Consider the following 72089-nt stretch of genomic DNA (forward strand, 5'->3'; position numbering starts at 1 on the left):
CAACAACATCTGCCATGGATATGTCGATTAACACAAGGAAGAAAGAGAAGAAAGAGACAATAAAAATAAAGAAACAGATGACCAAGAAAAAGGCAAAGTAAAAGTGACCAGCAAAGTAAAAGTAACCAAGAAAGAGGCAAAGTAAAAGTGTTTTGTTCAGACAAATTTACTTTGACTGAAAATGACAACAATCAACACAGACACGTGGAAGCATCTTGACCCTCCAACTCAATATTGATGGATGAAATATCAAACGTTGGATTAATACTACAGCTGTTTATTTTGGACAGTTCTGGATAGCTTTACACAAATGATGAGCACAAATGGAATATTAGTTGGCTACACATTTTGATATGTTAGATAAATAGAAATAGGACAGCATAAATGGAATATGAGTTGGCTACCATTTTCAGTTGTTTCTTTATTTTATTTGGATGTACAGTTTTGTATAAAATAGGAGCAATACCTAATGAATAAAACACAGAAAATTTCATCAATCTTTTCAAATTCTTTCATGGTATCAGAGCAGTGAAAGCTCGATCCAATCTTGCAAATTCACACATCATTTTCTGACCTCAGCTAAGATGGCTGAAACAGGCATCACCCCTGCAGCATCCAAAGAAGGAGAAAATGTTGTCACCATTGACATGAATCACCCATATCATCTTCATCCTTCAGATTCACCTGGGATGAACCTTATCAATGCAGTATTTGATGGCAGAGGTTTCCCAGCTGGAGAAGATCAGTTCTAATAGCTTTATCTGCAAAGAGAAAATTGGGTTTCATCAATGGGTCATGTAAAGAGCCAGATCTGGAATCAAATGAATATTTACAGTGGTCATGTTGCAATGACGTGGTCACTGCCTGGTGATAACGTCCAAATCCACCCTATTAATTAGAATGGGCACGGTCGTATGCAAATATAATTTACCCAACTATGAGTCGGGGTCGAATCCCACAGAGAACAATATGTAGGCGATTAGGAAAAGTATGAAATTTTCACCAACTAAGCTAAAGCCAAACGATGGATAATGTTTTGGTTTAGAGAAGAGAATTATAACTAATGCAAAAATGTAAACTAACCTAGAAAGCAAGTAAAATGATCAATGGCCACAAGCATGGATACAAGGGAAACTATTCTCTAGTAACGATCCAATGTATTTCATGATTTACAAACAATGGTGAGTTTATATTACTTAGCCTCGGATAATGACTCTAAATTAGCTTCTTCCGAAGACTAACTAGACTACCTAATTGAATATCCCTAAAGCAATTAGGAGCATTAAGAACACCCGAATGTGGCTACAAGTGGTGTCGCCTATCCCTAGGTCGATTTCCATTAGATGAGGGTTAACGCCCTAAATTCTTGTTAATTAATCTTTCCCAATCCCGAGTTTGCCTCTTCCAAGTTTAAACCGAAATAAATGGGCAAGTCTTAGGGTTAGCTATTCCCTTAAGAATCATTCAAAATGAGATTAATTAAAGAAACAATAACTCACTTCATTAGGAATAAAATCATTCAACGCATAAGCAAAATAAGAGATTCAATCCAAACTTTAATCAAGAATATTTCCATAAACGAGATTCAAGTATTGAAATGAAATACTACACACATAAATATTCAATACATAGCAAGAGTAGAAGAAATGGGTAAAGAATTTCTCATTGGTGTCTCCAAATCTTCTCTTCCAAGGTGTTGGTGATGAACCCTAGCCTCCAAGAACTTGTGTGTTATGCCAAAGATATGTTTAGAAAACCCTAGTTTTCTTTTTATAGGAACTGGAATGGAAGCAATCGTCAAAACCCAAGTTCTGGTCGAACTGGGCAGAAATTCCTTCTACGCGAACGCGCCATGTTTCTGCGCGAATGCGTGGAATCACGCTCTTCATGAAGCGCGGTCGCGTGTCTTTCCTGGGCGAACGCGTGGACTTAATAACGCGCGTGTGCGCGAACGCGTGGATTGCCTGCGCGAACGCGCAGAGTAATTTTCCACGAAAGTTTCCAGAATGTCCAATTGTTTCCAGTTTTGCAGCTTTTTTGCTTGTTTTCCACACTTTGGCTCTAGGGACCCCGTATTACCTGAAACATACTAAAAAACACGTAAAATAACATAGACTTTCTTAAAAACAAGTAAAACTTATAGCCGAAAAGCGTCGATTTTGGCGTAAAATCACGCCACATCACCTGGCTACTAAACTCCTTATTAAAAGAAATCAAGGACAGTGTGATCTATTCCAAAACTTCAAAGGAATTGTGGGATAGTTTACAAAGTAGATTTGGTAAATCAAATGGGGCTAAACTTTACCATCTACAAAAGGAACTAAGCAGTTTGGTACAAGGAAATGCAGACATCTCAAGCTACTTTACTAATCTCAAAAGATTGTGGGATGAATTAGACTCTCTAAATTCTGATATAGTGTGCACCTGTTACTGCACATGTGAAGGAAAAGGAAAACTAACCAAATCTATGGAGGACCAGAGGCTGATTCAATTTTTAATGGGGTTGAATGATGTTTATGCACATGCTAGAGGGAATATTTTAATGATAAACCCTTTACCTAGCATGGATCATGCTTATTCCTTACTACTCCAGGATGAAAACCAAAGAGAGATCTATGCTAATACCCATGTGTTCTCAGATTCCACTTCTTTCATGGTCACAAATCAGCGAAAGAACAATTACAAACCTGGAAATACATACAGATCAGGTAACCCATCCTACAAAGGAGGAAATAATTTTCAAAGATTTGGGAATACTGGAAATCATCCTCAAAGGTTTGGAAACAGTCAGTCTAGACCTAAGGTGAGGAAGAGCAAATTCAATCCTAATGTGAGTTGTACTCATTGCTTAAGGATAGGGCATGTGATTGATGATTGTCATAAACTACATGGGTACCCTGAGGATTTTGAGTTCACCAAAGGAAAAAATTATCAAACTCCCATTAAGGGAAATGCAGCACTTGGGTGTGATGACTTATAGGAACAAAAGGGAACACATCAGACCACAGATGCAAATCTATCTTTCCAACATCTCAGCAAGGAACAGAGATCAGAAATTGCTCACATGTTTCAACAGATGCAAATGCAAATGGGACAATCAAACTCACAAATAGGGCAATCAAGTTCTACTGCCCCTGATCCTCATGCTATAGCAGGTACAATCCTTAAGTATTCAGGAGTTTGTCTATCAGTTTTTAATTCCAACACTTGGATCATTGATTCGGGTGCATCAGAGCACATGTGCTTTGATTCCACCTATTTTTCTAGTTTAACTCCTCTACCTGTCCCACTAAGTATTAGTCTACCAAATTCTTTTAAGTTGATTGTTACTCATGTAGGAAGTGTTCCAATCTTGCCTAATCTCATTTTAAAAAATGTTCTTCATGTTCCTTCTTTTAAGTATAATCTGCTTTTTGTCAACAGATTATGTCAACAAATCAATTGCAACATTTTATTCACTCCTAGTGCATGTATTTTGCAAGACCTTTTTCTGAGGAAAATATAAGCTTTTGGTAATGTCAAAGAAGGATTGTACTTACTGCATCCTTCAATTTCTAAGTCAGATATTTGCTCTAAAGAAAATGTAGTCTCAGTTTCAAAAGGAAGTGATTCTCAGTTTGTTTCCAATTCAGTTTCCTTTCCTGTTCTTGCTAATGTTATTTAAGATGTAAGCCTTTGGCACATCAGACTTGGGCATTTGCCACTATCAGCAATGAAATATTTGAGTTTTATTAAGTCTTCCTCTTTCACTGATTGTGTATGTGATGTTTGTCCTAAATCCAGACAAACTAGGACACCTTTTCCTATTAGTACAATCAAAACTAAAGGATTATTTGATCTCATTCACATTGACACTTGGAGACCTTACAAACAAGCTACTTATAATGAATATAAGTATTTCCTCACTATTGTAGATGACTTTAGTAGGTGCACTTGGACATTCTTACTTAGCACTAAGTGCAATGCTTTTCCAGTTTTGAAAAGTTATCTTGCCATGATAGAAAGGCAGTTCAACAAGAAAGTGAAATGCATTAGATCAGACAATGCACTAGAATTGGGATCAGGTTCACAAGAGGCAGCATACCTAACTGAACAGAGTATCCTACACCAAAGAAGTTGTGTTGCTACCCCACAACAAAATGGGGTTGTGGAAAGGAAGCATAGACACCTTTTGGAAATTGCTAGGGCATTATTTTTTCAATCAAAAGTCCATATATCCTACTGGGGAGAGTGTATACTTACAGCTACACACCTAATCAATATGCTGCCTTCAAGAGTTTTGAAAGGAAAAACCCCACATGAAATGTTGTTTAACAGAAAGCCTTCTTATCAATCTCTAAGGACTTTTGGTTACTTGTGTTATGCTTCCACACTATCTCAAGGAAGAGGAAAATTTGAACCTAGAGCAATAGAGTGTGTATTTTTGGGCTATCCTCAAAATCAAAAAGGGTACAAGGTTTTGGACTTAAAAACTAAGAGAGTTTTTGTTTCTAGGGATGTTCATTTTCATGAGGATAGATTTCCCTTTGCTTCTTCTACTTCTTATTCTTCCACCAGTAATCTGTTTTCTTCATCTTCTCCATACTTAGAAGATTCTTTCAACACCCCACACAACATTGTTTCCTCAAATCTTCCACCATCCAAATCATCTCTTTTACCTACACCTAATTCACTCTCACCTCCTAGTTCACCCTCACCATTTCCTACACCTAATTCACCAAGTTTGGGTCTTCCTGATATTCCCAATTCATCTATTTTACACCCACCTAACCATCCCAATCCCAATCTTACCACAAACTCAGGAAGAATTGTACATAGGCCTAGCTATTTGGATGATTTTGTTTGCAACAATGTGTTTTTCACTAATCTTACCACTTCTTGTTTTGCTTCTCCTCCTCTTCTTCCTAGTCACTCACTCTCCACCTTAACTGTCTCTAACCAACAGTTTCTAAACTCCTTATCTTCATTATCTGAGCCAAAAAATTATTTAAAAGCTGCTGCTCATCCTGGATGGAAAGCAGCCGTGGACAAGGAAATTGAAGCTCTTCAACTAAACCACACTTGGGATGTAGTTGATTTGCCATCAGGAAAGAAGGCATTACCATGCAAATGGGTTTACAAAGTGAAGCAAAATTCAGATGGTTCTGTTGAAAGGCTTAAAGCACGATTAGTGGTCAGGGGGGACATCCAAAAACATGGTGTTGATTACAACGAAAAATTTTCACCAGTGGTGAAAATGACCACAATCCGATGTTTGTTGGCAGTTGCTATTAAAAAAGGATGGCATGTTTCACAATTGGATGTGAACAATGCCTTTTTACATGGGAACTTAGAAGAAGAGGTCTTTATGAAGTTTCCATCAGGTCTCATTCCACCTACACCTAACCATGTTTGCCTTCTAAGAAGGTCATTGTATAGTTTAAAGCAAGCTTCCCGGCAATGGTATGCTCGGCTTGCTGGGGCTTTGAGTTACAAAGGATATTCTGCCTCTTTAAACGATTACTCTTTATTTTTTAAGAAGAATAGTGCTCAAATCTCAATATTAGCAGTCTATGTCGACAACATTCTACTCACAGGTGATGACATTCAAGAAATTGCTGCTATTACAAGTTTTCTTCATTAAGAATTCAAAATCAAAAATCTTGGTGGCATACGATACTTCCTAGGTATGGAAATTATCAGAGAAAACAAAGGCTTTATCATGAGTCAAACGAAATTCACCTTAGACTTGCTGACCGAATTTGATTGCACCCATCTCCCAAAGGTGTCGTCTCCTCTTGATCCTAGCATCAAATTACAAGCAGATGGTGATTTCCCCATGGACGATCCTACAATTTATCGACATCTCATTGGAAAATTAAATTACCTCACTCATACACGTCCAGATCTAGCTTTTCCAGTGCTCAAACTTAGCCAATTTTTGCAAAGGCCTTGCATTTCTCATTTTTCTGCTGCCCTTCGAGTTCTCCGGTACCTTCAACTTGAACCCGGGCAAGGTATCTTGCTCTCTTCTAACCCCTCTCTATCTCTACTCGCCTTTTGTGATGTCGATTGGGCGTCTTGCCCAGATTTTCGGCGATCCGTAACTGGTTTTTACATCACCCTTGGCGGATCTCCTATCTCTTGGAAATCGAAGAAGCAAGCTTCGATTTCGCTTTCCTCCGCCGAAACGGAATATCGCTCAATGCGCAAGGTCACCGCAGAACTTACTTGGCTTGTGCGACTGCTCACAGATCTCTCCATTTCGCCATTTTTACCAGTACCAGTTTACTCCGACAGTCAAGCTGCGATTCATATCGCACGTAACCCCGTTTTTCATGAAAGAACGAAGCACGTGGAGCTTGACTGCCACTTTGTAAGGCAACAATACCTTTCTGGTTTAATTTCTTTGTCATTTGTTCCATCGGAAAAACAGATCGCAGATCTCTTTACAAAACCCCTAACTGGGATTTCTCATCGGAATATTTTATCCAAGTTGGGGGTTCTTTCTCTCCCCTCCAACTTGAGGGGGGATATTGAAGGAAAGGATGTTGATTTTGCATCAACAACATCTGCCATGGATATGTCGATTAACGCAAGGAAGAAAGAGAAGAAAGAGACAATAAAAATAAAGAAGCAGATGACCAAGAAAAAGGCAAAGTAAAAGTGACCAGCAAAGTAAAAGTAACCAAGAAAGAGGCAAAGTAAAAGTGTTTTGTTCAGACAAATTTACTTTGACTGAAAATGACAACAATCAACACAGACACGTGGAAGCATCTTGACCCTCCAACTCAATATTGATGGATGAAATATCAAACGTTGGATTAATACTACAGCTGTTTATTTTGGACAGTTCTGGACAGCTTTACACAAATGATGAGCACAAATGGAATATTAGTTGGCTACACATTTTGATATGTTAGATAAATAGAAATAGGACAACATAAATGGAATATGAGTTGGCTACCATTTTCAGTTGTTTCTTTATTTTATTTGGATGTACAGTTTTGTATAAAATAGGAGAAATACCTAATGAATAAAACACAGAAAATTTCATCAATCTTTTCAAATTCTTTCGCAAAATCTAGACAAAAGAAAGTTGATTTGTGCACTTACGTTGGATTATTTGATTGCCTCCGCCCATTAGAGTGCAGTGAACTGTCATCACATTCTTGGTTGCTTCCACTGCCAATGCATGATGTTTGCCTGTTTCTACTTCCAGGGCTTGGACTAGTGATCATATCAATTCCTGTAGACGGGCTTGCAATAGGACCCCGACTTGGTGACCTACTTTTCGGGGGTAACTTCAAGTAATTTGGTGTAGTTTCATCAATTGTAGCCTCAGCCAACTGTGGAGATATGAAGGATTCAAACTGTTGTAGAACTCTTTATACAATGGTGTCTGCAGTGTCTTTATTTCAAGAGCCTAATGTAGAAATAAAACAACCACGGTAAACGCAAAGCTAGAAATATGTCATAACACCTCTTCATAGAGAGATGTCAAGCAGCATGAGAAGTGGGTACCTTTTCGTCCAGCAAGGCTCTGATTTTAGACTCAGTAAGCTGATCCTCATCTTCGGATATGGGAGGACCCCAAAAAACTGCTGAATTGTTATTAGGAGAGGCTAAACTCCCAGCACCTAAGCCACTTTCTTGATTGTAAACTAAATCCCTATTCCCTTGTCGCGATTGAGTAGTTGTGTCATGATCATAGTTCCAATCATTAGAGGGCTCAGCAATGGGATTGAAACTCTACTTAACATGACGATATAGAAGAAATCAACTCAAGTGGAATGTATATAATTATTGCAATAAAGCAGCAGCACAAGATGCTTAATACCTTATCGAAGTCATTCACCGTCTTAACAGTGCTACACGTTGTTCCTCCACCCAAGAGAAAGTTATCAGTATCATCAATCTGACACATGTCATCATCACTATTGTTTCCTCTCCACATATTTCTAGCCTCCAACAAGTTATCAGTATTCTCTATTGAGATATTCAAGGTACCCATGTTGCAGATGTCTACTGAACCAGCACTGATTGTCATTCCATCAACATGATATTAGACATAGTTGCTGAATAGTACATATAATCAATAGAGAAATGCATAATCCATGTTTTCCATTGGATGCAACCAAAAGCTATTTCACAAGTAGAAATACACAGGTTTCGAATTTCAAGTTCAAAATCTACAGGATTTCTTCATCACACTCTTCAATGCGTTTCATGTTTTGTTGATTAAGTTACCATTTCATATCCTTAATATCAAACGAATATAGAACAATGGAAGAAATAGTTCTATATTATAATGCTGGATTAATCGATAACACAACAATCATTAATCAACTACATGTTGAAAATATTACTCCCTCCAATTGAGTAATATTTTCAACTCTATATGTTGTTATGTCGATGTCTACCATGAACATCAAACCACACTGTGCTTTGATTTATTGTGCTATTATTCAACTTCGCAAAGAGTCAGATAAGTGTTGACTACATACTTTTGTAAACATTTTAGCAGTAAGTCTTTTGCTTAAGCAGACACATGTTCAGGGATCGGGGAATGAGCTTTTGTCTTCCCAATATAGAAGAGTGCAGAAACGCTCCATGTATCAGCAAAGCTGAAATTCATATACAAGCCATACATTAACAAGAAACAAGAATTAAGATTCTTTAAAATTAGAAGGAAAAAAAAAACCTTAAAAACAAATTGTTATTCTTGAAAATTAGAAGGAAAAAAACCCTAAAAAAGAACCTTATCTCAACATGAAGAATATTAATGTTTTTGTTCTGGTCTTCATCTTTCTCAGGAGCAGGAGCATCAGCATCAGGCGCAACTTTCTCTTTTATTATTCTTACCCATTTAACAGTGGCTTCACGCAGATGAAGCTCTGTTTCTCTGTATTTCTTTTCAAAAACTTCAACAGTATTTTCGATTATTTTTTTCTTTTCAACCATAGAAGCCATGAACAACTCTCCGTGTTCTTGAAGATTAGACGATCGACTTTCTCCTTTTCCTTTTCTTATTGCAATGTGTTTCTTCGTTATTTCGCATTTCACCACAAGTTTTTGCAACGGTACATTCATGATGATGAGTATTTGATTCTAATTGCAACTAGAGTTATTGGTAATGTGATACTAATCGAAGACGGTATTTATCGGTGTTTGGTCAGTTTGGAAATTTTTGAAGTTGGAGTTGGAAGTAGGATTGTGTTTTAACTTTAAAAAGTTGCATTATGACCAAAACCTCAAATCTCTACTCTCTACTATATTAGAAGTGGCAGATGGAGGAGACGAACACACAGGGGTATAAAGGTAAAAATAAAAAAAATCCAAGGCCAATTTTGTAATTACGTTTTTCATTCCTTTATTATTTTTTCAAAAATCACTCAGAAGCTTGCACTTGCTTCTATTTAACTCTTCTGCTTCCTCATCTCTTTCGTATTTCATATACAGAAATATAGTTCTAATCAAAAATATCACTACTGAATTCCCAAAATCAACGGAACTCCATTGAAAATTTTCCTTCCGTGTTCAACATATTCCTCTGTCTTCTCGGAATTTCATCTCATCGTATTAGTGGTTTTCCCGTAAGTTCCTCTCTCCACTCTTCTTAATTTTGGTATGAATATATGAAACTAAGTACAGATGTTGTTCTGATAGATTATTGTAGGATTCTGTTTTATTTGTTGGGGATATTATTTCATTACTTTTGATGGGTATATGATAAGTTTGGTGGTTCGGCAGTTTATTGTGGTATTTTGTACTTGTGTGTTCGTAATTTAGCTGGGTTTACTCATGGAGGTCGAGTGTACGACCGAGGGTATTTCCGCAAATATTGATTGTTTTAGGGGGGAAATGATATCCGCCCTTTTCCCTTATATTGAGCCATTGTTTGGTAAATCAGAAGCCCACTTCGAGCCACAGAAGTAATTGATCATGCTTCATAGTTCACAATGTCTCAAAATTTGCAAAAGAATAGTATGTATGTTTATAAGGAAAAAGAATATCTCCCCAAAGAATAGTATATATGTTTATAAGGAAAAAGAATATCTCCATCATAATCCAAATATATATAACACATACATAAAAATAGCGTTGCCCTTTTAGTTTTTTGTACTTGTTGTCTGTTACTTCACATAATAACATTAATAGTTAGAGTAGTAAGGATTGATTCAAGTTACTAAGATGTTAGTCATGTATTTTAAATACATTACCGTGGATGTTGTTGTAAAAAATCTATTTAATAATATGAAGATGTGAGTAATTTAATTCGAAGTTCTAAACTATTTCTCTTAAAAAGTGATAGATAGTTTTTCAGATAGTTTTTCATTTCTTTTTATATAAATTTTGCACTTCTTGTCACAATCTTCAACCATAACAGCAATATCAACAACCAAAATTATCTATTATAGATGCCACATCCAACGTAACTTTATCAAACTGATTATCAAGCTAAGCCATGAACAAGTAAAATGAAATGAACATAATCTTACAAGCTAGACTCTAGCACTCGCAAGCTATTATGTACATCTTGATGAATTTGCACACCAGACCACTTTAGTGACTTTCATAATCCTTTTTATCACCAAATGAGAAAATAGGTGCATCAGCTGCCATTGCCTGGAAATCACTCACTCCTCCAACGATATTGGACACGTCAACTTAGATGTAGCTTGACTGAGGCATCTATTTTGGGCTCGCTGTGTGCGGAGCTTGTGTCTCCCAGTGACACTTGCTTTGTCTTATTTAATTCTAAGCCATTCTTCAGGACGATTGACTATTTCTTCTTCGAATGACTTTTATAATCCTCACGTTTTATATTATATGGCGATATTTCATTGCATATGTGATTAAAGAAAGAAAGGACCTTAGAACTTGTAGGTATAATGAGATTTAAAAACGGAAAAGGGCCAAATATACACTTGTACTATCGGAAAAGCGCCAAATATGCCCCTCGTTATACTTTGTGTCCAAATATATCCCTGCCGTTATATTTTAGGTCTAAATATACCCCTGTTGTTATACTTTGACCACATATATACCTTTCATTTAATGGAGGGACACGTGTCAGTATTCTATTTGTCTGTTGTAAATTATCGTCTAATTAATTAAAATTTAACCCCTAATCCCGTATCCAATTAAAAACCCATACCCATACCGGAAAATTTGGGTCAAGCTTCGAAAAGCTTCTTCCATGACTGCCTCTTTTAATCCTGTTATCACTTTGAAAGGTCTTGCAACTTTTTCTGCTGGAAATTACTGTTTTCTGAGTCTATGCCTTTGAAGAATATGCCCCTCGTTATACTTTGTGTTCACATATGCCCCTGCCGTTGTACTCGAAAACAAAGAGAAAAGCTTTCAATTACAAATATGCCCCTTGTTTCTTTAAAAAATTTAAATATATTGTATCATTATATATACTTAAAAGGGAAGACCGACATACATATAAAATGAAATATAAAGAGTATACTACATGAAAATGAAATATCACTACTGAATTTCCAAAATCAACGGAACTCCATTGAAAATTTTCCTCCCGTGTTCAACATACTCCTGTCTTCTCGGAATTCCATCTCATCGTATTAGTGGTTTTCCCATAAGTTCCTCCGTCCACTCTTCTTAATTTTGGTATGAATATATGAACCCAAGTACATATGTTGTTCTGATAGATTATTGTAGGATTCTGTTTTCTTTATTGGATATATTATTCCACTACTTTTGATGGGTATATGATAGGTTTGGTGGTTCGGTAGTTTATTGTGGTATTTTGTACTTGTGTGTTCGTAATTTAGTTGGGTTTACTCATGGGGGTCGAATGTACGACCGAGGGTATTTCCGCAAATATTGATTGTTTTTAGGGGGAAAAGGATGTCCGTCCTTTTCCCTTATATTGAGCCATTGTTTGGTAAATCATAAGCACACTGTTCATCCTCATTTTCTTCTTCTTCTTCTCGGTTTTACAAGTTTTTTCTTTCTTTTTTCCAAATTTCTGAATCAGGTTTCCAATTTGAGCCTTTTTAAAGATAATTTTAGATTCCCTTCATGTCCTCCACTTAGAGCCACAGATGTAACTGATCATGCTTCATAGTTCACAAAGTCTCAAAATTTGCAATCGATAGTCTGATTTGCTGTTTGTTGTATTTTTAATAAGTAATTAATGGGAAAAGTTGTCGCTATAATTTACCCATTTGTGTCCTTTCTATTTCAGTTTTCCCTTTTGTATACAGGGTTATTTATGTTCATTTCTATGAACTTGGATTCAAATATATTAACGCCCCAGTGACTCAATTTATGAATTTTAATAAGGCTTCAATCTTAAAATTGAAGTTGAAATGCTAGATTTATCAACTAATGCGTCCATTTCGGGAAATTCATTAAAATTAGTCTGTCCATCTAAAACTATTGTATATTGGAGAATTTGTTTCTTAATTCAAATTTTGATGTAATGGGCTGAATGTGGAGGGTAGAATGGGATCATAGGAATTAGGGCTGACGTTTTACAAGTTTTTAAATTTCTAAGCACAAACCAGTATCAAAAATTCGTATCTTCGCAGGTTTAAGATCCAGAACTTGGAAATACGCATGGTTGGTGACAGACTGGATACGAAGGAATATGCTACAAGCCTGTCATTCTTTTAATTACTTCCTCCCAAGATAAAACGGATATACATGTCGCAGGAATAGCGGTACCTCAAACGCCTACGACTTCGACGAACTCAAATTAGATAACGAACCATGCACAGACTCGATAGTTTTATTTCAGGAAAAAAAGAATGCGGAATTTGCAATGCAGAAAAAATTTCCAGTAGTCGAAAAATGAGGCATTGCCTCAGTTTATATAGCCGCGAAACATACATGTTCAAAACAGGTTTGGTGAAAAAAATAAGAACGTTGGGATTTATTCCGCGAAATTTAATTTATTACCAATTAATATTTTTCGGCGGAAATAAAAAATAATTTCAGAAAATGAAGATTGAAGTTAAATAAATTTGGTCCAAAAAGATTATTAATCAGATCATTTGACCAAACCCAAATCCAAAGCCGAGCCGAGCGACGACGGCAGCGCGAGCGGAGTCCCTCTTCTCAACCCTTTAAGACCTAGAAGAAGCGTTTTCTAATATAAGCAAATAACTTTCTCTTTCTACCACCAATGTGGTACAAAACTCCTTTTCAAAGAAACTTTGCTTTAAACTTCATTTTTCTTCCATTGTGTTTTTCCCCTCCATTTTTCATTTACACCAACTTAGCTAGCTTCAATCATTAATTAGCTTTAACAATATTTTCATGTTTTTCTTAATATTAATAAATTCAAATAATTTCTTTTAGTCACAAAAAAATAAGTGCATCAATCATCAAATGAAAAATAAAAAAAGAAGAATAAAGAGGAGGAAACGAAGAAAACAAATCTTTTTAAAATGGTAGATGGAATATAGAAAATTACATTATCTCTCATGCCCTTTTCATATATATATATTTATGGGGTAGGGGGATGATTTTGAAAGAAAGAGAAAGTAAAAAGTGAATATGCATTAATGGTACTAACTCCTAAAATTAAGTATTATTGATATTTTAGGAACGTAAAAAAATTATATTTTTGTAATTAAAAAGTTAAAATTTTGAATAAATTTTATTTATATAATTTTTTTTAAAGTAGTTGTAATCTTTTAAATGAGATCTGAAAAAGTTGTATTCTTGTGACTTTCCGAGGATATACATGACGGTTGTGCCATGGAATGTTCATAGAGCCCGTTTGGATTGACTTATAAGTTGCTTATAAGTTACTTATAAGCTGTTTTCAGCTTTTTTGAGTGTTTAACTGGTCAGCTTAAAGTCATTTTGTGCTTAAAATAAGCTCAAAAAATAATTTGGCCCATTTGACTTAGCTTATCTAAAGCCGCTTATAATAAGCCAAAAAAAAAAAATTAGACTACTCCAACTTATTTTTTTTAGCTTATAAGCTGTTTTCAGCTTATAGGCTAAAACAGCTTATAGACATAAGCCCATCCAAACAGGCTCATAGTCTGAAGCCCAATAAACTCCTAGTGGGCGAAGAACGGAAAAATGGAGCCCAAATTAGGCTTGTGCAAGGACTAATAGGTATTGGATTTTGTAAATCTTATTTGATTTGGTTTCCTAGTTGATATTGGTCTGGGTCGCCCCAAAAAGCTATTAGAAATATTTTGTATATGCCCTTACTATTTCTGGTATCTATAAGCATCCCTCTAGTAATTTCTCTCATCTGACCTCTTAAAAAAGGAAAATTAACCACCAGATTGGTATCTTTTTTGTTAATATTAACCAGTAATGTGTGTGGTCTTGGCATTGGATTTGTGTCCCTATTAATTTATAGAACTCAATAATTATTCTAATGCCTCTAGTACTCTACTACTTAATTTTGTTTTGATTTGCATGGGCAATCTTGTCTGCTAAGAAATTACTCTTAATTTCAGAGGAACAATGAATATGAACTGCGCCAAAGTCATGAGAATAGATAAGGAGGAGAATAATTACCCATGCCAGCACAGCTTCCAGATGAAACATTTTTTAGCATATTGAGCTACTTGCCACTTTCGTCTTTGTTCAGATTCAGATGTGTTTGCAAACTTTGGAATCCCTTATTTCTTCACCCTCGTCTCCCATTCCGATTTTAATTTGGATAATGTGGTGGAAAGTGAAAATTCCGATTAAATAATTCACTATGTATGGATCCGTATTCGTTGTCTAGTCCCTATGGGTATTGGAATTATTCTTAATCACAAACTTATGTATACTTATTTTATTTGCATGTTTCAGAAGTGCAATATTTGCTGCTAATTAAGAAAATTACTGATACAAATTATTAATCTGAGAAGAGGAACAATATGCGGCAAAGTCATGAGAATACATGTGGAGAATAATCAAAAGTCACCAATAATAAGGAGCAACCACCCGCAGCTGTGTTCATGAAGATGATCAGGAGTCACTCGTCTATGAAATTCTCGCTCTTGGAATTGGGAGTGATCAAACTACTTATTGCTGGCGAGCTGTTAAAGTACCTGACTTATTGAAAGATGACGGAAAGAGGAAGGGAATTCAGGTTTTCTTTAGAACGCGAGTTCCTTATTGCATTTTGCTTGTTGAAAGGGATGGAATTGATGTTTTGGATATGGTTGATGAGACCTACATCGGTCGTACTACTTTCCCTAGACGTGGTTTCTTCACTAATCTCATGGATTGGAATGGCTGGCTCTCGTTCGCTCAACTACTAAAAGATGAACTCCATGTCTTGGCATAAAACAATTACAGAAAGTTGAAATAGGATTAAATAATGCGGATCATCGAGCTGAAATTCTTGAAACCGGATACAGGACAAATCTTTCTGCTCGTATGACTTTAACACGGGAAAGTTAAACTACTTCTCTATTGCCAACGCTCATCGATTCTTCTGAAGAGGTCACGCATGTGATTGTGCAGATGATGTTCTACAGGTGTGGGGTTTTTTATAATCATTAAGAAAACTTTTATTTTGAGATGGTTTAACAATCACAGAAAAACCATATGATACTTCATGTGCTATTGTCAATCAATAGAGCAACAAATGCCTCCTCATGTTGCAAGAGCTGCAGCATGTTATTAAATGACATGTCTGCAGTCAGTCTTTTAGTGTATTAATCTTCATTAGTGACGGCACAGTTATTTCTGAAACAAATACCTAATATGGCTTTATGAGCATATGTTTTTGAGCAAAGTTCCTCCCTTGGACTTCCACCTTACATTAGAAAAATGAACCGTTTGCTTACTCGACAAAGAAAACTAAATCCGCGTAGCTGCATAACCTCAATTGAAGCCACTTTCTATTGGTTTGGTATGAAAATCCTATGATGGTAAGTTTTTACTAACAAGAAAACAATGATACAACCTCTTTTGGTTGAGCAAAAATTATAATTCTGTAACACAAATTTTGTTAGCACAACCAAACAATGGGACCTATGAGAATTGACACACTCATTCATATCGCATTTTGGAAGACATTTATTCGTCTGATCATTGAGTGTAATTTCCTGCATTATATACGGACACACTTTCCGATAAGAACAGTTCAGATGACTCCTGAAACTAATTATTTGATGAAACCATAATCCTATACTTCCTCCGTCACAAATTATTTTCAAAATGAAAAGAAAGACTTATTAAAACTTGTGGTTAGAATAAGTTAAGAAATATTTATGTGGCTAAAAATCATACATTAAGAGTAAAATAGAAAGTTCAAAATCAAATTGTTACGAAATATAGAAAAGATTCAATCGGGACGGGGGAGTATCAAATTCTTGAAAAATCCCCCATTGAAATCAGACTTGCGAAAGTAAAAAGGAAAAGATTAGACATTTTAACGAATATTTACCTAAAAATCAAACATTTCATGCTTCACATGAATAAATTAAGTAATAACGTTATCTATCTACAAACCCATAAATTAAAATCTCAGTAAAACAAAAATTCAAACTAGTCACATAAAAAGGAGAAGGTGCTCAGTGGATTAAGAGTGGATAGTGAGTTTATCCTCATATATCATCAGATTAACGAGATTAATCAACAACCTCATCATCACACCTTCATTTTTTAATATAAAATTAGGGGGGGGGGGGGGGGGGGAATGAAAGACTAGATTAAAAGTTAAGTAAGAGATATCACAGTCCACAGAAAACAGGGAGAAATAAATTAAAAGTTGTAACCAATACTACTTAAGCAAAAAAATCATGCTTTATATTAATAAATTAACTTAGAAATGCAATATCAAACAACATCATTATCTAAAAAATCAAACAAGAGGAGCTCAGTGGATTTAGAATGGATAGAAAGATTTTCCTCAGAAATAATCAGATTAACGAGATTAATTCAATAACATCATCATTGCACCTCTTTCATAATCAAAAATTATGAAAAATACATAAAGACGAGAAAGAGACAATGAAACCCTAAATTGAAAGTTTAAAGAGAGAGCGCCGAAACAGAGTCACTAATATAGTCAGATTAGGGTTTTCTCCTAAAATTTATAGAAGATGGCGAGTGTTAATTGACACAATTGCCCTCTCTGTATCTTCTTCATTCGGTAAGGCCTCAATAGTATGGGCTTTTGCTGTAAATATATCATTCAAAGAGCCCATTGTCTGTTTGGATTGCAACAAGAAGTTGAATTAGGAAATTTTACGCGTTATAGCCACTTCTAATACATAATTAGTGGTAATAACTACCTTTTATTTTAATTACTAATAATAACTAAATGTTTTTCTAATTTAACTATTATAGCAAGCTACACAGTAACTTTCAATTACCATTTCACAAATACACCTAAAAATTAGCACTCCACAATCCCATATTCCCTTTTAATGGGTAACAATATTAATCACTTAATATAGAGAAAAGGTCATAAATAGTCTCTTATCTATGGAAGTAGGTCTAAAATGGTCCCTTAACTATACACTTATTGGTTTTAGTCCTTTAACTATCCAAAAACTTATCAAATTTGGTCTCCGTCTATTTTTTTTATCCAAACAGCGTACAAACTCATAAACCTTCGTGAGATTAATCATTAAACCATTCCTCAGACCAATATTTCTCTCTCCCTGCTTCTTTTTCATCAAGTTCCTCATGTTTAAAAAAAAAAAAAAAGTATTCTGGCACTGGTGTCGCTCTCGAGTCTCTAAAATTCAAAAAGACAAACTCAGGCATAAAATTTCTGTAACCATTCTTCTCAAACACTACTAAAAAACTGGTAAAAACCGTCGGAAAAAAATCGATGGAAAAAACCGACGAAAAGACCGACAGATTCTGTCGGTTAGTTCAATAATTTTTAAAAGAAAATCAACGGACTGCATCAATTATTTTTTGCACAAAATGCGCGAAAAAATATAATTATTTGTTATATTATTTTCTAAAATAAACCGATGGAGTCCGTCGTTTTTTTTTTTTATATATAAAAAAACCGACGGAGACGGAGTCTGTCGGTTTTTAGAGCGAAAAAATAGTATAAATTAAATCAATGTAAGTATATGAACAAAAAATATCAGTGGTAAAGCCCTTTAATGCCAAGAAACATACCCGGGTTTGACTCCAAGTTCCTACATTTCATTCTTTAATTTTCCAAAAAAAAAAAAAATGACGTGAGACGGTCAGTTTTTTATAAAAAAAAAAAATTCAAAACTGACGGACTGGGTCGGTTTTAACCGACGCAGTCCGTCGGTTACGAAATGCGAGAGAGAACTTGAGGAAAAAGTAGCAGAGAGAGAGAAATATAGGTCTGAGGAATGGTTTAACGATTAATCTCACGAAGGTTTATGAGTTTGTACGCTGTTTATATAAAAAAAATAGATGGAGACCAAATTTGATAAGTTTTTGGATAGTTAAAGGACTAAAACCGGTAAGTATATAGTTAAGGAACCATTTTAGACCTACTCCCATAGATAAGGGACTATTTATGGCCTTTTCTCCTTAATATACATTACCATTCTCTCTCCTTTTTCATAAATTCTTACATTTTTTAAAAGGGAAGAATCTGTGAATGCCCAGTGAAATAGTCGTCTTCTTCCTCTCTTCACCCTTCTACAAAATTCGATTTCCATTTTGGGATATTGCAATCCGAAACAGTATTTTCAGTACGGTCATTTCGATTCAAGGCATATGTGGGTCAAAGTGGGTCTCTTTCACGTTCTATCCCATCTCCTTTGTTTCGTGAAATTTTCGCTATTTGTGTTATTATTCTTCCACAAAAACAACTTGGTGGAAGTGATTATTTTGCTCCGGCCCGTGGTGGTGGTTATGGCGGCACACACGAGAGAAGGGGAGAGAGAACGTTTTTTAGGGTTTTTGAGAAGATGAAAAATATATGTATTTGTGTATATTCTATGATATAACTACCAATTGTTGTGGTTGGTGGTGTATTTTTGTAAGTTTTTCCATATATTTGTGTATTTTGTTCAAATTAATTCCATCAGTTCATCTAGTTTCAAATACACGGGTGACGCAAATACATGAGATTTAATATAAAATACACGGGGTTTGATTGGAAACTTTAAATACATTAGTTATGCTATCAAATACATAGGTAAATAAAAAACGAAATCAATATTGGAAACTTCAAATACATTACCACTAAATACATGGGTGATGCAAATTGTTACTCACACAAATACATGATATTTAATATAAAATACATGGAGTTTGATTGGAAACTTCAAATTCATTAGTTATGCTATCAAATACACGGATAAATAAAAAAACGAAATCAATATTGAAAACTTCAATATATTGGTTGTTGAATGTTTTCAAATTTTGAATTTTTGATTTTTTACGTTTGAATGTTGAAGATTGGATGAAGGAATAGAAAATGGTTATGGAAAAACAAAATCTAAAATCTGATTTTGTGGAAGAGTATGGTAAAAAATACCAATTAATAACTAATTAAATGATCCCACCATTATGGCCTCAAATCAAGGGATGTGTTTTCTTTTTTACTGTGTTTCTATGAATTTACACGCATCAAATACATCCGAAAAAAATACCTTAATTTGAGAAAACATAGCTACAAATGGTAATATTTAAAAATGTAGCTATAAATGATAGGAAACTAACATAAGGTAGTCATTTGAGTAATTTTTATGACCCTCATATATGTGATCTTTAATTTTTGTCCCTGGTACTCATTTAATGTAAATTTTGTTGAGCGAAATCTAAATTTATGTCACACCAAAAGTGTTGAAGGACAAAAATTAAAAACCCCCGAAATAGGAGCATTTGTGCGAATGACCCTGGGAATAATCTCAAGCACTAGAGAGGGCTGATCAGGTCTAATGTTTACTCATAATACTTAGAAAATTACCTTTTTCGGATAGTGTTAGAGTCCGGTTTTAATATTTATTTATATGTTTCTCAACCTTACAAGTAGAACATTAGACTATCGTCTGACATGTTCAATAACTTACGAAATTTTAGACTGTGATCTAATGTTTTCTAATGAAATTTTCAGTTTGATCAAAAAGAATCTTTAAACCGTGATTTAAAAGTTTCGATTTGTAAAAAGAATAAAAATAAAATCATTAACTAAATAGCTGTTGCAAAAATGGACAACCAGTAAAAAATCCTGGTCAGAGAAAGGTAGAGTAAGTTTTTTTTTTTTTTTTTTTTTTTAAAAAATGAACAAAACGAAGTGGTCCACCCCAGGCATAAAATGTGAGTATAGCACTATGTGATCATTTTTTTGCGCGGATTGCCCTTCTTTTGGAGTGGTCTTTAAATTTTGCCCCTCATATTTGTGGTCTTTAAATTATGCCCTTCATATTGCTGGTCTTTAATTTTGCCATTTGCGTTGCAACCCTGAGCGTTCACGCAGAAATCATGAGGTTCTGGGTTCGAACCCCTGCTCAAGTATAAATTAAAAAAAAAATTGCAAGGCAAGATTTGGGTCGCGTGTATGCCCGACCCGACATACATTTGTTAAGGAATTACTAAAGGTATGCCGGACCCAGCATACTCTGCCTTATGGGCAGACTTGGCATAAGTATGCCGGGTCCGGCATAACTTTGGTAATTCCTTAACAAGTTTATGTCGGGTCCGACATAACTTTGGTAATTCCTTAACAAGTTTATGTCGGGTCCGGCATAACTTTGATAATTCCTTAACAAGTTTATGCCGGATCAGCCATATTTATGGACAAACTTTTAATGGGACCAGACCAGTAAATCATAACAAACCAATAAAGAATGTGGATGTTCTGTTCTACCTAAATGTATCTTAATGCATATTCAGGTCTTAAAATGTTGCAAATGTACCTTAGTCTGTTAGTATTTGCACTTACCAAGTTGTGCAAATTGCCACATCCTACGATGCACCAGTAGATAAAATATAAAAACAATATCAGCCTTTTATGAGCATGCTTTGTTTCTACCAATGTATGATCTGTTTCTTTCCCAGCGTTACTGCTTTGCTGATGTTAAGTTCAATTTGGTTGCCAATATGCGGAGTTTGAACTAACCAAATTTGGCTTATAAAACAAAGTCTATGTCTTAAGGAAACGTTATGTCTTATGGGGCATACTTTTAGTTATGCCTTAACTAAAAGTTTGTCCCATAAGGCATAACTAGGAAAAGACTTTTAGTTAAGGCTTAACTAAAAGTTTGCCCATAAGTATGCCGGATCCAGCATAAACTTGTGAAGGAATTACCAAAGTTATGCCGGATCCGGCATACTTATGCCAAGTCTGCCCATAAGGCATAAGTATGCCGGGTCCGGCATAACTTTGGTAATTCCGTAACAAGTGTGTGCCGGTGGGGGCATAGCGAAATTTAAACTCTGCCTTGCGAATTTTTTTAAAATTTTTGATTGAGTGGGGGTTCGAACCTAGAACCATGGGTTTTAGCCGAAGGGCAAAATTTAAAGATTTCAAATATGAGGGGCAAAATTTAAAGACCACCCCAAAAGAAGGGCAATTCGTGATTGGGGAGACTTTCTACAGCCAGAATTAGAATCTTGCTAAATGGTAAGCTTGTTTCCCGGTAAAAATGAATGTACCGGGACTCCAGTTTGAAATTTGTTTTTGTAGGATTTGAAGACAAGTGAGTTATATTCGATCCCGAAAATTTCTCTAAAAGCTAAAAATTAGAATAAATAGAGAATATATTGAAGATGATAAAAATGAGTTCGAATCCACAAGATTAGTATCTTATCGCACAATGGTGTTCTTTTCAAAACTTAATGGAGATAGCGATATTCTACGGTTACAAAGTGTAAGATGGAGTGCGCCCTCACTTCCTTTCCCCGCTAACTACTCTTATACAATTCAACATGAGACTTTTCCACTCCAGGCATGGGTGCGGCCCTCCGATCGAGATTGATTGACATGATCCGAGTTGGTGAGAATGGAAAACAGCCGTATGGATTCTCCGGCCTCATCGGTCACCCGGATATCAATATGCACCCGGGTATATGTTTTTGCCCCATACAAAGCTGAGTTTTTGTTTTCAAACTTACTGGTTATCAGTTTTATTATTAAGCAATTACATCATGCATATCATCATTCTGTTGATTCAATAACAAGTGAAACGTTAGCGTGTCTGCTGATTCGGTTGGTAATAAAATCTCCCATCATCGCACAGACTGTTTTCATGCCATGGCAGTATCTCTGTTCCAACTCTTACTCTTTTTAATTCTTCTTCCAACAACTTTAACAATTATTAATACTACTATATCAACGACTAGAATTCATCAATGAACAGCTGCCCCGGCATTGCAGGAGATTGGTTAACCAGTTTTCTTGAATATCACAATTCATAGAGAAGAATGTTTCAACCATCAAGTTAATTAAGTTGAGCAAGATGGACTTTGCGAGTTAACAATATCTCAAATTATCTTCTTTTTATATCGCTTTATTAACTACACTTCAATCTCAAACAAAACTACAGAAATTCTCTGCAATCATTTCGTTCTCTTTGGTCCCAAACTATATATTCCTTGCTTGTAAACGCAAAATAGTAGTTTGGACAAATTAAAAATTCTCTAAATCTTAGGTCAACATTATTTTTTTATTCAACATGAAACGTTAGCTGCAAGTTGGTGACTACACCTATTCATATCCCTTCTAATAAAAGAAAACTGCACAGCATCCACGTTAAAATATGCTCAATGTAAAACTCGTCAAATTATTTGAATCTCACATGCAACGGAACATTCTTCAGCAGAGCTAGTCTATATTAAAGTAAGGGATTCATCTAAACCACGTTCACCAGCAATATTTGCTCAACCTATGCATGTAAAAACATATAGTAGTACTATATGTGTTAAAATGGATAAATTGACTCTAAATTATAGCCGAGCTTTTCCAATGTAAGAGTCTTATTTCCTGTTTAATTTTTTTTCAAAAAGAATGTTACTTTTTATGTTTACTTGGCATGTTTAAGATCACAAGATTTAAAGATTATTTTAGCACATCTTTAATTTAAAAGTCTCAATTACTTTCTTAAATTTTGTGCTAAATCAAAATAAGATGGATAAAATGAAATAGAGGGAGTATATAGTGCCCCTTGAATGGATGAAAAAGTGCAGTGAATTGGCAAATGATATTCAAACTCATGCCTTAAATCCTCGCTTCATCTTCTATGCCTACTTATAATTTGAATAATAGAAAATTACCTTACAAAATCTCATACATTTTGTTACAAATCTCATGTGTATTTTTAATCGATCTTGGATGAAATTAAAAGAGTCATATAACAAAAATAAGCTACAAACCCACATCGATCTACCCCGCCTTAGTTCTCGCGTAGAGTAGCAAAGCTAACAATGGAATTGAAACAAGTTGTTTATATTATACTCCACTAATTTTGAATGCATGCCATGGTTACGTGAAGGATGAACAACTTAGACCTTAATCAATCAGCAAATTTAAAAGTCAGCCACCAATCCTTTGACCTTAATTCCCGGCTGCCGTTCATTTAGGAATTAATAAACCTTCTTTATAAAGCTTAGCCATGGGTGTGCTTTTATGGACATTGTACCTTTACTTCACAAGCTTAAAATATTTTTTAATTAATTTACTATTAACTTTAATCTCTGCACCCCCATCGAAACGGTGTTTGATAATTTATTGCACATGGATGCTGCTTTATTGATAATCCATTTTCATGTTATATTAATTTTCCTCATTTGTTGTTGTAATACTTCAAGTTTAACCATGGCTGCCAATAACTCTAGTTCAGGAGGACCTACGAATTTTTCCACGGCAATTCTAATTAGAGTGGACCAATCAGGTCATGGAGATTTCAAGAAAATTCAAGATGCTGTTGATGCTGTTCCTTCGAATAATTCTGAATTATTCTTCATTTGGGTTAAGCCTGGGACTTACAGGTTTGTGTTTATCATCATTTTGCATGGAGAGAATGATCAAGAGCCATTTGAAAAACTTATAAGCTGGTCAAACCAGCTAATTATAAGTATATGTTGACTTTTTTACAATTTTGATAACACTAAAATGCTTATAAGCAAAACTATGTCTAAAGCCATAAATTTATCGTCAGCAATTTATAAGTTTAATATAAGCGTTTTATTAAATACTTTACTATTTTACACCTTATATTATTTGTAATTTTCAAAATACCCTTCCTAGCCCAGGATGACACTCTTAATTTCTTCTCCATTCCATTTCTGTTGTTCGCCATTTCTCATGTTATTGTTTTTTAATTTATTTTTTTTGGTGAAAACTTAAGTATCTGCTTATTTATAAAATTAATTTCAACTCCTAAAAATGATTATTACTATTTGATTCTTATTAGTTTTTTTAATCAGATTGCCTCTCATTGATCTTCTATTCTTTTCAATTTGTATTGATCAGGGAGAAGGTTGTAGTGCCAGCTGATAAGCCATTTATAACGTTGAGTGGAACTGAGGCTTCTAACACCATAATTACATCGAGTGACGGTGGAGATATTGTTGTTTCTCCTACACTAACTGTGTTAGCCTCCGATTTTGTTGCAAGATATCTAACAATTCAGGTGAACATGTAAATAATTAATGGTCACTATTAGCATCTATATATTTTTTCCAATTAATTCTAAGTCTGGTGATGAACTTTCATCTAGAATTCATTCGGAACGAGTGGCAAAGCTGTGGCACTAAAGGTTAAAGGAGACAGAGTTGCATTCTATGGTTGTAGAATTCTATCGTACCAAGACACTTTGTTAGACGATGCTGGCAGGCATTATTACAGTAATTGTTACATTGAAGGTGCCGTGGATTTTATTTTCGGAAACGCAGCTTCTCTCTATGAAGTAAGTTCTCATAATTCAACAATTATCATTTGATTTAACATTAAACTAACAATATACAATATCCATATAGTTTAACATGTTAATGTAAATAGGTTACCATTTTATTCGTGTAACTAACGCATATTTCCATAGACATTTACATGTATGGCGGAGCCACCTTAGGCCAAGTGGTGTCACTCAACCCCACTTGGTTAGAAAAATTTACATTATATGTTATGTAAAAACAAAATAAAATGTCTACATAATATGAGTTTTTTCTTCCCATCAATCTACATAATATGAATTCAGTCTACCAGAGAATGGATACTTTTTCGTCCAACTGGTCAAACGCATTACTATGTTGAGGGTTCGAGCCTAAGGTTAGAGTTGTCTGTTTCAAAATTTTGAGCCTCATTTTTAAAAAGTGAGGCTATAAATAATCGAACGCTAATCTCGTACTTGACTTGTGTTTTTTTAATAAGGTTTAAAGTTTATCTTTTTAATACTAATATGATATCGATATAATAATTTGTGTATTCATTCACTTTTTAGATGTGATATTGATCACGTACAAAAACATCCATGAACATCACTATCAGTGCATATTACTTGAACTCATCAGTATCATTTAATTTTAGAGTAAATTATACTTATTTGTGTAGTACTAATTTATTTGCAAAATTTTGGCAGAGGTGCCACATTCATTCAGTTGCAGCAGGAGCAATCACTGCTCAAGACAGAGAGTCCCCATTAGAAAATACAGGATTTACTTTTTTGGGTTGCAAGATAACCGGGACAGGAGGGAACACTACACTAGGAAGGCCATGGGGTTCGTACTCTAGGGTGATTTTTGCCTATACATTTATGTCCAGTATCATACAGCCAGAGGGATGGAATGATTGGGGAGATTCTACCAAGCAAAGGTAACATTTTTATTCACTGAATCTCAGTGTCTTTGAGATAAATATTGCAAAGTATCTATATCACGAAAAGGAACCAACGTCATAAAATTAATTTTTGTAATGAAAAATAATTAGTGACACTATGTGGCATATCATGAACTTTTTGTTAGGCTAAAACAGTTCAAGAATACTCTTAATAGAACGTGATATTGTTCGCTTTGGGTCAAGCCCGCACGATTTTCCCAAAGGCCTCACACCAGTATTCAACACTTTATAAATAACTCCTTTTTATTTTTCAGCTATAAATGTGTTCACACTAAAGCCTAGTGTCAACCCTATATAATTCAATTTAATTTTTAGTTCCAAACTAGCTAGGTGGTTCAACCAAGCTGATTATTTTGATCGATAATATATTTTACGGGTTCGACATAATTAATATTTTTTATTCAAACTCTATACGTATAACTAATTTATCCTAAATCCAGTAATAAAAAAGGGTTGTGAGTTCATAATTCATAAATTTAAAATTCTGAATCTGACACTGTATTTGACCCTTACAATTTGTTTCTATATTTGTGGCAGCACTGCATATTATGGTGAATACAAGTGTTATGGACCAGGGGCTAATAGATCGAATAGAGTGGGTTGGTCACGTAGCCTATCGAATGAGGAAGCCGCACCATTTCTGACCAAGCATATGATCGGTGGGCGAAGTTGGTTAAGGCCCGCACCAACCCATTTCAAGAAATCAAGCTCAACCAATATTGTCGCTCCTACTGGGGAAAATTAAATTCAATTATTCTAATTATACAGTTATTCTTTAGTTATTATATTACTTTCTTGAGGCCATATTTGTAGTATATTCACAATATAAATAATTAAATATGATCATCTACTGTATTAAATGGTTATCCAATTTCAGGAATTGCAATTTCGTAGATGGTCCTATTGAAATTAAGAGGGACTGTCACTTCTACATTACATCACTACGTTAATCTAAGTAGGCACCTACACTTAATGCCGGTAAGTTTTATCCCCAAATATCTTTGCTCGGAACGTAGAGCATTTAAGATTGGCTCACAAAGTTTATAGTTGTTGCCTATTTTCAGTAACAAACGTCAGATTTTGACAAGCGCTTAATACAATTATAAAAGAACGACCTCGCTAGTTAAAGGTAGTACAAAAATGTTTATCCAACAAGGAATAGGGTACTAAATACATACTACTAATGATTGCTAGAAGTTCTGTTTGAGAAAATCGAATAATTGCGAGTTGATGATTAAATTAAAGCAATTTAAATAATTAAAATGGGAAATGATGGTTCACTTGATAAATTGATGTTCAAAAAGTCAATGGTCCAAAAGAGGTGAATTGAGAATTCACTTATTGGAACACTTATTTTATCCACTCATCACATGTTAGCAGAGTCACTTTGAGTATGAAAGAAACTTCTTCAGATGATGATTGTAAATAAAGGGTCGCTCAATTTGAACTAGATGTCCTGCCCCTTTTATGTATTCAAGTGTCGCATGCTCTCCCAACTTCCTGCATTCATTGTGCCCAAAAACCCTATATCAGATATGCGATATATTTAATAATAGAGGCATTCTCAAATTCTCAAATTTATTCTTCAAATCTACAACTCGAACTTGGCTGCAAGAGAGCTAGGGTTTCTGACTTAATTTTCAAGATGAGTTGACTTACTCTTTCATGGCATCAGAAACTGGCTTAGTAAAAATCTTGTCATCCTCTCCACATAAAATATAAATCCTCTGCGTGAAAGAGTAAACGAAGTTCGTATCAAAATATTAAAAGATTAGGGAGGAATATGACATTTACGATGAGTTTCTTATCACCAATACTTTTTACATCTCATAGAATTACTTTTCAGATCTGTCCAATTTCTAGTTCAGTTCCAAAAATGAGTGGATATTTTCATTTTCAGAGCGAAGCAAACTTAAGTAACTAAGATGTATGTACATGTATACTGATTCGAATACCATCATATCAAACAAAATATTCATTAGTGCGTTCTTAACAAAAGCAAAAGGAGTGTGAGGATATTGTTGGACAAACCTGGGAGTAGTTAGGTGTAATAGTGGCTTTTTTGTCACTAACCACTGAAGCTTCAAGAAGCTCCACTTTCTCCTTTATGTTGCCAAACATTACCTGGTTTGCAACATTTATATTAGAATTTTGTTATACAGTGAGATCTCTTTATAATAATCATCCTCTATAATGTCATTTCACGATGATAATCAAATTTTCTATGGAACTGATATTTTATATTATGTTATATTATATGTTATGTATACAAATAATTCTAAATAGCAGTAAAAAAAAATATCCACATTGCATGTTATAGATAAATTTGATTGTAATAGTAATTCGTGCTTGGTTGCACACTACCTTCCATTTGCAAACCATCATTTTGTTCTAAATATGACTTAAAGAAAATATATAGGCTTTGAATCTAACTCAATTTCAATATATAGCTTGCAAACAATCATGTGGCTCTAACTATGATTTAAAGAAAATATATACACTTTGAATGTGACTCAATTTCAGATTTAGCACACGAGGTAGAAGGGAAAATGTCTAAAATACATCTCAACCTTTGTCCGGATTTACTGTAACAGACCTAATCTATACGATGGTCCTATTATCCCCTGACTATATTTTTAAAGCATTTCTTTGGCATTTGTCTGGAAAAATCAAACCAAAATCCAACACCACACAAGCCAAGACTCAATTATGAAAGAATATAGTGATTCACAAGATCAATTCCAAGAGAATCAACTGCTTTTTACATGAAAAAAAAATTAAGAGTGTAGGAGAGAATTCTAATTTTTTGTTTTGTTCGAAGAGTGAAATGACTAGACTCCTTTGTTTTTTGGCATTTTATCCGGCACGTGTTTGAATTGTTATTCAGCTCACTCGATAAATGCCAAAGAAATTCCTTAAAAATATATCCAGGGGGTAATAGGACCCCCGTAAAAATTAGGTGGGTTACGGCAAATTCAGACAAAGGTTGGGGTGTATTTTAGAAATTTTCCCCTGAGGTAGAAATTACCCAAAATCATACGAGGGTTATATCTTTAATAACAACGTACTGAATATTAGTTAATTAAAGAGCTACATACCTCAAGAAAATACCTGTACACAAATTCAGGAAACCATGGGGCCTTGTGGGTGCCAAGAGATAGAAGCAATTTGACACCAGAGATAGTTTTGGGCAAAAGAAAATCATGTGAACCCAATGTTTTTCAACAAAGCATTGCTAAGAGACTCAGTTAACTCCATACCCGAGCTTGAAATGACCATGGACTCAACCATGTGAGGATACAGTCGGGCCAACTTAAACGCAAGCATTGATCCATAGGAAAATCCAACCAAATTAAACTTTTCCACACCCAGTTTCATCATACTTACCCTTTGCTAAACAATCTGCCTGGTAGACGTTTGTCCCATGAAAAAAATAAAGGAAATTAAAATATAAATATATACTTTCTTCAGTGCAAAATAGTCGATGTTTTAACCTCTAAAAGTTGGTCCGAAATAAATGATGTTTCACAAACTAAGAAGGTATTTAGTTTTAAAATAAAAAAAAATTGCCTTTAAAACATTTCTAATCTCCTTGATAATATGTCACTAAAACATTTCTAATCTCCTTGATAATATGTCAACCTAAAAGAGAAGAAAATCATAATTACGGAAAGTTTAGCCAAAGCAGTCTTAATTTTTAGAAGTAAGTAAATTTCTTAATCCATGTGCCTATGCCTAAAATATTGATTATTTTGGACTGGATGGAGCAATATATACATATATATATGTATATAATATACTCCCTCCATTTTAATTTATGTTGTCCTGATTTGGAGTACCAGGTCAAAATAAGCGGTGTGAGTTCGGACATAAAATCTTCAGATCTTTTGAAATAATATCTTCACATTAAGAAACTACATTAAAAGTACTCTAAGTTACAAAAAAAATAACAATTCAAATTATTTAGGAAGTATTTGAAAAAATTGTGTCCTTTGTCTCCAAATAATAATTCGGACACATGAACCGAAACAAAGGGAGTATATATTCTAAGGAAATCAGGGACGTAGACAGCAAAAGATGTTCTTAAGGAAATCACTTGAAAAAGCCAAGTGAGAATTCCATTGGCAACAAATCCATGAAGAAGTCCAACGGCAAGCTTAGTTGTGCTAATGGTTTGATCAGTTGGAACCCAAAAATGCAAGGTGGTTCCTGGTTCTATCTCCACCAACTTGGATGTCATTCCCATAACTCTCATTAAACAATGCAATATTGGCTTCGTTACTGCAAACACGTTTCCCATTTTGTCCGCTAAATAATAATACCTGAGAGAAAAGATTTTAAAGTAGCAAGATTACTATATAGGCTAGCCCTATGATACTATTTATAAAAGTAGTTGGCTCGTAAATCGTAGTAATAAATTTCCTAACTAAAAGAAATTACATCTAATGATCCTGAAAATGAGTGGTCTTGAACTTTTGACCTCCACTTATCCCGTTGATGTCTTTCCACATATAAACATTATCTGTAGAAAGAGAGAAGCGTCAACGGCTGAGAATGAATTTAATTTGTACCGAAAATCATTACCTAATGGTTCACATAAAAGGAGCAACCCATGATGAGCCCCCATCGTTTGGAACTTGCATAAACGAATCCATTCCTTCTGAATTGAACATCTATGTTTTCTCGTGATTCATACGGATCTTGCAATGATACATAGTGATAACATTATTAGTACTCTATGTATGTGTCCCAATTTATTGTGGAGGGTGCATACATGTGGCCTTTTGCTAAAATAAAAAATACTCCTTCCCGATGATTTTGGACGGCCATGTCAGCAAAGAATGATTTTTTAATGGGTTAAAATCACACATATATCTTTATTTCATTTGTTCTTTGACATATCACCCGCACGAAATTGTCACACGTTGATTTCCATGACTCGTGTTTAAGAGACATGTATTATCAAGTTTGAGGTATTCACTCTATGTGGTGGTTGGGGGTCCCGGGGGCGGGGGTGGGGGGGGGGGGGGAAGAACATCAACAATTGGGGGCTTTGGGGACGGTTCGGGCAGAGGATTTTTTTTTATTTTTTTTGGAGGAGGATTTTTCTCCTAGTGACATGTCAAAATTTGACACGTATCTTAGTTTATCCCTTTATTCTTTGACAGATCATCCACACGTAATTGTTATGCGTTTGATTTTCCTGACTGGTGTTTAAATGACAGTTTGTCAAATTGAAGTGTTTATGTGGTTGCCACCTTACCTAATATAAATGTCTAACTGGACACATTTTGCCACGTTAATGGGCTATCTAGGCATTTGGCCATATGTTTCATTAGTTTTTTACCAGGGTGATGTTGTCTGCCTTTCACAACTGAAGCAATTCTTACAAGGTCCAGTCAGATAACCAATGTACCTTGAAGATATTTCATGGCTGCAAGGCCCATTGCACTATATTTCAAGATGACACAAGCCTTGCACTTAACTTCGGTACTAAACTAAGAATAAACTCCCACAGTTCCTAGCAAATGTGCCGCTCAAAGTTGGCATACATCTTTCTGCACATTTGGATCTTCATTGTTTACTACTGAAAAGAATTCTTAAAATTGAATTAAAGTTGTTTGTTGTGTTTGGTAAAATGACATTCAAAGCTATGGCTTTGCCATATAAAAACCAAGAAAACCAATACCAACAAAATATAATAAGAAATGAAACTAATGAAATCAAGTCTTTTTAAAATTTGCCTTGTAGAGCAGAGACATGAGGGACTGCAAAAACATTGAAGGTGCCTAGAGTAAGGGAAAAAATCTTGATCAACCCCAAATCTACAAATGTGATGTATCATTTTCAATCTATTCTACATACAAGAAGTTGATGAACGAACATATATATTCATCACATAGCTTGGCCCCAACATATTATATGTCTATAAGTAAAAAGAGATTTCCATCAAAATCCAAAAAGCATTCGGACAAGAAACGGAAGCAAACAGATCAAAAAGAACCAAAACTGATAGAAAGCCCCCAAAGCCTTTCTCAGACTTAATTCAAAATAGAATTGCAATAAGGCATAGCAACAAGAAAACCAGAATCAATGCACCAATCCAACAAGCCCAAGTCCTCCTCTTCTTCATTCGATTAGCACGATCTAACTCCTTCATCCCGTCATTCACATAACCACCAGCATTAACCACATTTTGCTCAATATTATTCATCTGCTCGCCTTGTGTCTCAACCATAACAGCCATATCAAGAAACACTTGGTGCAGCTCAATCAAACTTTTTCGTATCTCCTTTACAGCTTCATGCCTTTCCTGATTCTCCACTTTACCCTCAAAAACCCTTTCCTGCATCATCTTTTCGATCACTTCCTCACTCGGTTCCTTCCCATTAGTACTAAAATACTGTTTCCTCAGGCCTTGTTTGTGTTCCGCAACGATGTTTTCCCTTAGGCATTGAAAATCATTCATCATATCCCTCAGCTTAACTCTCAACCCATTAGTAACAGAAATCCTAGTCCTGTCAACCGGACTTCCCTCTTTATACGCGCGACGGTTATCAAGATTGGACTTATCAAGAACTTCAAGTCTCGTTTTGATGATTTTCGCCTTCCTAAGAAGGGTGATAATATCGGAATTAATCTGATCTCTAAGGCCTTGGAGAATTTTGGCACTTGGGGCTGACTTGGTTTTCTGATTAAGGTCTTGAAGATTGACAAGAAGATTGTTGATATCTTCCATATCAGACTTAATAGCAGCAACTTCTTCAAAGAATTTTGAGAGGGTTTTTTCGTCAGCCGGGTCGAGTTGACCCATTTCAATATCGGGTCCTGCTTCAAGATCCATCATAGCCTGTTTCTTCAAGTCCACATAACTTAAGAATGACTTGGTCATCAGGTCATTCATCTTTACGATTCTGCAAAGTTACAAAAATTTTCATACTTTTTTCTACATTTAAACCGTATTCTACAAGAACTCAAATAGAGAAAATCGGAGAAGATATTAAATCATGTCCCAAATCTTGAAATCAATTGAAAATTCCCACTATTTGTAAACTAATGAACAGTTTTCAGTTTCAAAGTAACATGTAATTCCAAAATTAAGTAAAACAACAATCACAAGTTGCGCTACTAATTACAAGTTGCGATAACAAGCCCTAAAAAGAATCAGCATTGAAAATTACTTGAACCCAAACATGCTAATTCAACAGAGCAAGAACATATATTGAAATTTAGAAAATTAAAACCACAAAAAAAAATAAAAAAAAATACAGGGTAAAGAAAAGAAAGAGCACCTTGAACAATTGTTGAGACGTTTCTTTAACTCTGTTATGGAAATTTGCAGAGAAATATGAGAATTGTGGCAATGAAAACAAATGTGAGAACTTTAAAGGGAAGTCTATGACTATGGCTATGGCTGCCTTTAAAGTTTTTGGCCACTTTTCAAATTCGAAGGAAAAGAAGAAATATAGCCGTTGTATTTCGTAACGTAATTTGCCAATTAGGATTTGCATTTTCTTTTTCACCTTATCCTACAATATATCTACATTTGGAAAGTTAATTGATAAATTCTTTTATTATTTAATTTTTATAAGAATAGAGAACTTTTTTCTTTATCAATCATTAAAAAGTTACTTACTTGTATTTGTATAAAGCAAGAGTTTATTGATACCTAAAATGAATCAACATATTGCGACCAATTAACTAAATGATTTAATTGTAAAAACGTTGTACACTAGCATGACATTTAAAAATAATTACAGATAATTATTCATAAAAAGTAAATTAATAAACTTGAAAATAAGGCATGTCACATACTTACATGTTATAACAAGATTACATTTGATTAAAACTTTGACATTAAAGTTTATCTATTTACGTTAGGTGTGTCTTGATTTACTTCCGCTCGCTAGTACTTTATTCACTTACGGGGTAGCAATTATTTTTGGGTGTAATAACTTGCCTTTTCCTTTCCAGCATATTAGGTTTTCCAGTTCTTCTTGTCCATTACTCTGTTACTGCTTAGGAGGTTTGCTAATTCTTAGGGTAAATTTCATGAATGGTCATTTAATTATCACTTTTTTCATCAAAGTCACTTAACTATTTTTTTTAACACAACAGTCACATATCTATCACTTTTTTTTTTACCAAAGTCACTTAACTATGTTTTATAACACAAAAGTCACATAACTATACTTTTTTCACCAATGTCACTTAACTATATTTTCTAATACAAAAGTCACGAAATTTTAGCCTACTAACACAAAAATCGCACCTGCAGAAAAATTCAACTTCCTTTGGGTAATATTTTTATATATTTTTTATTTTTAATCAAATAGATACAAACTCAATTAAAAAAATCGCCCCGATCCAAAAATCATGCAAATGTTAAAATATTAAAGAAACTAAACCAATCCTTCACCAAGCATACAATCCTTCTCAGTAGGGGCTGTCAAGTAAAAAATGTGTGAATTTTATTGGCCTTTTTTTCCAATATATATTTTACATGTTGTTGGATAGTAAGTAGGAATTTGAAGTATACGGAGTAATAGTTATTATTATTTGCATTAGAAAAAGTAACCTTGTGATAAAAAAAAATCAAATTTATTCACCCTTTGGTATTTTAATATCTGCATATGAGTTTTGGATCGGGTCGATTCTTTTTAATTGAGTTTGTATCTATTTGATTAAAAATAAAAAATAAAAGAATATAAAAATATTACCCATCGAAAGTTGAATTTTCCAATAGATGTGACTTTGTGTTAGAAAACATAGTTAAGTGACTTTAGTGAAAAAGAGTGATAGTTATGTAACTTTTGTGTTAGAAAACATAATTAAGTGACTTTAGTGAAAAAAAGTGATAGTTAAATGACCATTGATGAAATTTACCCTAATTCTTACTATGGCATAGATTGATTGATAATTAAGGGAAAATGCTTGTGAAGGTTGCCCACCCTAATCTTGAAATTGGATCATCGATGGGAGTAGAGACTATTTCCTATATGTGGCCATATTGATATTGATCACGTATTTACGTGCGAATATTTTTCTCATTTCATTTCATGCTCAAAACCATATAAAGGATATTAGTACATTTTCTCAATCAATATGAGAGTAACAGTAATAGGTTATTAATTCGTTAGTTTTATTTCCGCCTTACTAGTGCAAATTTCCTACATATACTTACATAATATTGCCTCTTAAGTTACCCAAAAACAATGCAAAATGATAATTAAGCATTGAATGCACAAAATTAACACCTATCAAAAAAAGGATTTAAATTATGCCCACAACGATATAAAGAATCATTCTATGAGTGCAGTTTAAGGAATTATAAGAACTTAGTTTATCATACTTTTCAAGCAACTAATCCACCTATAATTGACTTTTCAGTTACTTTATAGTATAAAAAAATAATATTAACTTAAATAGCTGTACGCCGAAATAATACTACGTAAATATACAATATATGTATAATTAGGTTATAATATATGTACGTTGACAAGCGGCCGTAAATATATTTGGCGAGAACCGAATATATAACTTTTTTTTATTTCACTATCGGGGTGTGTTCAGTATTGATAAAAATATTTTCTGATGTTTTTTAATTTTCTCATGTTCGGTTAGTCAAATTTTTTGAGCAACATTCTCTTCAGGAAAACAAGTCCACAAGTGACATTCCACATTGAGTGCATCATACCCGGGCGCCACCACCACCACCACCCATCACCCAACATCCTCCACAGCAGCCCTAAACCCCACCCACGCTCCACCCTAGCCCCTACCTCGCCCCATAGTATTTGTGTAGGTTATATACAAATACTTTTAGAATAATATTTTTGCTTAGTTAACAAACATAAACGAACACAAAAAAATAAATAAGTAACCACTTATTTTTCCGGAAAACATTTTCTTTCTTATCAAACACACCGTGTAGAAAATTCCCACCCAAAAGTCATAATGTAGAAAAAAAAAACATTACTTACCAAATTTTCTATTTTTACCCCTAACAGTGTATAAATACTAAACCTCTCCCATGAAAATGGAAACCTTAAAGCCATTGACCAAGTACGGAGTTCCCCAGATCGAAACTCAGACAAAAAAAAAAATTGTCCGATCTAACAGACTCTTCAAGCTGAAAACAGATGACACCAGATTTCAGTTTGAGGAAAAACTCAGGCCCCCACAACATCATCCTCAATGGCAGATGGTTCATTGTTTTTGCTTCAATCTTGATTTTGTCAGTTTCAGGTGGCACTTATTTATTTGGTCTTTATTCACAACATGTCAAATCTTCATTGGGTTATGACCAAACAACCTTAAATTTGTTATCTTTCTTTAAGGATGTTGGTGCTAATGTTGGAATTATTGCTGGTCTAATTAATGAAGTTTGTCCGCCATGGGTTGTTCTTTTAATTGGATCAGTGATGAATTTTTCTGGATACATTTACTTGTGGTTAGCAGTCAACGGTGATGAATTAGTCAAACCCCAGGTTTGGCAAATGTGTGTGTGTTTAATGGTTGGTGCAAATTCACAAACTTTTACTAATACTGGTGCTTTAGTTACTTGTGTTAAGAATTTCCCTGAAAGTAGAGGAATTGTGATTGGATTGTTAAAGGGTTTTGTTGGTTTAAGTGGTGCAATTATAACACAATTGTTTCATGCAATTTATGGGAATAATGGGAAATCTTTGGTTTTGCTAATTGCTTGGCTTCCACCATTTGTTTGTTGTAGTTTGCTTAAACATGTTAGGGTTATGAAAGGGATTAGTCGTCAAGAAAATGAGGTCAAGATTTTTTATCAGCTTCTTTATATATCACTTGGTCTTGCTGGATTTCTATTAATGATCACTATTTTGCAAAATAGGGTAGCTTTTAGTTTGGTTGAATATAGAGTGAGTTCTTGTATTATGTTGCTTTTGTTGTTTGCGCCCATAGCTATTGTAGTTAGAGAAGAATTGAAACTTGGGAAAGGAAGGAAACAAGTTTTAGATGATTCTTTCCCATTGAAAGGATTAGAACAAGGGAAGGTACCTTCAAGAAATCAGGGAAAAGGAGTTTTATGGTACAAGAATATTTTTAAGCCACCGGAGAGAGGCGAAGACTATACAATTTTGCAAGCACTTTTGAGTATTGACATGTTGATTTTGTTTATTACAACTATCTTTGGAGCTGGTGGAACATTGACTGCTATCGATAACATAGGTCAAATTGGTAAGGCATTAGGATATCCTAACACGAGTATTGCAACATTTACTTCACTAGTGAGTATATGGGGTTATCTTGGAAGAGTAGTTTCGGGGTTTGTCTCCGAGATTTTCTTGACAAAGTATAAAGTCCCTCGCCCGTTGATGCTTACTTTTGTGCTCCTATTATCTTGCATTGGTCATATTCTTATAGCTATGGGAATCCCAAGTGTTCTTGATGTTGCATTGGCTATACTTGGATTTTGCTTTGGAGCTATGGCACCTTTGATATTTTCCATAATATCAGAACTTTTTGGACTAAAACACTATGCTACGCTGCTCAATTTTGGCGGAGCAGCTAGTCCAATTGGAGCTTATGTATTCAATGTTAGATTGGTTGGTCATTTTTATGATAAGGAAGCTTTGAAGCAAATGGAAGCCTTGGGACTATATAGGAAGCTGGGGGATCATCTGACATGCATTGGTATCGAGTGTTACAGGTCTTCTTTTCTGATAATTGCTGCAGCAAGTTTTGTAGGGTGCATTGTATCATACATTTTGGTGCTTAGAACAAGAAAGTTCTATAAAGGCGATATTTACAAGAAGTTCAGAGAGCAAGCTTAGCAATGTAGGATCAGAGTAAGCTTGGCCAAATAGTTTCATTCTGCCACACATTTGTAACATTCTATGATTTATAGCTAATAGTTTGAGTCGTACTGATCAATTGTAGGGATATTTATATTTGAACCCATGTCATATTGTAATACATTATACACATATCAGGAAAAATGGAATGACATGTTGACAAATACCTAGGATTCTTGGCTCATTATGTTTTCTGTTGTAGTTTCGTGCAATATAACTTGTAACTTGTAAGGTTCTGGTATTGGATTACTTCTGTGTGGATTCTATTCAAAAGAAACCTTTTGCACAACCAGATTATAACTTATTCTTTTTTCTTTCGCAGCATCTCATACGTTTCATGCAACTTTTTTTTTTTTTTTTTAACAATCTTTGAAGTCTCTCTTGTTTTCAGTGTGCAGCCGGTTTTTTTTTTTTTTTTTCTAGATCTAACGCAGGTTTCTTATGCTTTTTTTATAACAATAGTTACAATATTCACAGCTTCTATAAGATTTACGCCAGATCGCCTGGAGAAAGAATTACGAGTCACTACAAAAGGAATCTATCTGATATAGAAACCAGCAGTTCACATTTTGGCTTTCTTTTTGCCCTTGTGAGGCCTTATTTCTTGCACAAAGAATGCCCTTCAGGCTGAGCAAGAGATGATGAGGAAGCGAAAGAGTGCACGCCGGATCTGTATGAGCTTAAATGAAATAACATGGACAATGAGGATTAATATAGTCGGCCTCAACTTTACTTGCAATTGAGGCGTGGTGTTGTTGCAATGAACATGACTTCAGATGCAATTGCCTCAAGACAACATAAGCAATGAAGCCACTTCACTAAATACTAGTAACACTACAGAAGCAACTCTACGTTGTACACGGATAAATTGGATCTTGGACAACCCACAGAGGGTGGTAATGCACAAAATACAGCTTACTAATAAGGGATGTAAATTTCATATGCCAATGCGATTCCACTGCCAGTGACTACAAAAGATCATTCTCCGTATGCGACGCTTCTATTGCAAACAAGGAAATAACTCTCGTTTTCTATGTCCCAAAATTAGATTAATATTACCAGAGATGACCAGGAAACTGGAAAAGCAAATAATAAAAGAACGCTAACAACTACTACATTTGTTTCTCCGTCTTCGGGTCAAAGTTTAATGGAAGTACAAATCACATTAACTAAAATATGCAGCAATCCATCTTGTTTTCTTTTTCTTCCTTCTTCACTTTCTCCTGCTCTCCCCTCCATTTGGTCCAGAACAGGCAAAAGTTCAGTCGGCCCTTGGGCTGCTGCCACTTGTTGATGGCCTTTTCCCGGAATATTTCTGTTGCAATAACCAAAAACCTATGTTAAAACATCTCAAAATGAGACACTTGACCTAAAGTTTCCTGCAGAAGATCCAAGACTAGTTGAGATATAAAACTACTCATAGCTACAGAGTTACCTGCTTTCCAAGGTTGAAAGGGACGTATTTGTATTTAATCATGTGCGTAATTTGTCGTCTCATGGTAAGGACGAAAAGAACAATCCAGTAGCACAACAATATAGGCCAGAATACAGGAACATCAAAAAGGGAGAAGAAAGTCATGACAAATGCCACACAGAAAGCCTTTGTTATGGCATACCTGAAAGAAAGAAAAAAAGAGTAGTAATAAATATTGCTGCTACAACTAAAAGGTTCAAGAAAATACTTTTTTTTTTATAACCAAGTTCAAGAAAGTACTTAATGGCCTAAAATATGCATAAACCCTCTCTTATGCTATGTCAACTATTTAATAAACAATACAGGGCAACTTCACACCCAACCAAGTCACTAGACTGAACCCTGTTTAAAGGTAATCACAAAAGCATAGCACTGTGTTTAATTAGCTTTCTGACTTTAACTACATCAATCCCAAACTGGTTGGGCTTGCTATTTTTTTAAGTAAGGCTGAATACTTCATTTCCAACAACAACAACAACATGCCCAGTGTTATCCCACAAGTGGGGTCTGCGCAGACCTTACCCCTACCTTGGCAAGTAGAGAGGCTGTTTCCAAAAGACCCTCGGCTCAAGAGAAAGCATGAATACATTCAGTTAAATTCTGGCCTGTCTGGCAATGCCCTACTGAAAGAAAAGGAAATCTCACCTTTCTTCAATTCCTGTTTCTCACAGGCAAAACATTAGCCAGCACAAGGTCCAGATGCAAATTATACAAAAAATACATCAGTGTTTCACAACAACACATTCATGCACACGTTAAATGACACACCATCCTAAATTTGAGGTGTGGAACACCTTGTGAAGGACAATGAAACAGAAGAAATCAAAGTACTAGGAAAATATTACAAAACAAGCAAGTACCAAAACGAAAAACAGCTGTCAGTCACTAGGCTCAATTCTCTATAACAACCATGAGTCCATGACAGCCTTGGGTAAATATTTCTTTGAAAGGGTATGATTAACCAATCTGGCAACCTCCTGATTCCTGAATGGCCCAACTCTTATGGGACAGATGCATCAAGGATCACATAGGCCAATCCAATTTAATACATGAAAATTGGACATAATATCCAAGTCCTTCTGTGCGGGACAAATGCATCTTAGTTGCTATGATTTTCAAGATCTTTTGAAGTACAGATATTTTGTAACAAGTCAAGAAAAGGAAAAAGATTCATATAAGCAGAACCATTAATATGTTAGTGAGGTACAACTTCCTTTTTTAAAATCACTATGTTAGCTTGGTACTAACTTAATGCTGGATATTCCAGGCAGCATTTAGAAACAGCTGGATCTATGGTCATGCTGCTGGTTCGAGGTATAAAGTTGATGTTAGCGCTGCCAAGCCAAACATTAAAAGTTTCAATGGGCGACATAAGTACAATGGTGACTTATACTTGACAAAAGGCAAATTAGCTTAACAAATTCATCCAGATCTCAAATGCACATGTGCAAGGAGGTTCTACTGCATCAATAAATACTGTTCAAAGTTTACCAATAGAGCTAAGACCAGTGCCATCATTTAACTATGAGACATGGCAAACTGAAGCAATGTAGAGATGCAAACCGTTTCTCTGGAAAACTAGCAACGCAAAACCCATTATAAAGCTGGAATGTTTACCAGAACTTGAACTCCGGGAGGCGACGTATGAAAGGCTTGAATTCATCTGAACCTTTAGTTGGCAACATAGGACCATCTGACGGTTCAAGCTCAGGGTCAACAAGAGGTGACAGAAAACCGATCAGCAAATTGAGTACATAGATGCCCAAACCATAGGTAACAACATAGAATCCCTGAACATAATAAACCCGCAGAGCATAAAGCAACGCTAAGACAAAAGTTCCAATCCACCTATATGTAGCATGTGGAGTAGTTTTATCTAAATAGTATTGGAAAAGTTTTGAAAGTTCAAGCCTCCGCTGGTTCAAAGCTGCAGCCGCTGAGGCACCATCACCTCCAACACCCTCCATAGAAACTCAACTTCAGAATCCTAGAAATGCCATATATCAATGCAATAAGATTAAACACAAGGAAGACATCGTGCTAGAAACAGCTAGATATACATTGAATATTTGCTCAAGTTAAGAAAGAGAAGAATTAGGACTTTGAATTCTGTTAATGCTTAGAACAGTAGGAAATTAACGCTAGTGAAAAACCTGATCGCTCAAACCACCCACCAAAATATAAATTATTGACAAATGAATATGACTATACCAACTCTTATTACTAGAAGGTTACAACACCCTTCAAGAATTCATTAAAAAGTCACATAACTATCAGACTTTAAACTTGCCGGAGTGACAGGCCAAAATAGAAGGCACTAAAATCACATTTTTCCCGGTCGATGTGTACTTGAAATGAAAAGCAAGAAAGAAAAGAGAATTGCAGTCTCATTTTAGATTTAAAACAAACTCATCAAAGAAGTTGATTCAATTTCAGCTAGTTGTCACAACCCATGAGAGTTCTGAGAATAAAAAATAGGAAAACTTATAAGTCAGGATATATTTTAACTGTATTATGCAATAAACTCTCTTTTTAGCAAGTCAACTATGTAGCTAGAACTAAAAGGAAACAACTCTTAACACAATTTATTTCTCCTATTCGTAAAGATGCCCAGACTATAAGACCATTTTGAGCTTTTAAGAGTCACCATTCAAATCAACAACCCTAAAATCAAGCCCATTTGGCCTGATGGAACACAGCTTAAAATTACTATTCCAAACTATGCTGCTCGGACTCTTCCCGCGCCCATGTCGGATCCTCCAAACACGACTTTCAAAGAGAGATTCCAAACAACCCAAGGATTATAACTCTAAAAGCACATTCAATTAGAGATTCCTAGAGTCTAGAGCTATTGATCACCATAAACAAACAAAAAATGGAAAATCTGTTTCTGAAACAACAAATAAAATTCAGATCTGCAGCTTGTAAACAAAATCAACGTACGACAACAATAAACGGGTGCGACAGTCAACGGATATGGATTCGGGTCACGGAAATGTTAGGGTTAGTTAACATGGGAACGAACATTGAAAAAAATAAAATGAAAATCACCTGTTTTTTTTTTGCTTACAGTGAAGAGAGGGCAGATGAGAAAATACGATTGGATCTGTGGTCCTTAATAACACTCAAATGGACCTGCCGACCACCGATTAATTTTTCTTTTTTTTATCTGTTTTTCGATTTGAGAATTCTGATTTTATCCCCTTTTTCCCCTATTTGTTATTTTACTATGTGTCTCTGCCTAATTGGCTATCGCCCTTTTTTATTCTTTAGCTAATAATTAATCAGGATTATGATTGACAACTCTTTATTGTTGGAGTATTTAAACAAAGATTTTCTATTTATCTGGTTATAATATAACGAAATTAGTTCATTTGTAGTTTGCTTCTCTGGTTGGATTTGATATTTAATAATCCCTAATTAATGCTTAATAACTAAGCTTTATTCAATTTTCCTATACATTTACATTGTGTGTCCTGCTTCATTTGATAATGGTTAAGTGCTAAAAAGTCTCATCACATTTAAATCATCAAGAACTATATCTTCAATTAGCTTTATATTTTTTTCAGAATGCAGGTGAGTGCTGTTTTAATCATTTTTTAACAAAAATTTAAAGTTCTTTTGAATCATTCCCATTATTCCATGAGTTATTTACTAATAAATTGCAGATAATAGTTAGGGCTTAATTCTTGCACACATTAGCCCTTTATTTGTTCTCTTACTTTTTCTTTCGTGTATGATTTAAGAATTATTAATAGTCTAATGTTAAAAACATCACAAAAGATACAATTCAATAAAAGGAATCACATATTTGGCTAAGTGCAATAATAAAAATAAGGAGCAAATAATTTCAGTTATCCTTTTTTGAGATAACAGTTTAGTAAATGATCCTCTTTTATTTTTCTTGAATTTTGTAGACCATGGTCTAAAGATCCTCCCTAAGCAAACATAATATGAGAAAACGTTAAACAACGCTTTAGATTTTATTAATGTTGGATGATAGTCTGTTATTTTATCAGCCCCTAAATTATATTTGCACAACTCTTAGTAATATGGATAAAATTTTAATAGCAACCTACAAAAGAAACATTTTCTCTTGCGTAAACCAACCTAAATAATCCAACACATAAAGAGGGCCTAGATCTTCTCAAAGAGACCCGGCCCATTTTTTATTTCAAGGACGCATCCATACATGGAACGGGCTCAAGGAGAGTCCAAGAGTTTAACTTGACCCTCCTAGTTAAGCCCACATTTGAAACAAATTGGACCCCAGTTGAATTTGAACTGGACCAACATAAAGCAAATTAAGTAAACATTATTCACTATTGATAAAATAAAATTTTCAATTTAATTGCAATAAACGATATTTTAACATGACATTTTGTATTTTGAAAAAAGACTGTGAGAGCTCTATTGCTCAAATATGTCGAAATTATTGACACAATACACAAGTAATTGATTTTGCATTGATTGTTAATGTACTTTATTATTTTGCCGGACATTTTAACATGTATTACTCTCCTATACTGAACAAAAGAATATTGCCGGACATTTTAATAATGTGTATACTTGATTTTGCACTGACTGTTAAATTTTTGTTCTTCAGATATTAACTACCCATAATCATGTGATCGATCACACAAGAGGAGTACATATGTTTATTCGTTTGGTACATGCTGCCTACCATGTAACACAGGAGCTGGTAGTTTGGAACAGTTCTAAGTTTATTCAACTCAATTGTGAATTGTCACATTTTCGTGTTAAATTGATAGCATTGGTATTATAAACTCAAGTGCAGAATACAGGGAACTGCAATGATATATGTGCAATTGCATCGAATTTCACGCGACAAATTAAAGACGGTACAAATATTCCAAATTTTGGTGATTAATGGACTATAGTTGTCGTGCTTCCTTTTGTTTTGTGGATAAGGAGCAGGTAAATCTACCAATTACTGTTCCATCGAGAAAAAACAGACAGATAGGACTGAGTCTGGAATCTTTTTAACCTAAAAAAAAATAATTTTTGGAACCAAACTAACCCTTTAAAAAAAAAAGAATCAAACTAGGCTTCGCACGCAAAATTTGTGTGTGAAATACTCTTTCCCCCCGACCCCAACCTTTATTCTTTGGAAATCAAACTCAAAATTAAGCTTTTTCCGTACTTTGACCGAAGATTAGTCACGTTTCAAAACACCGGAATATAAATATTTTATATAGAACTTAATATTTTTTTAGTGTAAAATAATATCGGCTCATTACATCAAGCATACATATATGTTTGGATCATCATTTTAGGGGTTGTAAAGTGCCTCGAAGTAAGTTTGAAAACTTGTTATCTTTAAGTTTTAGGGGTTGTAAACTTGTATTTACACCCCATGCTTGATTTGACTACACGCCATGCATGCCAATTTCAGCTTTTTTATCTCACATAAAGGACCGATTTGACAATACATCATGCATGTCAATTTCAGCTTTTTAATGACACATAAATGACCAATTTGACAGTACATCATGCATGCCAATTTCAATTTTTTTATGACACATAAATGACCGATTTGGCAATACATCATGCATGCCAATTTCAATTTTTTTATGACACATAAAGGACCGATTTGACAATACAATGATGCACTATTTGACCGTTTTATTAGACATTAATTCATATTGCGCAACATTTCAATGCGCAATACAAGTGTATTTATACCCCATGCTTGATTTGACTACACGTCATGCATGTCAATTTCAGTTTTTTTTTATCACACATAAAGAACCGATTTGACAATACAATGCATGAAATGACGAAAATAGTGACTATTGCGCAACATTTCAATGCGCAATAGGGGTCAATATGAATCTATTTAAGAAGAATGTTGGACGAGGTAAAACTCATCCATTTCATAAGTTTAAGTCTCTTAAATCATTAAAAAAATAATCAAACTTCATAAAAAAAATGGCTCAAGATATTCCATCAGTTGGGGTTTCACTATATTGGGAAGGTATTATACTTGATGACAATAGTACAGTTCGTTACAATAAAAGACCAAAAGTTCATGTTAAATGTCCACTTGAAATGTCTTATGAACATTAGTCCAGATGAGTATGAAATCTCTATAATAGGCAGATATCCACAATCAGTTTCCCGTGGTATAGTGCTTTATGGTATGCATTATATCAATGATGATGATTCTTTGAGGGATTCTTTGAATGCGCCAGAAGAATATAAACATTTAGTCGGCATTAATGTTCTTGAGATGTATGTTGAAAAGATACCCCGAGAGGTCCCTCAAGAACAGCCCAGTCAAGTTAACGCGTATGGGGATATTAGTTCTTACGGGGACATTTTGAGTGGCCAGGTACCGCTGAAAAATCTAACCCAATAATTTAATCAAATTTGGTAAATATGCATTCTTATATTATTATTTTGTGTAGTAGCACGTGTTTATTGTATGTATTGGTAAATAACCATTTTTAAATCTTTGTAGGAGTTATAGACCTCATACGAGAAATATTGGGCAATCATCTCAATTTAGTGGAGCAGCTCATTATTATCAAAACTCTCAGTTCAGTGGAGCTGATTATTATAATAATTTTCAGTTTGGTGCAGCTGATTATTATCAAAACTCGCCAGTGGTATCAATTGTGGATGTTGGGTAGTCCTCTCAGTTTGGTGAAGTTGATCATTCTCTACACCATGCTCATTCTCAATATGTGTAGGTTCATCATCTTGATGTTAAATAATATATATATATATATATATATATATATATATATATATATATATATATATATATATATATAAATTTGAAATTTAACATATGCTTTTTATCGTGTAGGAGAAGGCCTTTCTTAGATGGCGATGATTGTTCAAGTTATGTGGATGTATCAGAGAGTGATGGCGATGAACCAGCTGTCATACCCCATTTTAACCGGGTTAAATTAGAAGTATGACATATTGGAGATTCCTATGTTTTGTTGTTTTTAAGGAGTCGCCACCTAATTATTTACGGTGAATTAGGACACCTAAAGTTTATTAAAGTAGTTATCTAAAGTTGATATTATTGTAAAGTCTACGAAACCAAAAGATTCTAGGTAAGGGTTCAATTAGTCTAAAGGGAAGGTATTAGGCATCCTTTAAGACCCATTAACAATGGTTAACCGACCGAACTTACAATTAATTAAGCTAAGTGTAAATATAGTATTATAGAAAAGAAAGTAACTTTGTAAATATAGCTAAAATTACAGATAGATAGATATGTAAGAATGTTTTTTTTTTTTTTTTTTAAAATAGGATGTGTAGAAAAAATAAAAATATATTACTCTGGGAAAAGGATTCATTATTATTAGAGATGGTCATTTATTGACTTTAAATAGAATTACCTTGAAACTAAAAATAAAGTTTTATAAAATGATATTAAGTTTAAAGTAAATGGACGGTCTTTAGTAGGACACTTATTATAAACTATGGCCAAATTTACAATGTGGTAAACTGATCACTTATCCGATTCTATATGTCTAAATGTCGCGTTTTATGTAAGAGGAAGTACTCTATTAACATCTAAAGCGAAACCTTAAAGGAAACTTAGCCTTAAATTATAGTAACTTAAATCTTAGTAATTAGTCATACAAATACAAATACAAAATAAAGGTTAGGCACGCCAAACATATAAACAAGCATCATCAACAAATACACTAGCCAAAATAAACTCCCGACACAAAGGTTGGATTATTTCGTAATTTCTTTTGTTTTAAGCAATGCAAGACTTGAAATGATTCGAGGAGGCACGGCTCCAGGTGATAGCGGCGTCGTTGAGTCTCGAATGAGACTCTTCGGCTCCGATGTACATGCAAAAAAAAAAGAAAATAAAAGATTAGTGAGAATAAACCAAACTTTAACTGTATATATAATACCAAAGTCAAATGAAACGTAGATTATTTTCCATAAGCATACTTTCTATTGAAAGCAACTTCTACCAGTGGACCTATACTTCTCATTTTTGCAACTCTTTGACTTAACCTATAGTATACCACAGCCATTCCTAGATTCCTTTCATGCTATTCATCCAATGAGCTAACCACTTACTAATGTAATCAACATAGAATGAATATTTATAGCCTTTTTACGTATTTAGATGGCTGATGACAACAGACGAGGTACACAATAATTCAAGATCAGCTTCTTGATGCAGATTATAGCAAAATCAGATCCCCTACTCTTTAGCATAGTCTTAATTTTATCGTTTTAAACATAAGAAGATAGGTCTCTATTCACCTCTTAGATACATCAGGGAAAAGAACATAATCAAAAGGATTGAGAACACTGTTAACTGTCTATACTCAAAGGCGACATGATTCCAACAGATCACGACAAATTGAAACTGGGATGAATACATTTAGTCATTCTATTTACTTTTGAATGGACAAACTTAGGGAGAAAATTTGTCTAAAAGGGGTCAAACATCAGCTCTCAATATCTACTCAAGCAACATGTATTGTTGAGATGGCCAAACACTTAAATGTATTCAGAGGAATCGTCTTTGGCAGTTATTCAGATGTGATAACACCTAATCCTACAAAAAGACTAATCCTGGATGATCTATATTAGTTGATTATTGTTTCAAAGAACACTCGCAAACAAAACAACATAAAGAGGAACAAACAGCTACTCCGAAAGCCATGTTCAAAGTCATATTTTATTAACCACCCCTAAGGTTCGGACAAGGACAGATCTGGAATTTGTTTCCATTCTACAATAAAACCCATTCAAACTATACACAGATCAACTTTTGACATCAACCAATACGAAGTAAGGCTACTAGATACTCCAGTATAACAAAGTAATGAGCATTACCTAATGCAGCAACCAATTCCCCAGAGGGAAGTAAAAAATTAAAGTGTTTCAACAACTAATTATATTATTATACTCAACTTAAATGTAGAGTGCAAATGGAAACCAACAACCGTAATAATCACAAGGATCATGTTACAAGGTTACTTCCTTAATCAGTCGTCGCAAAAAGTTTCAAGTGGAAGAGATTGTTAAGTTTAAATTATGCTCCACCTTAAATCATCTTACTAATCATAATAGAAAGAAAACTGACACATCCTAACAATTATACCAAACAGTGTCCACATTAAACTTAAACACACAACTAATCTGTGAATTAAACCTTATTGATGCATTGGTGAGAAAGATTTGCACTCCATCCCCATGAATCCACATAAGCTTCATATTGCAAATACGACTCAAATAGGCAAACAGGTGAAAAACTAGACGACATCAATACGCCCTTATTTCTCAATCAACTACAGGGAATTAAACAGTCCGTTGAACCATACTGTACAATTCGTTCAAAGCGTTCGATAGAAATCCTATATCTCTTCTAATAAACCATTATTAATCCTAATCATTTAGCGATCGATATCCTATCCTAACAGCACCCAAACATCAAGCAAATAACGGGAAAACAAAGAAACCACATAATTACTACAAAGAAAACAGAAATAAGCTAGGATTTTAACTAAAATAGAAGCTAACGACTAAAACAATAAGTCTCATAATATTACATGTAAAACCATTTCAAATTCTCAATAATCAGAATAAATCATGCTTCACAATTCACAGAACCAGGCAAAGTAAAGCTACGAAGCTTATAAAATCGATTAAGCCATGTTGAACTCTAAATAACGCAGAAACGCAGGATTAAGAAACCAATTGGAAATACTGAACAGTAACAGAACATACACAGTTTCAAGTCCAAACTTGATTTCAATACAACATTATCAGCTAAAGAAACTAAACGGCAGACGATATTACCTTTTTGTGGTACAGTGAAGTGGGTGTCGACGGCGTCGAATCTACTCTCGAACACGACGAACGATTTTGAAACTCGAATTACAACAATCCAGAAGTTCTTATTTTCCAGAAATGTTCAAGAGCAGACTCGAATGATTTATCGAATCGTGTCAAATGTAGGATTAACCTATCCGAGAATGTTAGGACTCAAGAAATTGATATTTTCAAGGGAAAACCTCAGCGGCCAGAAAGAACTAGAAGAACCCGTAGAAATAGCACAAAAATAAGACTTAAATCGTGGTCCAAAGGTCAAAAATTCCGCCCCCTGTTCAGATCGTTGTATTCCCCTTTTATAGAAAAGAGAGGGAAGCGTATGAGAGAGAGTAGTGACAGAGGCGTGGGGGGACAGGTGAGTGTGGAGGTGGCAGAGGCGTGATGGAAGTGGGAATGATGATGGTGGAGATGACAGAGAATGTGGGAAGCAGAGGAGAGTGGGGATGACAGAGCACGTGGGGACAAGGGAACGTGAGATGGCAGAGATGAAGTGGGTGGAACGTGAGGAGAGGAGAGAGGAAGGGGGAGAGGTGCGGCGGTGAGAGTAGGGAGGGGAGAAAGAGAGAACTGAAGAGAAATGGGGGTGAAGGGTTAGGTTTTAGGAATTGGGTCGGGTCGGGTCATGTAATGTAGTGGGCTGATCCGGATATTTTTAGAGTAATGGGTTGGTCCGTTTGGTATTTTAGTTGGGTTGAAAAATGTGGGTTGGGTATTAAAATGTGGGTTGTTTATTTGGGTAGGGAAATAATATTGTATTTGTATTTTAAGCCATTAATTGACTGAAAATTGTTGACCCTTCCTCCGCTAAAATATTTTGGGATTCTAATTTAATAACTGGTATAATATATATTATGTAAAGACAATTAATATGTAGAAGAATAAAGATTTTGCAAAAATGTGGTCTTGTAATAAATTTAACGAGTTCAAACCCGAAAAAATGAAACGATGACTAACCGTTTAAAATCTGTGATAGAGTAATACTTATAATGTTGAAAAATAAAAGTAGCGATATTAATAGTAGTGAAAATAAAGTATTTAGCTCATCAGCAAATTTAGAAGCCCGAGTAAATAAAATTAAATAAAGAAGGGACATAATTGGGTGTCAACAGATGCCCCTCTTCGACCGGAGATGATGTAAGAATCTTCGGGTGAAGAAGTTGACGTAGTAGCCAATTTTGTTCCGACCGACAAACATGAATTTGAGAAAATATGGGTCAGGAGAATTGGTGGAAAATATTAGGAAGGTAGAAGGAATTGTGGTCGAACCTGTGGAGAGAATTATTTATGGATTTATAATTTTGTAAGGGTTGTGGACAGGTGACGAGAATGGAACATATGCTTATAGCCTCCTAATTATAAATGTGGCGCGCAACACACCTTTAAGTAGGACTCTAATGGGCACGATGTAAATTCTTCAAAGATGCCCCAGTGTTGAGTTATGGAGACACTGGGGGTGTAGAAAGGAACATGAGATTGTGAAAAGAGTAGATTTAGTAGAGTTTTAGCGGAGGATGTGAAAGAGAATTTAACCTACGTATCACGTTTTTGTGGACATAGGCGGAATTGAGTTCGAGAGTAGATCCGAGACCTTTGCTTATGAGTTTGATATTCCTCTTCAGCAAATTTGCCCCAGTTCATTGCGTAAGATAAAGTTCCACGTTGTGTTGCGCCTCTGCAAGTTGTACTTTCTGCCAAAACTGAAATTCATGTCAAAATTAGTAATAAAGTTGAAATTATAAAGAGTGTAAAATGATAGTAAATATGAGTGTGGGAATGAAAATGAAGCCGTGTGGCCAATGTTGTCTCTGGTTGTCTTCAGGGACTTGAATGAATGTGTGATGCGATGCGTATGCTGAGGATGTTGTCACACCCCATTTTAACCGGGTTGATTTAGAGGGTATGACGTATTGGTGATTCCTATTTATTTTCTTTTAAGGAGTCGCCACCTAATTAATTTAACGGTGAATTAGGACACCTAATATTAACTAAGGCAAAGTTAAAACTAAACCTCAATTAATAGTCTGCTTAACCAGTGTGATTATAGGTAAGGGCTCTATATTATTCTAAAGGGAAGGGGTTAGGCATCCTTTAGAATCCGTTAACTTACGGTTATCCGACCAAACTTAGGTTAATGAATAAGATGCCTGAAATTTTAAGAAAAAGACTAAGAAATGTTGCTGAGGTTTATAAAAATATACGAATGTTACTTAAGATAAGATTTAAGTAAAACATAATATTTTACATGAAAGAGGATTTTTAAATGTTATTTTAAAACTTATAGAAGTTGATATGGCTTTAAAAAATGTGCTATTTAGAATGAGATTTTGTAGAAAATATAATAGTTTACACAAAAGGAAACTTCAAATGCCATTTGAGCTAAACTTATAAAATGTTGCTAAGGCCTTAAATAATAATGCTCTTTGAAATAAAATTTGCACATAATATATAAATAGGAAGAAAAAATGCGAATTTGTAGCATACTTTTTTTTGATAACTATGTGAAACAATTTTAACGATTATGTATTAATTGGCTTTGCGCTTTAGAAATATCCGAGATTATGCTTCGTTAACTACATTTGACCAAAGTGTGCATAATTTGGATGAAATCTTAAGATGTCTACAAAATATTCCTTAGTTCCTATTTGCGTGTTAGTGACGTTTTGAAATTCCTAAGATAGTAAAACATGATTCCTTTGACTCAAGAAAAATATGAATTTCATGCTATTGAAAATTAATTATCCTAAATATTATAAATGCTTCAAATAACTTCAATATAACGGAAGAAAATGAAACTTACGGGACTAATTATTAACTTTCCTTAGATTGACTACCCTTAAACTAAAACTAAATTTTATACTAACCCACTAAGGTTCAATTAGCCATGGAAACAAACAAGTAAAATGTTAGTCGCACAAACACAAATCAAATACATAAAAATGAAAAACAAATGAGTAAATGATATTAAAATGGGCTCAGCCCACTTCAAGACTGCCGAGAAAACTGTTCACGCTATTGGGCCTTAGCCCAGAATTTCTGTTTCTTTTGTTTTGCTGCAGACTGGGCTGATTTGGGAGCTGATTCGAGAAGATTGAGTTGGGCTTTTAGCCCAACAGCGAATGCAGGAGAAGAATGAGTCCACGGACTCGTATGCGAGGTTCATGCAAAAAAAAAAAAAAAAGAAAACGATTAGTATACGGTCAAAGAATTATATTAAACATATAAAATATAAACTCAAACAAGCCTCTTAAAAGAGGAAATTATATGCCTCACAATAGCAATCAAGTTTAACGTCTAACAAATTTTACCGATACTAAGAAGTTGGTTAATTTATAAAACTGCAATGGAGCAGCAGCTCCTATTAGAAGTGCCCCAAGGAGAAATAAATACTGAGGTCTTGAAACATGTTTATTAGCCTAGAATGAAAGACTAGAAAACCGGCAACCAAACAAACTAAATTGAAACAGTAGTGAGTAAAAAAAAGAAGAAATATCATAACAATCATGCAGTATCCGAAACTGCAAATGGTTTCGAAGTATCATAACAGGGAAAGAATTAGTAAAGATTTAGTCTTCTTAATCAAGTAAAACCAAACACCCAATATAGGACCTCCCATTTAAATAAAACCGATCTGGCACAAGGTGGTCAGAAGGCAGACAGGTTCAGTTATTCAAGCATGATATAAGAACAACATCAAGTTTTAGCTAGGCTCGAAATGATACCAAGAAATGTATAAGTAAATTCAAGATTTGCACATGCAATAAACTAAAAGATATGGCAAAGGACAAGAAATCAGTCTTGCTTTTGAAGGGTAGAGACTTTATGTGATCAGTGATCAGATGATTCATTCTTAATGATTTTAAGATTCAAGATCCCATCTCTATTAAATTTTACTCTTCCTTTTAGGACTCAGCAACCAAACAACAAGCTGTAACAATGAATTTTATCAAGCAGCAACAGATCAGTCCGAAATTTAAAGAGATATAGGCTTCAGAGTTATTTTTTTTTTAAAAAACAAAACCTACGAGCAACAGCTGATTAAAACCAGGAAGAGATCTCAACAGGTCATTCCAGCTTAGCCAACATGGTATGGGAACATAAACAGGACTAACAAAAATCTGTAGATGAAATGGCTCCTAGAAATTCTATTTTTTACCTAATAATCTGTTTCTTCCTATCAGTGCAGAACCAAATTGCAAATAACAGATCAAATATGCATTGATTAAGTAATATCCACCAAGGCAAATGGATATATGGTAAAATCATACGTATCAGCTGATCAGATTTCCTTAATTAAAAGTAATCACTGTAGGATTCAATTGAGGAAAAGAACTAAGCACATTAATCTCTGCAAATTGATTCAAAACCAAAGTAGGACATGATCTTCTCATCTATATTCAAACAAGTTTGCTTTTAAGTTATTTATCAACAGACCTAAATTTATCCCAAAATCCACAAGTAAACATCTACTGATTTGTAAAACAAGTTGACAGACTCATTTTTATATTATCACATTTATAAGCATAGACGCAATCAGACATAATATCCCTTAATCCTAACTGTGAATCATCCAGCGTACTACAAACAAAATTTAGACCATATTTTCCAGTCAAACCTTATAATCATGGGAAAGGACTGCTTAGCAGGATAAGAAACGAAATCAAACTGAACTACACTAACAACAAGACTCATCAGAATCAACTCATGGACTAGGACAGAGACATTAAAGATAGCACAGAAACCACTCTGGAAATCTGATTCCCTTTAAACATATAGAATTAATTTCACTCTCATAATCATACTTTTGCCCATCTCGGATGAAGAAACAGTGGAAGGATGAGATCCTTTATAAATAAAGAATTTATTCCTATAGGCTTAAGCTAAAACACACAGTTAAAAGAGGTTTAAACCAGGCAAAAAATACAGTCATGCTTTTAAGGAGTGATAATATTTGACTTCAGAGTTAACCAAAACATTATTATTTTTAAAGTGTCACAATCAATAAGCCAAGCCAAACAGCCAGAGTACATCAAAGCAGAAACAGATAAGGGTTGAGACATAGTTATCAAGAAGATTGCTTCTTATTTCTAAGTGAGAAATATTCGATCCATTACTAAATTCTTCCTCCACTTATGGACTTTCAACAAAATATTCAATCTCACAGCTACATTATTTATCAGAGGGAAGGATAAGAGAACTAAAAGGTATGTGTATTTCATTTATACAAAGGCCTGAACATTCAGTGTACTCACATGAACTACATACGAATACAATCATGATAATAAGACTAACATTAACTGAGCTGAGTTAAAGCATGAATAGACAGATTCAACTAGCTAACAACCTGAAAATTAAATCACATCAAAACATGAACATTCAAACATTTTAACTACTAAAACGAAACTAAACTGACATGTTTGAATCACGGGATAATAAACCAAAATACCGCAGGGCCAACAACGAACGTAAAAAAAAATAGAGAGAAGGGATGGAGGATTACCTTCTTCGGGTGCAGCGAAGTGGGGCTCGAGCTTCCGATATACCTCGAAACACTTCAAAATTCGAACTCGTGTGTACTCAGATTCAAACGAGCACCCAAAGTAAAAACAGAACAAGATTTAATCTTTTGTGACGATATCGATAAAATTGAAAGCCGATGTTTTAAAGGAGAACTGGAGCAATCAAAGACTTGTATTTTCAAGGGAAATTTGGCGATTCAATAATTTCGATTCTTGGGGAATTTCCGCGATTTAAAAAAAAACCCCCCCCCTTTTCGATTCAACCCTCCCACCATTTATAGGTCTTTTGACCTTTGTATTGAAGAAAGAAAGAGGAAACGGGGACAACGGGAAGTGGAGGACAGGCGAAGGTGGAGATGACAGTGAGCACGGTGGGAGTCGCAGTGGCGTGGGGACAGGGTATAGTGGAGGCGTGATGGAGGTAGTGGAGAGGAACGTGTGCGTGGGGGTGTCAGTGGTGTGGGACAAGGCGTGAGGAGTGAGAAGCGACAAAGGGGAGTGGGGTGTCAGAGGAAACGTGAGAGACAGTGGCGAGTGGGAGGGGAGTGTGCGGGTAACGCGGGAGAGAGAGGGAGGAATAGAACGATGGGGAGATGGTGGTGACGACGGAGAAAGGCGGCGGAGTGACGACGGGAAAGGGGCGGAGATGGAGGAAAAGAGAGAAGAAAGGGACGAAGAAGAGGGAGGCGGAGGAAGGTGGGGGGAAATGAGGGGAAACCCTAAAAGGGTTCCCCTTATTTTCACTGAAATGGGTCAGACCCGGTTCATTTACGGACCGGGTCAATTTTTAGACCGGGTATTAAAAGAATGGGCTAACGAATTAAAATACGGACTGGTCTAAAAATTAAGGTAAAAAATATAGGCTGGTTAAAAAATATTTATGAATTGATTGGACTTTGATTTGGAATCCGATAAATCAAAATACGGACTGAGTGCAAGAAATAGTTTGGCTTCTAAATTTAAATAAAAGACTTGTTTAAATAACTTCTGTTAAAATATTGCTCAATATGGAATATGTCGTCATTAATGCTTAGATAAAAAATGGCGTTGTAATAGCAGTGCAATAATATTGCGAAAAATCCACAGTAAAATAAATACTATTATTTAATTATACAAAGATAAATGCGATGCGTGTGCGTAAGCTGGTAAAATACTAAAATGATAAAAATTGTGAACTGTAATAATAATAATAATAATAATAATTAGTAACTGTAATATAATAATGAAACCCCGGCTTTGATAAAAGGCTAATAATCATAGTAAAATATAATATATGTATATATTTTAATTTTTTCAAAAAAAATATTAGAAGCTTAAAAATAGGTATTTTGGCAGAGAGGCGGGACAAAATTGGGTGTCAACAACTTGTCCCTCTTTGCCCGGTAACGATGAAAAGAGTTGTCGGGCAAAGACGTTGACTCGGTAGCCTATTTTGTCCCGGCTAAAGGAAATTTGAGAGGGTCATGACCGAACTCCGGTCTCTGAGTTGCCTACATATCTAGGGCTATACGAGAATCAGGTCGAGTGTAGTTCTGGGACAACTACGACACTTGAACCCCAATTGGCGCGAAACTTGCAAAATATTGTCTCAGTGCTGAATTATGATAACACTGGGTATTGTGATAGAAACTTGAGAATTCTGAAAATTGTATTGCTGGAACGCAAGAGAATACTTGTAATTAGAGACGAGTGTTCGAGGTAGATCTTTGACCCGTGTCGGGAAGTCTGATTATCCTTCCCGACAAATTGCCCCAGTTCGCTGCCGAAGAAATAGTTCCACGATTTGATGTGTGATGCCAACTTTGATGTTGTCAAAAGCCACCAGCTAAAAACAATTGTTAGCAATAAAGAAATATATGTAAATAAGACAGGGTTGGAGAAGTTACACTTGCAGCCCCTGTTTCGAAAGTTGAATCCACATTCGGAGGTGGATGCCGGAACTGAAATATAAGATACCCGCATTCGGAGGTGGGTGCCTGAACTTGAAATATAAGATACCCGCATTCGGAGGTGGGCGCCTGAACTCGAAATATAAGATACCCGCATTCGGAGGTGGGTGCCTGAACTTGAAATATAAGATACCCGCATTCGGAGGTGGGTGCCTGAACCTGAAATATAAGATACCCGCATTCGGAGGTGGGTGCCTGAACTTGAAATATAAGATACCCGCATTCGGAGGTGGGTGCCTGAACTTGAAATATAAGATACCCGCATTCGGAGGTGGGTGCCTGAACTTGAAATATGAGATACCCGCATTCGGAGGTGGGCGCCTGAACTGAAACATAAGATACCCGCATTCGGAGGTGGGTGCCTGAACTTGAAATATAAGATACCCGCATTCGGAGGTGGGTGCCTGAACTTGAAATATGAGATACCCGCATTCGGAGGTGGGTGCCTGAACTTGAAATATGAGATACCCGCATTCGGAGGTGGGCGCCTGAACTGAAACATAAGATACCCGCATTCGGAGGTGGGTGCCTGAACTTGAAATATGAGATACCCGCATTCGGAGGTGGGTGCCTGAACTTGAAATATGAGATACCCGCATTCGGAGGTGGGCGCCTGAACTGAAACATAAGATACCCGCATTCGGAGGTGGGTGCCTGAACTTGAAATATAAGATACCCGCATTCGGAGGTGGGTGCCTGAACTTGAAATATAAGATACCCGCATTCGGAGGTGGGCGCCCGAACTGAAATATAAGATACCCGCATTCGGAGGTGGGTGCCTGAACTTGAAATATAAGATACCCGCATTCGGAGGTGGGTGCCTGAACTGAACATTGAAATACCCGCATTCTAAGGTGGGTGCCTAAATTGGAAATTGACATACCCGCATTCTAAGGTGGGTGCCTAATTTGAACATTGAAATACCCGCATTCTAAGGTGGGTGCCTGAATTGAACATTGAAATACCCGCATTCTAAGGTGGGTGCCTGGATTGAAATTGACATACCCGCATTCTAAGGTGGGTGCCTAATTTGAACATTGAAATACCCGCATTCTAAGGTGGGTGCCTATGTCATGTCCACTTCCCATGGTGCAAAAAATGTAAATCCTCATCCACTTTCAGTGTGCAGAAAAATAAATCCAAGTTCACTTTCACAGTTCAAAATATAAATCTACGTCCGCATTTCACGGTACAAAATATAAATCCACGTCGACTTTGACGTCCGTATTATACGGTACAACAGTAAATTTACATCTACTTTCACGTCTGCATTATACGGCGCAAAAATAAATTCACTTTTACTTTCGAAACATAAATCTGTATCCACTTTCCACAATTATATGTATATTTTTGTAATATAATTCTACTCCCACTCCCATACTCGTATCCACAATATAAATGTAAATCCACGTCCACTTTAGAGATAATATTGTAAAAAGATATCCACATCTTACTCGATGTCCCATTGTGACGGGGGTTAAATCTATAATTAACCCCACAATTTGATATACGATGCAATATTTCGATCTTGTTATCTTATTAACATACTTCATTCTAAAAGAATTTGATAATGATTTGAACATGTATGAAGTGATGACGAAATTGAGGAATTCTAACCAATAACAGGTGATCAAGGTCAGTGTCCATGATTATATGTATTCGATCCATCGATGAATGTCACGAGCTAAAACAACTGTTAGTGATAAGAATCAATAGCTGGGTCTAAAAGAATTATACTTACAACCCTTGGTTGAGAAGATGAACTTGTGTCCACTGTTGCAATTGAAATTTCGTGATGAGTGGAACGACGCCCACCGTTCGGCATAAGCTACCTTTGCATCCACGCTGAAGAGTATTTGCATTTTGAAGAAAGTTAACTTTTTGATCACGCCCATAATTTAATACATGCACCGTGTTCATGTTAATTGGACCTGTCTCAACAAAGAAAAATTGTGAGTTTAAAAGAAAATTGGTTGACTTGTGCATGTCGGGGAACTTGGCCCTTGAATTGACTTTTGTCTCGGTCGCGTCCACGTTCTTCGATGTCTCACCACATATCTTGCTTCGCCGGGGAGTTTCAGTTATAAAAAAAATGTATTTTGAAAAAAGTAATGAGATTTGGATGACTTTGAAAGGAAATACTTAGTGGCTCTAATATGTAACATGATTAAGAAGACTCGATTTTTGAATTTACTCACATTTTTAGAAATATGAATGGACTTTTATTTAAGACCACTTTTATGCTACTTCTAAAAATTTGTCCCAGTTTCAGTCCTAGAGATGCTTGATTCTGTACAATTGAAAAGTAAAAACTTATAATGAAAGTTTTGAAAGTGATTTGACCGACTTCAAAACTTTGTCCCAGTTTCAAGATACTAAGACACATGAATTTAAATGGTGGGAAGACCAAAATCTTGTTAAAAATCCTTATGTATTTTATACGAACCAAAATGTTTGGACAAACTGAAGATAAAAATTTTAAGATAGAAGGGCCGAACCCGCCTCGGGTTGCCTACGTATCCCAAAGGAATCAGGCCAGACGTAGTTCGTTATGAACATAAAGATTTTTGAGTTTGTTTTGTTTTTTAATAAAGGGGCCGAACCCTATGTGGGTTGCCTACGTATCCAAAAGGAAATCAGGCCATACGTAGTTCCACTCATACAACAAAAACACTGAAATATTTTGAAAAAGTGGCCGAACCCGATGTGGGCTGCCTACGTATCCAACAGGAAGTCAGGCCAAACGTAGTTCCAACCACAAACAAAGATATTGAAATGATTTGAAAAGAGTGGCCGAACCCGATATGGGCTGCCTACGTATCCAACAGGAAGTCAGGCCAAACGTAGTTCGTTCCAAACAAAATGACAGAATCTTAATTTAAAAAGGCCGTAACAAAACATAGAGGCAACATGACAAAAGGAACTAAATGTTCTAGTTGATGCCTCCTGCCTACTACAAAAAGGAAATTTAAACTTAAAATACTGAAACTCCCGGCGAACCGGGGCTAAGATAGAAGTTCAATTTTGCAACTCAGGTCCTGGCTCAGCAGCCTGTAAAGTCAATATTTCAGCAAAGTCTTTGATTATCGCAGCATGATCATTTTCATCTTCCACGAACAGGTTCTTGACTCCCTCCACGATATCATCATAGGCAACTTCAACAATCCGATCTGAAGGTTTTGAGAAAGTTTGATCAATGGTAGGAATAGGTTTTGGCAATGCAATCTCCTTCCTTTTATTCTTTCGTGCTTTCTTCACTTCTTCCTCAGTTGGCTCATATCCCAAACCGAATGTAAATTGTTGCGTAGGGAGAACGACTGGCTCAACCCGCCCATTTAGTGTTTTCCCTAGCCCAAATCCAGGTTGGTACCCATTTCTCACCATTTCTTTTGCAACCATAATTGCGGCACATGATCTTTTGAACTCTTGAGTTTGACATACTTCACTCTCCTTAGTGACATTCACAACCTCCCAAGCGTGGTAAGCTGCTCCGTCGAACCCTCCTTCTGCCTCGACGAATGGGGTGGATTGCTCTAGATAGAAAGACGTGTCTCCTTCTCCGTGTATACATATTTGTTGCTGATCCCATTCGAATTTGACAGTTTGGTGTAAAGTGGATGGTACAGCCCCAGCCAGGTGGATCCACGGTCTACCTAACAGCATGTTGTATGTCGTGGAAATATCGAGTACTTGAAAATCCATGATGAATTCAACAGGGCCAATCAACACTTTCAACTCTATTTCCCCAATAGGGCGCCTTTGAGCCCCATCAAATGCTCGAATATTCATATCACTGGTCTTGAGCTCACTAACATTATATCCGATCTTCTTCAGACTTGCTAATGGACAGATGTTGAGTCCAGAACCCCCGTCAATCAATACTTTAGCCACAAACATGTTACGACACTTGACAGTTATATAGAGCGCTTTGTTATGCATACATCCTTCTGGCGGCAGTTCTTCATTATCGAAGCTGATTCGATGGCTGTCAAGCACGCGCTCAATCATCCCAGCTAACGCCCCACTAGTTGTTTCGCTTGGGACATATGCTTCATTCAAGATCTTCAACAGTGCATTTCTGTGCATATCTGAACTCAAAAGCAAAGAGAGAATAGGAATTTGAGCATTGGTCTTTTTCAACTGATCCACAACTGAGTACTCACTAGCCTTGATCTTCCTCAAAAATTCTTCTGCTTCGGTTTCAGTCACGACCCTTTTGGGAGGTACATTGGTTTCCTTAACTTGCCCCAATCTAACTAGCTCTTCTGGAGAATAGCATCTTCCAGACCTTGTCATTCCTGATGTCTTAACCTTGTCAGTGATCGTGTCCTTTCCTTGACATTCCATCACAATTTGTTGATAATTCCATGGTACGGCTTTTGTATCGAGCACTGGTAACTGATTTGGTGCTTGAACTACTTCCACAGGCGTTGATGAAGCTCCTAATATCTCGACAGGCACACAACCCCTTATCACTACAGCCGGAGAAGCAACGGCTACAAAATCATGATCCTCCACACGATCCACAGGCACTATAAATTCGGCTGGGTCGTCAACATTTTCATCTATTCCAATCATATTTATCGTGGCCCCATCATGGGTCGGGAGTGGATTGTTAACCACATTTGGTGTTGGTGGTTTGACCGTGATCTGTTTTGCTTCAATAAGATCCTCAACCTTATGCTTCAATGCGTAACAACGATCAGTGGAATGGCCTTTTACCCCCGAATGATATGCACATGTCTTAGTGGGATCAAAGCTTCTGGGTAATGGATCTGGAATTCTACCTTCCACGGGATATACTAAGCCTGAAGCTTGCAGTCTTTCGAAAACAACGCTCAGTGGTTCTCCCAATGGTGTGAAATTGCGGAACGGTTTATTTGGGCGAGGTGCGGATGCATTGTTTGGATGATGAGGTTGTGATGGTGGAGCTGGATATGTTGGTGGTCGTGGAGCTCGATATGCTGGTTGTGTGTTGTAAACAGGGTAGGATATTTGTGGTGATTGAGGTTGGTAAGATGAAAAAGCTTGGTCGTAGGGATGTGGAGAATATTGGAAATATTGTGAGTGGTGAGCGTTAGGCTGGTATCGCGGTGGTCGTTGATGGCGGTATGATGTGTTTCCCAAGGCCATCACCGATGCTGCTTCTTTCTCTTTTTTCTTTCCATTTCCGAGAGTACCAGTTTGTATAGCCCTACTGGTAGACTGCAAAGCTGCTAGACTTGTTATTCTCCCTGTCTTAATGCCATCTTCGATCATGTCCCCAGCTTTGATCACTTCTGCAAAAGTTTTTCCACTCATTGTCACCAAACGTTCATAGTATTCCGGTTCTAGTGCTTGAATGAAGAAAGTAACCATTTCTGTCTCCTCCATGGGTGGGTGTACCCTAGATGCTTCTTTCCTCCACCGTATAGCATATTCTCGAAATGATTCGGTGAACTTCTTCTTCAACTTTGTAATTGAGATTCTGTCAGGAGCGATCTCAACATGAAACTTGTAGTGATCCACAAAAGCATTTGCCAAATCATCCCAAGTACGCCATTTGGTTGTATCTTGCTTAGAATACCACTCCAAGGCTTTTCCACTCAAACTCTGATTGAATAGTTTGACTCTTATCCCTTCATTCTTCCCCACACCAATCAACTTTTCACAATAGACCTTCAAATGGAAGAAAGGGTTCCCCGACCCATCAAACTTCTCAAATTTTGGAATCTTGTAACCTGGTGGCAATTCTACCTCAGGAAATGCACATAATTCTTCATATCTCACGCTTTGGTTACTACCAAGTCCACGCAAACTTCTCATGGCATCTTCCAAACTTTTGAGCTTTCTATTTATCATTTCATCATTAACTGACCGTGCCTCATTTTCAACTTCGACATAATGATCAACATCTGTGCGACATTGTCCTTGAATCTGTGTCATGGGTGGAGCTGTGGTATAAGTATACACCGGCGGAACTTGATGTGTGTCATGTGCTGGCGGTATGAATTGAGCTTTTGAAGAGGTGGTTGTAAATAAAAAGGGAGCATTTTGAGTGAGGTGTTCGGAACGAACTGGCTGAGAAGTGGTGAAATAATTTGCTTGGTTAAATTCGTCCAAATTTGGGAATGGATGTGGCACAGGCAAAGTTTGACGAACTCCCTGGGACGGAGTCATATGTGGCGGTGTTTGAGAAAATGACCGGTTATGAAGTACCATATGACTTAGTTCGGCAACTCGTCGCTCCAGACGAGCAATGGTCTCCAAATGTGTTTCTGGTTCATTAGAGGATGTGGGATCACTCGTGATTGGTAAACTAAGAGATGGCTCAGATGAAGTGGTTGCATTGATCAAACTTTGCTCCATTTTAGAACGAGTCCTTTTAGTTAACCAGGTGATTAGTGATGAGTCAGAATCTGATTTCTTGGCTTTAGACCGTGTGAAATATGGATGCTCCGCCAGTTCCCTTTTAGCACAAGTCAACCTTTTGTGTTTTGAAAATAAGTTTAAAAAGAAAAAAAGATAAAAACAAGAAAAAGAAAAGGAAAATGAGTCAGTATACGGTAAGGATAATATTATTGCATATAAACACATTATTGCACATAATACATCGCGTTTTATAATGCAAGGGACCTCTTTATGCCAGAGGTAGGCCTAACGAACATTGAAGGACAAACATGTCTTTTATGTATCGTTCCATAACTCTTCTTACAACTAATTTACAAGAAAATAAAATTTATTACATGCCAGTTTAATAATACAATTTAAAGTTGATCTAGGATATCTAACGCTTTATCTCCACTAATTTCTTTTAATTGTCTTCAACCTCCGACATTAATTTTAGATGCTCCACGTCAACCTGCAACAAAAGGTCAGTTTTTCTTGAAATACTTATCTATAGAGTACTAGGTCTACATATTCCACATATTTATCCTTCAAATAATGCACATAGATAGTGAGTAGTGTCACTTAGAGTCATGGACTCTTTTGGACATTTGGTAAGGTTGACTAATGAACTTAATACACCAAGGGTATTAAGCCTCCTAGGTTTAAAATGATGCATGTTCTTACAAGGTTTTGGCTTCGCTCTACCCTAAGTAGACTAAGAATGAGTTTGCTAGACACAAGGTTCCCGAGCGGACTGCTCGAGTGAGAAGGCTACGCGGTCCCCGTTATTCGGGCACCCCCGCGCACGCGCCAACTCCCTTAAAATTTGGATTCTATGAAGAAATTTGCGGGTGCGCTAAGCACACCTCGCGTGTACGTGTGATAGTGTGAATTTTCCAAAAGTGGAGGAAATATGAACGGAATGCCAGTTTAAGGAAAGCAGTAATAACATATTACACAGAAAATACATATAAGGAATAAAAATACTTAAAAGCATATAAAGCAACAATATAGACAAAATAAAGCAAAATAAACAAAGCATCCAACAAATGATTTATTAACCTAAGTTGTTATGGTTAAGAGCCTAAAATCCCCAGCGGAGTCGCCAAGCTGTCACACCCCATTTTAACCGGGTTGATTTAGAGGGTATGACGTATTGGTGATTCCTATTTATTTTCTTTTAAGGAGTCGCCACCTAATTAATTTAACGGTGAATTAGGACACCTAATATTAACTAAGGCAAAGTTAAAACTAAACCTCAATTAATAGTCTGCTTAACCAGTGTGATTATAGGTAAGGGCTCTATATTATTCTAAAGGGAAGGGGTTAGGCATCCTTTAGAATCCGTTAACTTACGGTTATCCGACCAAACTTAGGTTAATGAATAAGATGCCTGAAATTTTAAGAAAAAGACTAAGAAATGTTGCTGAGGTTTATAAAAATATACGAATGTTACTTAAGATAAGATTTAAGTAAAACATAATATTTTACATGAAAGAGGATTTTTAAATGTTATTTTAAAACTTATAGAAGTTGATATGGCTTTAAAAAATGTGCTATTTAGAATGAGATTTTGTAGAAAATATAATAGTTTACACAAAAGGAAACTTCAAATGCCATTTGAGCTAAACTTATAAAATGTTGCTAAGGCCTTAAATAATAATGCTCTTTGAAATAAAATTTGCACATAATATATAAATAGGAAGAAAAAATGCGAATTTGTAGCATACTTTTTTTTGATAACTATGTGAAACAATTTTAACGATTATGTATTAATTGGCTTTGCGCTTTAGAAATATCCGAGATTATGCTTCGTTAACTACATTTGACCAAAGTGTGCATAATTTGGATGAAATCTTAAGATGTCTACAAAATATTCCTTAGTTCCTATTTGCGTGTTAGTGACGTTTTGAAATTCCTAAGATAGTAAAACATGATTCCTTTGACTCAAGAAAAATATGAATTTCATGCTATTGAAAATTAATTATCCTAAATATTATAAATGCTTCAAATAACTTCAATATAACGGAAGAAAATGAAACTTACGGGACTAATTATTAACTTTCCTTAGATTGACTACCCTTAAACTAAAACTAAATTTTATACTAACCCACTAAGGTTCAATTAGCCATGGAAACAAACAAGTAAAATGTTAGTCGCACAAACACAAATCAAATACATAAAAATGAAAAACAAATGAGTAAATGATATTAAAATGGGCTCAGCCCACTTCAAGACTGCCGAGAAAACTGTTCACGCTATTGGGCCTTAGCCCAGAATTTCTGTTTCTTTTGTTTTGCTGCAGACTGGGCTGATTTGGGAGCTGATTCGAGAAGATTGAGTTGGGCTTTTAGCCCAACAGCGAATGCAGGAGAAGAATGAGTCCACGGACTCGTATGCGAGGTTCATGCAAAAAAAAAAAAAAAAGAAAACGATTAGTATACGGTCAAAGAATTATATTAAACATATAAAATATAAACTCAAACAAGCCTCTTAAAAGAGGAAATTATATGCCTCACAATAGCAATCAAGTTTAACGTCTAACAAATTTTACCGATACTAAGAAGTTGGTTAATTTATAAAACTGCAATGGAGCAGCAGCTCCTATTAGAAGTGCCCCAAGGAGAAATAAATACTGAGGTCTTGAAACATGTTTATTAGCCTAGAATGAAAGACTAGAAAACCGGCAACCAAACAAACTAAATTGAAACAGTAGTGAGTAAAAAAAAGAAGAAATATCATAACAATCATGCAGTATCCGAAACTGCAAATGGTTTCGAAGTATCATAACAGGGAAAGAATTAGTAAAGATTTAGTCTTCTTAATCAAGTAAAACCAAACACCCAATATAGGACCTCCCATTTAAATAAAACCGATCTGGCACAAGGTGGTCAGAAGGCAGACAGGTTCAGTTATTCAAGCATGATATAAGAACAACATCAAGTTTTAGCTAGGCTCGAAATGATACCAAGAAATGTATAAGTAAATTCAAGATTTGCACATGCAATAAACTAAAAGATATGGCAAAGGACAAGAAATCAGTCTTGCTTTTGAAGGGTAGAGACTTTATGTGATCAGTGATCAGATGATTCATTCTTAATGATTTTAAGATTCAAGATCCCATCTCTATTAAATTTTACTCTTCCTTTTAGGACTCAGCAACCAAACAACAAGCTGTAACAATGAATTTTATCAAGCAGCAACAGATCAGTCCGAAATTTAAAGAGATATAGGCTTCAGAGTTATTTTTTTTTTAAAAAACAAAACCTACGAGCAACAGCTGATTAAAACCAGGAAGAGATCTCAACAGGTCATTCCAGCTTAGCCAACATGGTATGGGAACATAAACAGGACTAACAAAAATCTGTAGATGAAATGGCTCCTAGAAATTCTATTTTTTACCTAATAATCTGTTTCTTCCTATCAGTGCAGAACCAAATTGCAAATAACAGATCAAATATGCATTGATTAAGTAATATCCACCAAGGCAAATGGATATATGGTAAAATCATACGTATCAGCTGATCAGATTTCCTTAATTAAAAGTAATCACTGTAGGATTCAATTGAGGAAAAGAACTAAGCACATTAATCTCTGCAAATTGATTCAAAACCAAAGTAGGACATGATCTTCTCATCTATATTCAAACAAGTTTGCTTTTAAGTTATTTATCAACAGACCTAAATTTATCCCAAAATCCACAAGTAAACATCTACTGATTTGTAAAACAAGTTGACAGACTCATTTTTATATTATCACATTTATAAGCATAGACGCAATCAGACATAATATCCCTTAATCCTAACTGTGAATCATCCAGCGTACTACAAACAAAATTTAGACCATATTTTCCAGTCAAACCTTATAATCATGGGAAAGGACTGCTTAGCAGGATAAGAAACGAAATCAAACTGAACTACACTAACAACAAGACTCATCAGAATCAACTCATGGACTAGGACAGAGACATTAAAGATAGCACAGAAACCACTCTGGAAATCTGATTCCCTTTAAACATATAGAATTAATTTCACTCTCATAATCATACTTTTGCCCATCTCGGATGAAGAAACAGTGGAAGGATGAGATCCTTTATAAATAAAGAATTTATTCCTATAGGCTTAAGCTAAAACACACAGTTAAAAGAGGTTTAAACCAGGCAAAAAATACAGTCATGCTTTTAAGGAGTGATAATATTTGACTTCAGAGTTAACCAAAACATTATTATTTTTAAAGTGTCACAATCAATAAGCCAAGCCAAACAGCCAGAGTACATCAAAGCAGAAACAGATAAGGGTTGAGACATAGTTATCAAGAAGATTGCTTCTTATTTCTAAGTGAGAAATATTCGATCCATTACTAAATTCTTCCTCCACTTATGGACTTTCAACAAAATATTCAATCTCACAGCTACATTATTTATCAGAGGGAAGGATAAGAGAACTAAAAGGTATGTGTATTTCATTTATACAAAGGCCTGAACATTCAGTGTACTCACATGAACTACATACGAATACAATCATGATAATAAGACTAACATTAACTGAGCTGAGTTAAAGCATGAATAGACAGATTCAACTAGCTAACAACCTGAAAATTAAATCACATCAAAACATGAACATTAAAACATTTTAACTACTAAAACGAAACTAAACTGACATGTTTGAATCACGGGATAATAAACCAAAATACCGCAGGGCCAACAACGAACGTAAAAAAAAATAGAGAGAAGGGATGGAGGATTACCTTCTTCGGGTGCAGCGAAGTGGGGCTCGAGCTTCCGATATACCTCGAAACACTTCAAAATTCGAACTCGTGTGTACTCAGATTCAAACGAGCACCCAAAGTAAAAACAGAACAAGATTTAATCTTTTGTGACGATATCGATAAAATTGAAAGCCGATGTTTTAAAGGAGAACTGGAGCAATCAAAGACTTGTATTTTCAAGGGAAATTTGGCGATTCAATAATTTCGATTCTTGGGGAATTTCCGCGATTTAAAAAAAAAACCCCCCCCTTTTCGATTCAACCCTCCCACCATTTATAGGTCTTTTGACCTTTGTATTGAAGAAAGAAAGAGGAAACGGGGACAACGGGAAGTGGAGGACAGGCGAAGGTGGAGATGACAGTGAGCACGGTGGGAGTCGCAGTGGCGTGGGGACAGGGTATAGTGGAGGCGTGATGGAGGTAGTGGAGAGGAACGTGTGCGTGGGGGTGTCAGTGGTGTGGGACAAGGCGTGAGGAGTGAGAAGCGACAAAGGGGAGTGGGGTGTCAGAGGAAACGTGAGAGACAGTGGCGAGTGGGAGGGGAGTGTGCGGGTAACGCGGGAGAGAGAGGGAGGAATAGAACGATGGGGAGATGGTGGTGACGACGGAGAAAGGCGGCGGAGTGACGACGGGAAAGGGGCGGAGATGGAGGAAAAGAGAGAAGAAAGGGACGAAGAAGAGGGAGGCGGAGGAAGGTGGGGGGAAATGAGGGGAAACCCTAAAAGGGTTCCCCTTATTTTCACTGAAATGGGTCAGACCCGGTTCATTTACGGACCGGGTCAATTTTTAGACCGGGTATTAAAAGAATGGGCTAACGAATTAAAATACGGACTGGTCTAAAAATTAAGGTAAAAAATATAGGCTGGTTAAAAAATATTTATGAATTGATTGGACTTTGATTTGGAATCCGATAAATCAAAATACGGACTGAGTGCAAGAAATAGTTTGGCTTCTAAATTTAAATAAAAGACTTGTTTAAATAACTTCTGTTAAAATATTGCTCAATATGGAATATGTCGTCATTAATGCTTAGATAAAAAATGGCGTTGTAATAGCAGTGCAATAATATTGCGAAAAATCCACAGTAAAATAAATACTATTATTTAATTATACAAAGATAAATGCGATGCGTGTGCGTAAGCTGGTAAAATACTAAAATGATAAAAATTGTGAACTGTAATAATAATAATAATAATAATAATAATTAGTAACTGTAATATAATAATGAAACCCCGGCTTTGATAAAAGGCTAATAATCATAGTAAAATATAATATATGTATATATTTTAATTTTTTCAAAAAAAATATTAGAAGCTTAAAAATAGGTATTTTGGCAGAGAGGCGGGACAAAATTGGGTGTCAACAGATGTGATAATATCTTTAGTTGCATTTGAAGATGATAGTGATAAGGTCTCCAGCTGTCTTCTGGGACTCAATGATAAATGATATCTGCGAATTTTAAGGTAAATTCATTAAAGTGGTAAGGTAGATGATGAAATAAAGAAATAGAGTAAGGAGTAAGTATGTAGCCGTTTGGCTTATGTAGGTGAGGCCGTGTAGCCATGCGATGTCTCCGGTTGTCTTCGGGACTTGATGATATGTCTCCGGTTGTCTTCGGAGGCTTAATGATACGTCTCCGGTTGTCTTCGGGGACTTGATGCTATGTCTCCGGTTGTTTTCGGGGACTCGATGCTATGTTTCCGGTTGTCTTCGGGGACTTGATGCTATGTCTCCGGTTGTCTTCGGGGACTTGATGCTATGTCTCCGGTTGTCTTCGGGGACTTGATGTTATGTCTCCGGTTGTCTTCGGGGACTTGATGATATGTCTCCGGTTGTCTTCGGGGACTTGATGATGTGTCTCCGGTTGTCTTCGGGGACTTGATGATATGTCTCCGGTTGTTTTCGAGGACATGACGCATATGTCGTGTGATGCATTTAAAGAAATGATATCCTATTAAAGGCGGACGAGCCTAAAGTGTCCTATTAAAGGCGGACAATCCTAAAGTGTCCTATTAAAGGCGGACGAGCCTAAAGTGTCCTATTAAAGGCGGACGAGCCTAAAGTGTCCTATTTTAGGGTGGACGAACCCAAGCATGTCTCCGGTTGTTTTCGAGGACATGATGCATATGCCGTGTGAGGCATTTAAAGAAATAATATCCTATTAAAGGCGGACGAGCCTAAAGTGTCCTATTAAAGGCGGACAATCCTAAAGTGTCCTATTAAAGGCGGACGAGCCTAAAGTGTCCTATTAAAGGCGGATCCTAAAGTGTCCTATTAAAGGCGGACAATCCTAAAGTGCAGTGCGTTTGCGAACAATGATGTTGTCTTTTTGTCGGGCATTTGAAAGTAATAATGCAATGTGATGCGGTGCCTTTGCGGTTCTGGCATTTGAAAGCAGTAGTGCATATGCAGTGCGGGTATTTGAAGAAATAATGTCCTATTAAAGGCGGACAAGCCTAAAATGTATAGTTATCCTCGGTGTATGATATTGATGCCTCCAGCTGTCTTGGGAGATGCCTTCAGCTGTCTTTGGAAACTTAACAATGATTCCTGCAAAGTTTAGAGTAAAATGGTTAAAGCTGGTAAAGTATATGATAAAATAATTGATAAAGTATGGAGTAAAGTGGTGGAATAGCCGCCTGGCTCATGATGTTGATGGTATCGTGACAGGCCAAATTTAGGACACGTAATCCTGATTTGATTCGCCTTCAATCTCGTCAACCTACAAAAACAGGTGTATAAAGTTATAAAATTATTTTGATAAAAATAAATTAAAAGATAAGGTTGGAAGTAAAGCCGTATGGTTTTTGAGGCGAGGTCACAATGGCCCTGATTGATAGACTTGACTGTTGATCTCGCGATTTCAAGTTCCTGCACTCAAAGAAAAATTCTTAGTTTGGGAGGGGGAAGTTGATTCGTCTTGACTCGAAGCTTGACGTTGTTGGTTGCTCCATTCGTCTTATTTGTTTGGATCTTGTGACCTCCGTTCAAGCCTCGGTAGATGAACAGTAGTGAAAATGATTGAAAGAAAGTGTTTCATTTAAAAAGTGTATATGTAAGTGTATATATAAGGAAAGATATATATGTAAGTGTATGTATATAAGGAAATATATATGTGTAAATATATGTATGTAAGTTGTAAAATATTTCTGCCAACTTCAGATTGTGACACTTCTAAAGTAATTGGTCTATAATACTTCCTATCTGGTAGCCTCAATCTTGTCGATGTCCAACTGTTCTTTCGTCTATATCTTTTCAAAATATGCCCCAGTTTTGGGTTCAGAAGGGTATGCTAAACTTATGTTGTGGTGTGACCGAACCTTATATAGGTTGCCTACGTATCCTTCCAGGGAATCAGGTCAGAACGTAGTTCGTAAGGTATATAAGAATGGTTTAAATTTTTCTAATAAGGGACCGAACCCGATCTGGATTGCCTACGTATCCCGCCATGGGAATCAGGTCAGCGTAGTTCTGTTGTGTAAATGGTAAAAGGTTTGTTGGTTTTCTACCTAAATATGACTAACCCGTATGTTGAAAGTCTACGAATCCCGCCAAAGGAATCAAGTCATGTGTAATTCTCCTTACATAAGGATTTCTTATTTTATGTTATAATGCAACCGAACCCTATGTGGGCTGCCTACGTATCCACCGAGGAATCAGGTCAGCGTAGTTCGCATGCATTGTGAAAGGAAGGGTTGCAAACTAGGTTGTCTAACCAGACGTCGTACTTTGATTTCTTCTTGAATTGCTAGCTTTCAGGCTTATGTTATCACCTATCGGCTATTTCATTTTTTTTAGTGGAATCTTGTCCTGTCCCCTAGTTTCTTTGTTACTCTCTCGGGATGTATGTTGTCTATTCGTACATTTCATGTCACAATCGTAGAGTTGACAGTTTTGATAAATAAAGTAGAAAATAGATGATTAAGGAAAATCAGAAATGCATTCATAGTTTTTGCAATTCAAGCTTCCACAAGATGAAGCAAAACAAACAAAATTTTGGGTACGGTTCAAGCATCAATAAAAGAAAACAAGTTCACTACATGTTCATGCTACCAAGGCTCCCGGCGAATCGGGGACGGAGTACAAGTCCAATTCTTCAGAGTCTCCCCTGGTTCGGCACTTCGTGTGATAGGTGTCTCGATGTTGTGAGTAGTTGTAGCAGTAATCTCCATGTTTGTTTGTCTTTGGATTGTTCGCGGGAGCGACAAAAGTTGATGACATGTCCTTTTCCGAACTGGACTCCTTCAAATCTTGGCATCTTCGTGAGCAGGCAAAGGATTGTTGACCACATTGGGCTTAGCTTCAGCGAGCTGGATTACTCCTTCCTTAATCAGGGCTTCGATTTTGTTTTTAAGCCCATAGCAATCTTCAATGGCGTGCCCCGCAACTCCAGAATGGTAGGCACAGCGCTTGGAACCATCAAACCATTTTGGGATAGGATCGGGGATTTTCCCTTCAATCGGTTGTATTACGCCCGCTGCTTTCATTCTTTCAAACAATTGAACCAAGGGTTCAGCGATCCGAGTGTAGTTACGGGTGTTTCTGGTATCAAGGTTTGGACGAGCTCTAGGTATAGCATGTGGTCTATTTTGGTAAGTTGGAGCTTGGATGGGTTGATACGGACGTGGGT

At 35.8% G+C, this 72089-nt stretch overlaps 4 protein-coding genes and 2 non-coding genes across 8 annotated transcripts; 2 read left to right on the top strand and 4 right to left on the bottom strand.

Annotated features, from left to right (window-relative positions):
- Nucleotides 1-16494: 16494 nt before the first annotated feature.
- Nucleotides 16495-16577, bottom strand: LOC132601043 (small nucleolar RNA U30). Its single transcript, XR_009567490.1, has one exon. It is a non-coding gene; the product is annotated as a small nucleolar RNA U30 (small nucleolar RNA).
- A 222-nt stretch (nucleotides 16578-16799) lies between these two features.
- Nucleotides 16800-16883, bottom strand: LOC132601041 (small nucleolar RNA U30). The gene has a single exon (XR_009567488.1). It is a non-coding gene; the product is annotated as a small nucleolar RNA U30 (small nucleolar RNA).
- Nucleotides 16884-23534: 6651 nt separating this feature from the next.
- LOC132600261 (putative pectinesterase 11) lies at nucleotides 23535-26499 on the top strand. The gene is made up of 5 exons (XM_060313337.1): nucleotides 23535-23862; nucleotides 24347-24506; nucleotides 24594-24782; nucleotides 25452-25684; nucleotides 26246-26499. Exons 1-5 carry the CDS (start codon nucleotides 23609-23611, stop codon nucleotides 26451-26453), a joined length of 1044 nt encoding a protein of 347 aa, XP_060169320.1. The 5' UTR covers nucleotides 23535-23608; the 3' UTR covers nucleotides 26454-26499.
- A 4978-nt stretch (nucleotides 26500-31477) lies between these two features.
- Nucleotides 31478-33180, bottom strand: LOC132600263 (syntaxin-112-like). Its single transcript, XM_060313338.1, has 2 exons — nucleotides 33001-33180; nucleotides 31478-32622 (listed from the first exon to the last, which is right to left on the bottom strand). Exon 2 carries the CDS (start codon nucleotides 32610-32612, stop codon nucleotides 31755-31757), a length of 858 nt encoding a protein of 285 aa, XP_060169321.1. The 5' UTR covers nucleotides 32613-32622; nucleotides 33001-33180; the 3' UTR covers nucleotides 31478-31754.
- A 2532-nt stretch (nucleotides 33181-35712) lies between these two features.
- On the top strand, nucleotides 35713-37828 carry LOC132599183 (uncharacterized). Its single transcript, XM_060312439.1, has one exon. The coding sequence runs from the start codon at nucleotides 35851-35853 to the stop codon at nucleotides 37513-37515; it is 1665 nt and encodes a 554-aa protein (XP_060168422.1). The 5' UTR covers nucleotides 35713-35850; the 3' UTR covers nucleotides 37516-37828.
- A 623-nt stretch (nucleotides 37829-38451) lies between these two features.
- On the bottom strand, nucleotides 38452-42212 carry LOC132599184 (protein RER1B-like). Of its 3 annotated transcripts, none has more exons than XM_060312440.1 (4): nucleotides 42062-42212; nucleotides 40628-40997; nucleotides 38972-39152; nucleotides 38452-38851 (listed from the first exon to the last, which is right to left on the bottom strand). In XM_060312440.1, exons 2-4 carry the CDS (start codon nucleotides 40975-40977, stop codon nucleotides 38798-38800), a joined length of 585 nt encoding a protein of 194 aa, XP_060168423.1. In that variant the 5' UTR covers nucleotides 40978-40997; nucleotides 42062-42212; the 3' UTR covers nucleotides 38452-38797. The 3 variants fall into 3 exon arrangements, with proteins under 3 accessions (XP_060168423.1, XP_060168425.1, XP_060168424.1); XM_060312442.1 differs by having other exon boundaries at nucleotides 42081-42210; XM_060312441.1 differs by having other exon boundaries at nucleotides 41954-42082.
- Nucleotides 42213-72089: the final 29877 nt, after the last annotated feature.

This window comes from Lycium barbarum, chromosome 6 (assembly GCF_019175385.1).
Source record: "Lycium barbarum isolate Lr01 chromosome 6, ASM1917538v2, whole genome shotgun sequence".
Taxonomy (NCBI): Eukaryota; Viridiplantae; Streptophyta; class Magnoliopsida; order Solanales; family Solanaceae; genus Lycium; species Lycium barbarum.

Bases quoted from the DNA above. Each gene is read 5' to 3' on its own strand.
- LOC132600261 (XM_060313337.1), top strand. From the start codon at position 23,609: ATGGATGCTGCTTTATTGATAATCCATTTTCATGTTATATTAATTTTC. The intron at 23,863-24,346 runs GTTTGTGTTTAT...TGTATTGATCAG, and splicing joins GTTAAGCCTGGGACTTACAG to GGAGAAGGTTGTAGTGCCAG. The intron at 24,783-25,451 runs GTAAGTTCTCAT...AAATTTTGGCAG, and splicing joins ACGCAGCTTCTCTCTATGAA to AGGTGCCACATTCATTCAGT.
- LOC132600263 (XM_060313338.1), bottom strand. From the start codon at position 32,612: ATGAATGACCTGATGACCAAGTCATTCTTAAGTTATGTGGACTTGAAG.
- LOC132599183 (XM_060312439.1), top strand. From the start codon at position 35,851: ATGACACCAGATTTCAGTTTGAGGAAAAACTCAGGCCCCCACAACATC.
- LOC132599184 (XM_060312440.1), bottom strand. From the start codon at position 40,977: ATGGAGGGTGTTGGAGGTGATGGTGCCTCAGCGGCTGCAGCTTTGAAC. The intron at 39,153-40,627 runs GTAAACATTCCA...TCTTTCTTTCAG, and splicing joins CTCCCGGAGTTCAAGTTCTG to GTATGCCATAACAAAGGCTT. The intron at 38,852-38,971 runs GTAACTCTGTAG...TTATTGCAACAG, and splicing joins CTTTCAACCTTGGAAAGCAG to AAATATTCCGGGAAAAGGCC.